The 72,089-nt window shown below is 43.1% G+C and overlaps 1 protein-coding gene across 1 annotated transcript; it reads right to left on the reverse strand.

The window, feature by feature from the left end:
• Positions 1-5,280: 5,280 nt before the first annotated feature.
• Positions 5,281-31,917, reverse strand: LOC309551340 (fetuin-B-like). Its single transcript, XM_082251890.1, has 7 exons — positions 31,687-31,917; positions 22,046-22,168; positions 18,412-18,499; positions 15,586-15,752; positions 12,600-12,713; positions 9,354-9,440; positions 5,281-5,968 (listed from the first exon to the last, which is right to left on the reverse strand). Exons 1-7 carry the CDS (start codon positions 31,900-31,902, stop codon positions 5,384-5,386), a joined length of 1,380 nt encoding a protein of 459 aa, XP_082108016.1. The 5' UTR covers positions 31,903-31,917; the 3' UTR covers positions 5,281-5,383.
• Positions 31,918-72,089: the final 40,172 nt, after the last annotated feature.

Here is a 72,089-nt window from a genome sequence, read left to right on the forward strand (position 1 = left end):
TTGCACATTTCAAATGATTTTATCCATTTTTGTAGCACTTAGTAGGTATTGATTGGAGTGCACTTTTTTTTTTTTTTTTTATTGTAGAATAGCGCATTATCATTGTCTCCTATAAGATTGCTGACATGATTGCAGCATCACTAAGAGGGAAGAAATGTGATAGATCCCCCTCACCTGGGCCACACCCTGAATACAGTTCAGGATTGAGCAGAGGATGTGGAAGAAGTAGTTGGTGATGACCCTACAGTAGGTCAAACTGAGGTTTCCACTTCTGGAGAGTCAGGGTCAGAGGAGTCTCTGTCAGCCTCTCAAACCCAAAGATTGTTGGTTCAGTCTCTTACTGAAATGGTCCGGTCTGGACACAGATTTACTCCCTTAGAGGCAGCTGAAGTCTCCTTTTCCTCTCTAGGCTCATTGTGCCCTCCTTATAGTCCTCGGACATTTCCCATACATCTGCTCGTGGAGCAAGAAATGTTTAATGATTGGGATCTTCCTGATAGGATTTTTTGTTCCTCTTAAAAGTTTTTCACTATTGTATCCTATGGAGGAAAAAGTTTACTAAGAAATGGTATATACAGTACCAGGTTTTTAAAGATCCAGGTAGAAATGTGAAGCCGCACATTTCTACATGTATCTTTCCGGACGGCGGATCTAGCCAGCACCAGATTGGACACACACCTGAGCGGCATTTCCCAATTCCCTTCCCCCCCCACACATGGATTTTAAAGATCCAGCACATAAGAAGTTGGAATCTTTATTGAAAGCCTTCTTTGCGGTTGCAGGATCTGCGATACAGCCAGTAGTAGTGGCCTTAGGAGTTGTCAGTCTTAAAAAAGACCGTATGAAGCGGGTGTCCAAGACAGTTCCTTGTCAAGGACAGTCTGTGGAAGATCTGTCAGATCTATCTCATACTTTATGTTAATTAACATGAAAAAGTTACTGGCTGGCTTCCCTTTTCAGGGAGAACGCCTTTTTGGTGATGATCTGGATAAGTATATCCAAAAGATCTCAGGGGGAAGAGTACGTTGCTACCTGTGAAAAGGAAGAGCAAGCGTACTTCTTTTAAGATTCCTAGCACTCACACTACCAGTGCTTCTAATTTCAGACGGGGGCCTCAACCATCTGGGTCCGGAACCAAGCCTTCAGGGCAGGGTCAGTAAAAGCCCTGGGCCCAGAGATCAGTCAAGTCTTCCTCTAAGCCTATTCTGTGAAGGGGCGCTCCCACTAACTTGGGTGGGGGGAAGGCTGCTGCAGTTCTCGAAGGTTTGGGTGGAATCAACCCAAGATAACTGGGTTGTCTCCACCATTACGCAGGGGTACAAACTGGAATTTCGGGTGTTCCTGTATCCTCGGTTTATAAGTCAAATATACAAACAGATCCCTTAAAAAGGTCTCTCTTTCTGGCATTGGATCAGCTGAGGGCTCAAAGAGTGATAATGGAGGCTCCAGAGAACGAAAGGTTCAGGGGTTTTTACTCAACCTGTTCATAATCCCCAAACCAAGTGGGGATATGAGACCTATTCTGGATCTCAAAACTATAAAACCAGTTTCTGAACGTTTGTACTTTCTGTATGGAGTCAATTCGTTCAGTCATAGCCTCCCTGCAGAGAGGAATTTCTAGCATCCATAGACATTAAGGATGCATATTTTCACGTGCCTATATTACAGGCTCAGCAAAGGTTTATACGCTTTGCAATAGAAAGCCGTCACTTTCAGTTTGTGGCCCTGCCCTTGGGTTTAGCCACAGCTCCGAGAGTGTTCACAAAGATCCTAGATCCAGTATTGACTGTTCTAAGGTGCCGAGGGATATCTGTAATAAGATATCTGGATGATCTATTACTAATAGATTGATCCGCTTAACCTGAAATGTCCTCCAGACAGTACAGTTCCAAGAACGTTTGGGTTGGATACTAACTTAGCAAAGTCAGCATTACAACCGGTCCACCTTTTGGAATACCTGGGTCTTCTTGTGGATACCGTACAGGCAAAGATATTCTTCTCAACAAGAAGGGTCACAGACCTGAAGGATCTGGTTTGGTCCGTAGTAAGGCTGAGATATCCTTCTATAGGATGTCTGCATGATTTTACTAGGAAATTCCCTATGCTCAATTCCATGCCAGACCCTTACAGAACAACATTCTGTCTACATGGCCCGGAAGGGTTCAGTCTCTGGACTGGTCCATGTCTCTGGTACCAAGAGTACGTCAGAGTCTGAATTGGTGGTTGTTGACCAGATATCTGGAGGAGGGGAAATCCTTTCTTCCAGTGACCTGGAAAAGTGGTGGAAGCCACTGTCCAGAGGAAATGGTCTTGGGTAGAGAGATGTTTCCCCATCAACATTCCGGAAATCCGAGCAGTCTGTCGTCGGGTTTGAAATACTGGACATCCAGACTTCGGGGTCACCTTGTCAGGGTGCAATCCAACAATGCCACAGCCATGGCTTATATAATTTATCAAGAAGGCACAAAGTTAGTCAGCCAAGAAAGAGGTGGCTATCATCCCATCCTGGGCAGAGAAGTTTGTGCCATGCCTGACAGCAGTTTTTATTCTTAGGATAGAGAACTGGCAGGCAGATTTTTTTGAGTGGTCAACAGATGTTTAAAGGGGAATGGTCTTACATCCCGAGATTTTTTAATCGATCTGCCTACGCTGGGGGCTCCCAGATGTAGATCTGTTGGCATCCAGGTTCAACAACAAGTTGAAGAGATTTGTGTCCAGGACCAGGGATCCACTCGCAGTCGGAGTGGATGCTTTGGTGACTCCTTGGGAGGAGTATTCCCTGATTTATGCCTTTCCTCTGGTGCAGCTGATACCACATCTGTTGCGCAGGACCCAGCTACAGGGGAAACCAGTAATTTTGGTAGCTCCGGCATGGCCGAGGTGGGGTTGGTATGCACAAATCCAAAGGTTGGCAGTGACGAGGCCTTGGGCTCTTCCACTGCGCCCAGACCTACTCTCTTAAGGTCTGATATTCCACCCAGGTGTACAGTCTCAAAATTTGACAGTTTGGCTATTGAAGCTTTAATCTTGAAGGAGCAGGGTGTATCTAGCCCTGCAGTGCATACGCTGAAAACGCCAGGAAATGGCATGCCCGCAAATATATAATTGGGAGATTTCTAGCTTCCTTCAAGCAGAGATGGATATGAAATTAGCTTTTAAAGGGGCAAATTTCAGCCTTATCGGTTTTCTTCCAAGAACCAATCGCTTCCCATTCGTTGGTTCAGACCTTCGCCCGGGGAATGTTACGCTTGCTTCCGCCTGTAAAGCCACCATTGTGTCCTTGGGACTTAAATTTGGTGTTGGCAGTGTTACAAAAACATCCTTTTAAACCTCTGGGGCAGATTCCCCTGGTTCTTTTTGATTGCGATAACTTCGGCTAGAAGAGTATCAAAACTAGCAGCTCTTTCTTGTAAAGAGCCATTCTTGATTTTCCATAAAGATAGGGTGATTCTACATCCACACCCAGGTTTTTTGCCCATGGTGGTGTCCGCCTTTCATTTGAATCAGGACATTATACTACCTTTCCTTTTTTCCAGATTCTCACTCAGGGGAGGAAAAGTTATTATATTCTCTTGATGCAATGCGTGCACTTAAGGTTTACTTAGAGAAATCAGCTTGGATTCATAATACTGAGAGCTTGTTTGTGCTGCCAGAAGAGTCCCAGGAAGGGGTTGGCAGCAAGTCTACAATTTCTCATTGGATTCGCCAGGTAATATTACCCAGGCGTATGGTTTATACGCCTGGGTAATATTCCTGTAAAGACAAATTCTACCAGAGGAGTAGGTAGCTCTTGAGCACATCCCCATCAAGCCTCTATGGCTCAGATTTGCAAGGCGTGATCTGGGTGGTCGGTGCATACCTTCACTCGTTTCTATCGAGTGGATGTTGGCAGGATGAATCTGCATTTGGCTGCAGTGTTCAGCAGGCATCGGTGTAATCCTTTTTGTGGTCGCATAGCGGTATTTTTTGTTGTCCCCCTCCCCTCAAATGCATTGCTTTGGGACATCCCATATGTTATGAATTATGGCTCCGTGTCCCGTGATGTACGAAAAGAAAAATTGATTTTTAATACAGACTTATCTGTAAAATTTATTTCTTAAAGTACATCACGGGATGTATGGGAGGGGTTATATAGGGGGGCATCTTTTCTGATTGGTTGCCAGTGTCCTTCACTTAAAGGTGGCTATATAACCCATATGTTATGCTCAGTGTCCCGTGATTTACTTCAAGAAATAGATTTTACAGGTAAGTCTGTATAAAAAAATCAATTTTCCATAGAAATCCATAGAAAACATCTAATATTTACCTAAAATTGATTGACATTTTATTTGAGGTTCTCCAAATGCATAGCAAATAGTATAAAAATGCACCTTTACCAAAATTTGACTCCAATATCCCAAAATGGCCTAAATGACTCAGCAGCAGCAGACGCAGTAAGAATCGCAATAGCGTGTTGTTGAAAAACAGCTGTGGTGCACCCAGATTATGTTAAACATACGTTGAACTGGATTATGATGAATTATAAACTGGAGCTCGGCAAGCTGGCCTGGAAGGACCCCACCACAGGAGGCAGTTGGAGGGACCCTAACAGGAGAGGCTGCAGAGAGAGCAAGGAGAGACAGTGAGTAGATCAGCACGGTGCAGGGACAGACAAGGGGAAAGACTGCCAGCTGTTGCAGGTCTCTCTTGAAAACAGCAGTGTGCCCTGTCTTTATCATCCTTTGCCCTGGGGAGTCTCCATGTGTCAGTCAGGAGGACTGGGAAGAGAAGCAGCCAGGGGGGATGGCATTTTCTGCAGGCAGTAGAGCTATGATTGGTGTCTACAGGAAGGAAAAAGGCAGTGCAAGGATGCTATTCACTCCATTTGTGCTACTTCACCAAGGGACTGCAAGTTCCTAGCCTATAATGGGCTGTTGCTGAGCTAACAAAACTACTGTTAGTTCCCCAGGAGTGAGCCAGCAGAGGCTGCACAAAAGGGAACCAAGTTTGTGCAGGAGGAAGGAAGAAGAGGAATCTGTAAATAGGGAGGAAGTTGTCCCTGATTCTGTTTTATGGACATTTTCAAGTTGGGCATCCCCTAATTTCTATACCCCATCCAAGTTATCATCCCCTAATAAAATAACAAAAACAAGCCATAGGACTGATATCCGTGTCAGATGCAAGAAGGAAATGCTGTGTGACTGGCTGTGTAGCAGTGGGGAACCCTGACTTCAGTAACTCCTATGTTGCAGGTCCTATATTCATATTAAATACCTCTTAAAAATTCAGACAATACCAAGATTTTATGAACCAAGAGTTATGTTTATTTTTTATTTCCCAAAACATACTCTATGTCATTGCAGTTTTGTGCAAATAATGAGCCTTTATCATCTGGTGGTAAGTCTTAATATGGTTCGCTGGGACATGTTTGTAGAGGTGATGCTTCATTGGGGAAATCAGCAACCTCAGGAACATGCTTACTTGGTCCAGGTAGATGAACAATTGCTGGGACTGGTGGACTTAAAGTTTCCTCATCAAGATAGTAAACTTGCACTGATCCCTTCGTTCTCTTAAAATGTTGCTTAGCCGTGCTCTCTTCTGATGAAGAACCATGTTCATCTACTGTATGGTTGTGATGGTCATGATCATGATGGTGGTGAGTTGGATCATGTGGGTGAGAATGGCTTTGGTGGTTATGGTGGTGACCAGGATGATGATGATGATGATGATGGTGGTGACCAGGATGGCAGTGATGTTTGTGACCTCTGTGTCGTCCACAATGCCTGCCTTTACCAAGTTCACATTTTTCAGGCAAATCCTTGCTTTGCCCTTGCTCTACTTTTCCTGCCACAGTTGGTCCTACCTCTTTTGCCCCTGCTTCACTGTGTTCAACATTATCTTTTGATTGCTCCACCTGGGCACCTTCTTTTCCATGGTCACAAGAGCCATGTCCATGATTATGATGATGATGATGATGGTGATCATCGTCCTTGAATAGAAAAAACAAAAAACAATGTAATTTCTGACCTCCTCTATTAAATATATAATCTACAAAAACAATTTTGATCAAATTCAATAAATATTTCATTACTAAATGCACAGTACCATAGCATTTCAACCTCAATTGTATAATTGTAAACAGTTCTCAAACATTCAATAATTTAAAAGAAATTACATATTTCCTGGCCCCTTACCCATTCTCCATCCTGACACATCCCACAGTAGTTGGCGTGAAAGGGAAGGGCAGAAGACGGCCAAGCTGTGGGGGGGACGAGGGGGCAGTGGAGCACACAGGGGCCTGGGGGCAGCAGAATGAAAAGGAAGCTAGATAGGAGGGGTGGCATAGGGTTTCAAGAATTACATAGTTACATAGTTACATAGTTAGTGAGGCTGAAAAAAGACACAAGTCCATCCAGTTCAACCTATGTGTGTGTGTTTGCTTTTAACCGTACATTGTATACCCCTGTATGTTGTGGTCTTTAAGGTGTCCATCCAATAGTTTTTTGAAACTATCAATGCTCCCCGCTGATACGACTGCTTGCGGAAGAGAATTCCACATCCTTACCGCTCTTACAGTGAAGAACCCCTTACGCACTTTAAGGTTAAACCGCCTTTCCTCTAGTTTTAGTGAGTGGCCACGTGTCTTATTGTATTCCCTTACTCTAAATAGTTTGTTCCTTATGCTAGGGTCGCCAGTACAGTATTTGTACATTGATATCATATCCCCCCTCAAGCGTCTCTTCTCCAGAGAGAACAAGTTCAGTGCTTGTAGTCTTTCCTCATAGCCGATGTCCTCCATTCCCCTAATTATTTTTGTTGCCCTTCTCTGGACTTTCTCCAGTTCCAGCACATCCTTCCTGAGGACCGGTGCCCAGAACTGGACAGCATACTCCAGATGTGGCCGGACCAGAGTCTTGTAGAGTGGAAGAATAATCTCTTTATTTCTGGAGTGAATCCCCTTTTTTATACAACCCAGTATTCTGTTGGCTTTGCTTGCAGCGGCTTGGCATTGCATGCCACTTCCAAGCCTGTTGTCTACCAGTACCCCAGGTCCCTTTCCATCCTAGACTCACCCAGAGGTTCCCCCCCTAGTGAGTAGCTTGCTTTCTGGTTTCTGGCCCCCAAGTGCATTACTTTACATTTTTCTACATTAAATCTCATCTGCCATGTAGTTGCCCACCCCGTTATTTTGTTCAGGTCTGCTTGCAAGATTTCCACATCCTGCATAGAAGATATTGGCATGCCTAATTTAGTATCATCTGCAAATACTGAGATTGTACTAGATATCCCCTCCTCTAGATCATTTATGAATAAATTAAACAGGATTGGTCCCAGGACAGAACCCTGGGGGACCCCACTTTCCACACCCGCCCAATCCGAGTACTCCCCATTAATCACCACCCTCTGTACTCTCCCCTGGAGCCAGTTCTCTATCCAGGTACTCACCTTATGGTCCATACCTACCTTCCTTAGTTTGTACAGTAAGCGTTTGTGGGGAACGGTGTCAAAGGCCTTTGCAAAGTCCAGATACACCACATCCACAGGCTTACCTTTATCTAAGTGGCAGCTCACTTCATCGTAGAAGGTTAATAGATTGGTTTGGCATGAACGATTTTTCATGAATCCATGCTGATTACTACTTATAATACCGTTTTCATTACTAAAGTCTTGTATGTGGTCCCTTATCATCCCCTCCAAAATTTTGCAGACTACAGATGTTAGGCTGACCGGCCTATAGTTACCCGGGATATATCTCGGCCCCTTTTTAAATATTGGTACCACGTTGGCTTTTTTCCAATCAGCTGGCACCATACCCGTCTGTAAACTATCCTTAAAGATCAAGAATAATGGTCTGGCAATCACCTGACTGAGCTCATTTAGAACCCTCGGGTGCAAGCCATCCGGTCCCGGGGATTTATTTATGTTAAGTTTCTCTAGTTTAGCTCTAAGTCTATCCTCTGTTAGCCATGGCGGCACTTCCTGAGGTGTATTATTTAGTTCGGCCTTACAAGCGGGGTTCGTGTAGCCCCCCGATTCCTTTGTGAAGACTGAAGAAAAGAAATTATTTAACACTTCTGCCTTTTCTCTGTCCTCAGTGGCCATTTTTCCTTTATCATCTTTTATGGGGCCAATGTGTTCTGGCCTCGCTTTCTTACTGTTTATATACTTAAAGAATTTCTTGGGGTTCTTTTTACTCTCCTCCGCTATATGTCTCTCGTGTTCTATTTTAGCCGCCCTGATTTCATCTTTACATTTCTTATTACACTCTTTGTAATGCTTAAATGCTGCCAATGACCCCTCAGTCTTGTATTTTTTGAAGGCCTTTTCTTTAGCTCTAATATACATTTTTATGTTGGAGTTTAGCCACCCAGGGTTTAGTTTTGCTCTTTTAAATTTATTTCCCTGTGGAATGCACTGGTCCACCCCCTTGTTAAGTATGCTCTTGAAGCACTCCCATTTTTCCTCCGTGTTCTTTGTTCCCAGGGTTCTATCCCAATTGATATTTTCTAACAGCGAGCGCAGTTTAGGGAAATTGGCTCTTTTGAAATTCAGTGTCCTTATATTACCCTTGTGTTTCCTATTACTGTAATTAATACTGAAACCAATTGACCTATGGTCACTGTTCCCTAAGTTGTCCCGTATTTCTATATCCGTGAGCATGTCTGTATTGTTGGTAATCAGTAGGTCAAGTACCGCATTGTTTCTTGTCGGTGCATTCACCATCTGACCCATGAAATTGTCCTGCAAAACATTTAGGAACTGCCGAGCCTTGGCTGAATGCGCGGTTCCTTCTGCCCAGTCTATATCAGGATAATTAAAGTCCCCCATTATAATGACATTTCCCATCCTTGCTGCCAATCCTATCTGTAACATGAGGTCCACCTCACCCTCCTCCCTCTGGTTTGGGGGCCTATAGCATACGCCCAATATTACCTTCCCCACCGTGCCTTTCCTTTGAAGCTCTACCCATAGGGATTCTGCCTCGTCCATAGCTCCATTATTAATATCATCCCTCATATTTACCTGTATACTGTTCTTAATATACAAACATACCCCTCCCCCTTTTTTACCCTCTCTATCTCTGCGATAAAGGGAAGAAGCGGATAAGTTCCTTTATACAGTATGCCTCCCTTGCTGCCCCTCTTGTCTAGGTGTACAGGGGAGCTGAGTGACCCCCCTTGAGCATGGGGCCTGGTCGGAAATTGCGACTCCTGTAGTTTCATTTAGCTATACACATTAGCCATTGTCTTAATGTTGGTGTTTTACAGCTCTTGTAGCTTATCCTTCTATATTAGTGCTTAGGTATTGCATTCATACCTGGTTCACAATAATTTTGTTGTTATAAAAAATATTATAATAATAATTGTACTTACCCTTGGGTCATAGATTTCGCAGGACACAGAATATTTTTCCACTCTCTCAGGTGTATTATATACACTACCTTGGCAAAAGCCAACATGCTGTAGGAGAAAACAGAGTTAATTCTGTTGTTGTAGACAACATAAATTTGCGGAATATAAAGCTATGTATAATATCCCAAATCTATATTTTATTTATGGTCTTTGTGTCAGTTGTGACAAGGGCACTTCTCACCTCACAATATATTCTTGCATTGCTTCTTTCATTATTTTCCAGACCAGCATAGATATTTTACCTACCTGGGACCATAACATTTATAGAGACATTTAGATCAAAGTCAAAGTGGAACTAGGGGGGAAGGTAGAGTGTGGCGCGAATACTCACAATAATGTACAAATATGCACTTGTACATTACAATTTACTTTAGCTTTCTGTGCTCTATCAATGATAGTTCTTCACTCACTGGTGCCATCTTTATGGAAGCTTCTTCTGTTGCAGAAGCTTCCTTGTTCTGAAACTGGGCAAACAGGGATGATGCAACTCATGCATAGGTGCAATTATGTTGCACCATCCCACCACTAAGCTGATAGAAGTGGGGGTGTACACTATACTTAGCAACATTTTCTAATAAAAAGGAAAAGATTTCTTGGCACAAATTTGTTTTGAGGATACAGTTAGTTATGACTCATGTACTGGGGACTAGCACAGCAGAGACAGGAATGTTACAATGTTCGGCAGGAGGTACATTACACATTTTTTTTTTTTTTTTTTTTTGCCGCTTGTTACCCACACTGCTACAAAACAAGTAAAATAAGTGAAATCAGCAAACACACAATACCTATGCTCCCAAATAGATGAAGAGATATGGCACAGCTTGTCTAGTATCTATAGCTGAGTAAATGCATATCCACCACAGATTGACCAAGCAAAGGGCCTTAAGTGCTGGGTCACACTTATGCGGTGCGGGAAGGCTGCGAATTCGCAGCCTGTTCCCGCATCGCAAACGCACCCTTGGCAGTTCACACTGCCATATGCGATACACTGGGGTGTCAATGAAATGTTAACGACACCCCCAGTTTGATCGCATATCGCAGTGCGATCTTTACAGTTCGCACAGGATCGGATCGCACAAGTGTGAACCACTGTGCGATCCGATCCTGATGCGGCTGAAAAAAAGGGTCATGTGCGACTTTTGTGCGGGTGCAGTGCGAATTTAGCCATACAAAGTGTATGGCTGAATTCACACCGCACAGCCGTAATGAAGGAGCAGTGCGCTCCGATATTACATGCGATCGCCGCACTCGCAAGAGTGTGAACCGGCACTTACAATTAATAGTGCTCTAAGATATCCAGCTGTGGGGTCACCAGTAGGCATCTCTATTACTCTGAATTTTTTAAATCAAAAAATACATGTCTCATCGAACTATTGCTGAAGCACCCACATTTATAGTTTTTTCTTAGTCCCCCTGCCATGTTTCAGAAATACTTGTTGATCCTGCCATTGAAGTCCACCTAATACAGCTTCCTGGGATGATATGGCAATGATTTTGCACTGCACCTGAATTCAGAGCAGAGTTGCCATCCTCATGTGGACTGGGCCTGCTTGAAGTATATTGGGATTAAAAAATGTTGCAGTGAGATTAGTTATCAGCTTTGTCACTGCTGATTTATATGCCTGTAGTTTGTCAATCTGCTCCTGGTCACACCTAGCCCCCCCCCCCCCCCACTGCTTTCTGGATTGTCAGCACTGCGTCTGTTTCTGGGACCCTCCTACTCTGGGCTGCAATACCTGAGAGGGGAACACATGAAACACAAAAGAAGGAGGATTTGGCTCAGTCAGGAAAGGTACAGTACATGGAGTTTTTTTTTTTTCTTTTTAACCACTTGCCGACCGCCCGCTGCATATATACTGTGGCAGGCTGACTCGGCTGCGCGAATCGCTGAACCTGTACAGCGATCCGTGGGAGCGTTCCTGGGGGCAAGCGTGCGCCGGCATCCCCGCCCCTACTAGGCAGCAGGGATGCTGATCCATGGGACCGGTGGCACTGATTGCCGCAGGGCATCCGCGATTGCTCCGTGCTGAGAGAGAAGGACGGTCAGCTGTTGTAAACACAGCAGACCGTTGTTCTCTCTGAAATGATCACAGAGCGCCTGTGATCCTCCTATACAGGATCACAGGTCTCTGTGGTCATTTCAAAAGTCCCTCCCCCATACAATTAAAAAACACTCCCCTAGGCTCCCACCTAGCTCTTTGATCACTCCCTAGGTTAACCCCTTCCCTGCCAGTGTCATTATTACAGTAAAAGTGCATATTTTTAGCACTGATTACTGTAGTAATGTCACTGATCCCCCCAAAAGTGTCAAAAATGTCAGTTAGGGGTCCCATCTGTCTGCCGCAATGTGCTGCAGCTCCCCGCTATTACTAGTAAAAAAAAAAAAATTAAAATGACATAAATCTTTCCCCTAGTTTGTAGACGCAATAACTTTTGCGCAAACCAATCAAAATAAGCTTCTTGTGATTTTTTTTTTTTTTTTACCAAAAATATGTAGCTGAGTACAAATTGGCCTAAAAGGATGAGAGAAATATAATTTTACATCTTTTTCGGGGGGGGGGGGGGGGGGAATGTTATATAGCAGAAAGTGAAACATTTTTTTTTTTTTTTTTTTCAGAATTGTCACTTTTTTTTAATAGTGCAAAAAAATAAAAATCGCACAGGGGGTCAAATTTTTTTGGTACAGTGTCGACCACGCAATTGTCCATTAAAGTAACGCAGTGCAGAATTGCAAAAAATGGCCTGGTTCTTAAGGGGGCAAATCCTTCCGGTCCAGAATGGGTTAACTTTATGAGGCTTGTGCACATAGTAACAGGATCTTGTACTTATTTAGACATTCACATAGGAGCCTTTATTATGTACCAGTATTTTTCTATCAGAGCAGTGGTGTCAAGGCCATCCTATTTCCTGACAGATAACATAAAAAACTACTGCATAATAAAGCAAAGGTAAGGATGAAAAAAAGCTAAAGGCTAATTGACAGTTATTCCCTTTCCCCAAAAAATGTAATCTTAAATATTTTAAACAATCATGGTTTTTATCTAATAATCACATTATAACTTTTTTAAAAAGAGTTATGAATGTGACATTTGCACTCACCAGGACAATTCACCTGCAGTGAAAGTTCGCTGAATGCTGCATTCACTGCTTTACTAATATGTTCATGTGGTCACAAATGCACAACTGTAAAGAGGATATTATACTTACAGCTTTGCTATCACTTAGAGACTTGCAATTGTCAAGGACAGCGTCTTTCTGTGTTTTCAAACAATCAGTTTCCTCTATGGTGAATGAGATGAAGAAAGACTGTCCAAACACCCACTGTTAAGAAAAATAAAACGTTTTCTACATTAAATGCTTTCTTCTTCTAAGTCTCCGTAAAGACATTATTTGTATGCTATTCCATACAGCCTAGCATTGTGGGGTCACATGAGAGACCTACCCCGGGTTGGGTTCTTCTGGGCTCCTGTAACAGGATCACTGTACTACACATAGGGTACCTTTATTCTTGTGCTGTTTTTATCAGTGCCCTGGGACAAAGCAGAGGCTGTCATAGGGGAATACTCAACCTTATGGTGGGTCTCGGAGAGCTTTTAGAGATGAATGTACACTGTGCACACTTGCACCGTAACTGTTCTCCAGTTAACTCTCAGGTCCCTGTGACAATGTACACCCTCTCTTGCAATTAGAAGCGACACACTAAGCCTTGTCCACATCCACTTGTCCAGTGTTTTCCACTAAAATTCCCCAGTAGCGGAGTGGGTCCCCGCCATGCATCTATCAGTGGCATACTCCAGCAGCTGGTAGCTTTGGGGGAAACCCCACCTTCTGATGACTTTACATCCAGGTAGTAATAAGTGACATTCTTCTGCTCCTCAAGGGGGCTATTCTCTGTCTCTTTACCTTACGAGCATCGGACATCTCTCCCTCTCTAGCCAACTATGAGCCTTGGACTCCTCTCCTGGATGCTCTCTGCTAGGGGGCACTCTGTACAGGACCACTGTCCTTCTTATATAACACAGGATCAGTGGGTCAGATCAGCAGAAAAACTCTCCTGTCCAAGATAGCATCTAACTGGCTATTTCCGACCTGCTAACATGCAGAATTAGACGATTGTGGAATTTGGGGATCTCTAACATATTCCATTCTGGCGCTCTTCCACCCATATTTCCTACCTCCAAAAGCTATAAATCTGTGTATGTCGTAGCTGATGCATTTCAAGGGGTGTGCCCTCTTTTTCAACGCTCTGAACAAGCATTATATTTTATTTAATCTAATGACTGATTAAATGTGCTGCTTGCGGAAGCTCAGGGAAGCAGCACTGGGACAGCAAGTGTCAGCAGCACTGAACATGGTAAACTTGGGTAAGCTTTGGTAAGAATTTTAACAATAGTTTACTGGGGGTTTGATACTACTCTAACAATGCCGGTGTGCACTCTGCATTATATAGTTTATATGTGACATGCGCAGTCTACCTGACTACCTGAGAAAACCTGCAAGGTATTCAACTGTATAAGTAACTGGGTGACAGAATCACATTTTTCATCTGAGAAGTAACACTCCCACTCCACTCCCACTACACTCTACACCAAAACCCTATGATCACTATTATTTTTATATGAATTATATATATATATATATATATATATATATATATATATATATGTGTGTAATACATACATGCAAGGATTGCATGAGGACACGAGGCCATACATGCGATTAGAGGAGAAGCATTTTAACCTCAGGCTAGGGGGTTCTTTACTGTTAGGGCTACAAGATTGTGGAATTCTCTGCCACAAAAGGTAGTTATTGCGGGAAGTATGGCTACTTTCAAAAGACTCTTGGATGCACATCTCAAGGATCAGAACATTAAGGGGTATTAGAGATGATTACGGCCACACACCCCTAAACAGGTTGAACTGGATGGACTATTGTCTTTATTCAACCTCAACTACTATGTAACTATGTGTATATATATATATATATATATATATATATATACATACATATATATATATATATATACACACACATACAGTATATTACCCAGAAGTACCTTTTAATACCTTTTAAGGTTTTTAATACACAACCTTTATCCATAGTTGCCAACATTTAAAAAATGTTTCCAGGGCCACTTTGCAGCACAGCTATCAATTACCACACCCACTTCCCTGAAGCTCCACCCACTCTGCATAATTAATCTCACCTACTGATCAGATTATGGGTCTACTCAATAAAGAGAGAATTTGAGGAAATTAAAGAGGGAATTTCAAACTTAAAGCGGAGTTCCGGCCACGGGGGTGAAATTTAGCTAAAAATACGCCCAAGACAGTCAGGGCTAGTACATTCCACAATGGATAGCCTCTGTACTGTCCCGGTTGCACTTACATTTTAGAAGAAATACGTACCTTGAAAATTTCTTCTCCAGCGCTGCCATCTCGGATGTGGGCAGCTGAAGCCAGCGCGTCCTCTTCTGCGTCCTCTTGCTCCCAGAATGCGCCTGCAGCCCTGCACTGGCCCCGCTTGTCACTTCCGGTGCGGGCGCGTCATCCCTCCACAGCTTCTGGGAATGCCAAGAAGCTATTTAGCAGGGAATGAGTGCCCGCACCAGAAGTGACGAGCAGGGCCGGTGCAGGCGCATTGATTCCTGGGAGCGATGACGTTCAGCTCCCAGGAATCAATGCAAAGAGGAAGTGACGGTGCGGGCCGCGGCCGCAGAGGTAGGAAGTGTAAGAAAGGTGAGTATTTTTCTTCAATAACAAGGTAAGTAAACAAAAAAAAAAAATCTTAACTATCCATTTCTTTTTCAGGTGACCAAGAACAAGCGGATGGCCCAAAATCGATTATGGCGATTTTGTGGCCGGAACTCCGCTTTAAGGCCACAGTAGCAGAGTTGGAATAAATCTCCCATTCAGCTGCACTATTTCTGCATAACATTTATGGGCAGCCCAATTAACAGGCACTTCCAGGGACAATATAAATTACCTGGGACAGGCTCCTATTTGCAGGGACTGTCCCAGGAAAAAAGGGACAGTTGGCAAGTATGCTTTATCTATGTACAGTTTTGTTTTATTGGTCCTGCTGTACCCTGATAGCCTTAGCAACAATACTATAAAAGCCACATAAATACATCATTATGACAATATAGCAGTTATATCACTTTGTCCTTACTCCCATAGTAGCTTTCCGTTACCTGTGTTCTCACTCTTTCTATTTCATCCAGTTTGAAAAGATGGGTCTGGTTGCTCTCTTGATTGAATGTTTCCACCAAGTGTTCAGCTTTTGTTTTTATGCTCGGAGATATATTACTTACAATTACTGGACAGTCAGGGCAACTTGAAACAATGCTACGGGAAGGAACTGACACAAAAGCAAATTCATTTAGTGTTATATGCATTGGTATACTCTGTTTAGATACATTACTAATGTATATGATTTATATGCTGACCTCTGTATTTTTTTTTTTTGTTTAGTCTGCTGGGTTGATCGAAAAAAAAAAAAAACTTCTAGTGTGTATCCAGCATTGCAGTGGTGGTCAGAATTAGCACCTTACACTCAGCTAAAAAGATCATTGGTGTCATGCTGCTGGCTCTGGCCCTGAAGCTATGCAGGCACCATCAAATTAAAGGCCAATCATCACAGCTCAATGAACCCCTAACAACCTCTGGAGGAACCCTAGGGTTCCATGGAACTCTGGTTCAGAATTGCTGGTATATACAGTATTAATGCCTGGTCATATTGGCCAAGGGTTCAAGTTTATATCCTGTGTATAAACAATTCTTAGAGGTTCAAAAACAATAAGCCAAACAAATTCCACTCTGGAAAATTATTGTACCCCTGAAATAACTGATCCTTGGGCTATCTGGACAGGTCAGAAATATCCCACAGACATATACTGTAAATGCTTTCCTCTTCTGCTGTTATTAGTGAGATTTTGTGTAATGGGGATTTCTACTTAACTAAAAAGGGAATATTTTACACCCCATTTATTTAAAAGTGCAGCTCCGTGGTTAAAGGTGACTGTCAGAAATTGCTGTTTGAGGACCCAATTCTGCAAGGTTAGTTGGGCTATGCTGAGCCTAAGTCTTGGGAAATATCTGGATATTGGTCACAAGAGATAGCCTAGCATAGTCAAGTCAAGCGTTTTGGCCCCTAGCAAATGATGTTTCAGGTGCTGGGTTGGAACCCCCGGAACCAAACTGAAAGGGAAGAGTGCCAACTAATTAGTCTTAGCCACTATGTTGCAGTGATGAAAATAGAAGGCACTCTATTGGATTCATTTTTATAACTATTTTAATTTATAGATTAAGGGGGATGTGAACAGTGGGGTTTGTTTACTAAAATGGAAGAGTGCAAAATCTGGTGCAGCTTTACATAGAAACCAATCAGCTTCCATGTTTTATTGTCAAAGATTGGTTAGAACAAGCTGATGTTAGAAGCTGATTGGCGACCATGCACAGCTGCACCAGATTCTGAGTGCATCAGTTTTAGTAAATCTACCCCATTATGTCTAATAACTTATAAAACTTATTTTCCTAAGATAGAAGATAGCTGGTTAACTTGCTCACTTGGAACCTTTGTGCTTATATTGTTTTAATAGACCTTTAATTGATCTTGTTGGATCAAAAGACTCTATACTAGTTCATCAGGTTAGGGCAGGTTAGACAGAAGGGAAGATCAGCTTATCTACCCCACATGGGAAAGAATCCCAGTGTTTCTTAACGGCGATGATTAGATAGAGTCATAACTTTTTTATGGCCCAATGCCTAAATCACATGCCTGGTACTGAAGGACAGTCAGACTATGGTATCATCAATGCAGATGGCCTCCAAACTTGCAGCCCTCCAGGTACAAGGATACCAGCCTGTATGCCTGGTGTGCAGAAATGCTATTATTTTGTTTTTAGTTGGAAGCCGCCACACATTTAAAAAAAATATGTTATCTTTCATGATTGTATAAAGTGGGATTGAACTTATTATATACTGATAGTTGAATTATATCAGATAGGCCGCAGGGATTCCCAAACTACGGCCCTGCAGCTGTTGCAGAACAACACATCCCATGAGGCAATGTAAAAATCTGACATTCACATATATGACTAGGCATGATGGGAGTTGTAGTTCCTGAACAACTGCAGGGCGGTAGTTTGGGAATCCCTGAGATAGGGCATCACAGTGGGTCTGACTGTGTTTATGCGATAATGGAGTCTTTTGACAAAAGCTTTGAAAAGTTAAACATATGACATTAACTGGATGGTGCTCAGACTATGAGGCCAAATCCTAAACTATTGTGTTATTTTATATCATCGGTTCTTAGGCAGGCCATACATTGTGCAATTTTATTTCCTTCATCCACAGCTTTAGCCATTGGTAGTGATCGAACAAAAAAAACAAAAAAAAGGGTACTGGCACTAAAGTTGATCAGTAGATCAACTTCATTATAACCAGCCTGCCCATAGATGGATTGAAATTCGTCCGGTTCCTGCTAAAGAGGCGGAATAGCCATTTGTCTATATCCAACTTCAGAGCGTATGTATGGACAAAATAAAAATAAAAAATATTCCCTACTTTTTTTTAAAGCATGCAAATTCCCCCATATGTTGTCTCTACAAAAATGCTGCAAGTACAGAAAATGCTTGTAGATCTGTTATAAATTCAGTGAGCTCATAAATTCCTGCCTGGCTTTTCTGAAATCCTAATGTTTTCAGCCCTGTCCATTTGACTTCTGTGGACTACAAAACACCTGTCATGTTTGCTATAGAGATAAGGAGAGAGGGATGTGTTCTATAGTCCTAACTAATTGACTGACAATGATACCCTTTCATAGTCACAGTACAAAGACAAAGAAACTGAGGGAGTGAATTACTGGCAGGATTTAAGTGAAAATCAAGGGACAAAAGCTTTAAATAGAAAACTAATGTAGTCACCACATCTAAGAACTGGCAGGCTGCAATATATTACATTTTTGTATTTGGATTCAGTAATACTTTAAGTCCCCCTTTGTCTGATCTTGCTCTTACCTGTACCCAACGTGCAGTTGTAAGTCAATATTTTAAGTATTCTCCATGGCTTGACTATGTACATGATACTCTTGCATTCCCCAGCTACCTAGAATGAGAGAAATGATTGCTTATCCTTTGTCAAATACATTTAACAAGAACGCTGTGTTGGTAATGTTGTTAATCATTTAAAGTGGTTGTAAACCTCAGACATGAAATATAAACAAAGCATATCCCTCTATAGTGTGTACTGGTCTTCATTAAAAGCATTAAGTGCCATTTCTGTCTGCTGCTTCATTCCTCTGCTATCAGCATGAATCACTTGTGACCAGTTTTCCTGACACCAAGAAAAAAATGGTGACAGGAAAGGGAGCTCCAGGAGATTGACAGCCTCAGCTCTGTTCCTGTGTGCTGTGTGAAGGTTGGGTGTGTTGTTTATCTCCAATCAGCTCTCAGATCTCTCCTCACTGAGCCTTGCAGTGTGTAACTTCAGCTCCCAAACCAAACTGTCAAACCATCAAATGGCTGGTGTCATAACTGATCACATGTGCAGCACCATGGCAGTTGCAGATCAAACAGAGGCCAAGATGGCAGCTTCCTTTGCTGAAAAGAATAGGAGGGTTTACTTACACTTTAAATCCAGCCAAAACTTTTTTTCATTTTAGAGAGAGGCGAAATATTAGAACCCCTGTTAGGTGTTTACTACTGTTTGTGTCCCCTTTGGAAAGATCTATTTTTGTCCTTTTAAATTTCTTATATTAAAGGAGTGACAAATACCATTGGCTTTGAAAGTGATTCCTTAATCATGTCAATTGTATTGTTTTCATTATTTTTTTTACAATTTAACATTTTAATATTTTTTTTTATTTTTTCAAAATGCCTTTGAGGGGCTAGTGGATTAAGTCAGTAGGGCAGTGGACAGTGACAGTAGAGCAATGGACAGTGTCAGAATTTTTTCATTATATTATTATCTTTTACAATTTCATTTATTTATTATATTTTACAATTTATTTTTGTATTTATTTTTCTCCACAAAGATGGGGGGGGGGGGCAGTGTAAAGTGTCAGTAGGGCAGTGAATGGTTTCAGTAGAAAAGTGGATTGTGTCAGTAGTTCTTTATTTGTATTATTTCATTTTATATAATTTTTACAATGTTATTTTTTTTATTATTTTTTGCAATTCATTTTTTTATAATTTTTTTTTCTTCACAATGTTTTGAGAGGGAGAGCCAGTGGACAGTGTCAGTTTATATATATATATTGCATTAATGTATGTGTATGCAGTGTTTACATATATTGCATGAATGTTGTATGTATTTGTATGCAGTGTTTACATATATTGCATTAACCACTTAAGCCCCGGAAGATTTTACCCCCTTCCTGACCAGGGGGTATTTTGCGATTCGGCACTGCGTGACTTTAACGGACAATTGCGCGGTCGTGCGACGTCCTTTTTTTCCCACAAACAGAGCTTTCTTTTGGTGGTATTTGATCACCTGTGCGATTTTTTGATCACGCGCTATAAACAAAAAAAGAGCGTCAATTTTGCAAAAATAACAATGTTTTTCACATTTTTTTATATGAAATTCCCCCCCCAAAAAAAGTAAAAATCAAAATTTTTTAAAATTTTCGGCCAATTTGTTTTATGCTACATATGTTTGGTAAAAAAAAAAAATTGCAAAAAGCGTATTTTGATTGGTTTGCGCAAAAGTTATCGCGTTTACTAACAAAGGGAAAGATTTTTGTCATTTTTGTTGTTTTTTTTTTAACGCGTAATGGCGGTGATCTGCGATTTTTTTTGCGGTACTGCGACATTGGGGCGGACAGATCAGACCCTTGACTGACATTTTTGACACTTTTGGGGTTACCAGTGACATTTCTACAGTAATCAGTGCTATATATATGCACTGTTACTGTAAAAATACACTGGCAGTGAAGGGGTTAACTTTATTTGAGAGGGAGGGGCTGTGTGTGTCCCTAGGGGGCGTGATTCTAACTGTGATTGGCTGTGGCTTGAGGTGTAGTTACACTGATCAACGGTAGTAGAACCGTATGATAAGTGTTTCTACACAGGGAGAACTGACAGGCAGCTTGTTTACACAAGCTGCCTGCCTTTCTCCCTCTCCCCCGCCGATCGCCGAGTGACCAGCGGACATCGGGTCCGCCGGTCACACGCGCGGGGGGGGTCCGTGACCGTGCGGGAGCGCTCGCTCCCCAGACCCTCCCAGGCTAGTGACGTACCGATACGTCACTCTGCCTGTGAGGGGCTGACCGCTGCAGTATATAGTCGTGCGGCAGTCGGCAAGTGGTTAATGTATGTGTATGCAGTGTTTACATATATTGCATTAATGTATGTTTATGCAGTGTTTACATATATTGCATGAATGTATGTGTATGCAGTATTTACATATATTGCATGACTGTATGTGTATGCAGTGTTTACATATATTGCATGAATGTATGTGTATGCAGTGTTTACATACATTGCATTAATGTATGTGTATGCAGTGTTTACATATATTGCATGAATTTATGAGTATGCAGTGTTTAAATATATTGCATGACTGTATGTGTATGCAGTGTTTACATATATTGCATTAATGTATGTGTATGCAGTGTTTACATATATTGCATGAATTTATGTGTATGCAGTGTTTAAATATATTGCATGACTGTATGTGTATGCAGTGTTTACATATATTGCATGAATGTATGTGTATGCAGTGTTTACATATATTGCATGAATGTATGTGTATGCAGTATTTACATATATTGCATGACTGTATGTGTATGCAGTGTTTACATACATTGCATTAATGTATGCGTATGCAGTGTTTACATATATTGCATGAATGTATGTGTATGCAGTGTTTACATACATTGCATTAATGTATGTGTATGCAGTGTTTACATATATTGCATGAATTTATGTGTATGCAGTGTTTAAATATATTGCATGAATTTTGTATGTATTTGTATGCAGTGTTTACATATATTGCATTAATGTATGTGTATGCAGTGTTTACATATATTGCATGGATATACTGTATGTGTATGCAGTGTTTACATATATTGCACATATGTTGTATGTATTTGTATGCAGTGTGTATGTATCTTGCATGCATGTGTATGCAGTGTGTATGTATGTGCATAGGTGGTACTGCTGTGCTATGTATAAGAGGGTGGTGGGGAAATGAAATCAAAGGGGGTGCTGTGCCCTGGGCTTGATATTCTTCTGACTCTTAAACCATACAGTATATGCTACATTACCCACTCCTGACCCCCACACACACGTGTACTATGTATGTTACCCAGCCCAGACCCCTGCATTATGTACATAACCCATCCCAGACTGCTGTACTATATATGTTACCCACCCGGACCTTTGCACTAGGTGTGTTCCCAACCTTGCCTTCTGCCCTCTGTACATTACCCAACCAAGACCCCTAGACTATGTATGTTACATACTGCTGACTTTTGCACCCTGTACATGGCCTCAAGTTTTAAGTCCCTCACACTATTAGCACAGTTTTGCCACACTCGCTATTTGCCACTATTAGCCCTGTCCACTATTCCACCCTCATTCTTAGGAATCCTGATTTCCAAAATTTCCCAGGAATAGAAATAACACAGATCTTTTCTGTTCTAATATTTACCTCTTCATGAAATGATCTTTCTTTATCACAGTCCTTCCACTTTTTCCCACTTAGAACAGAGCAGCCCGTCTCTTTGGCGTCAAAGTCTATATAATAGAGAGAGGCACCAGGCATTTTCTCTACCTAAATTCAGACGAGATAAAAACAAAATAAACAATGATTAATTAAACAAGAGTGTTCATCAATGCATAGGAATGTAACAATATTTGGGAAGTATAAAATGTTGCCATCTGTATTTTTTCTTTTACAAAGCTGCATTATATAAAAACATTGTTTTTGGATTATAGAAACACCATTATAACTTATAACTATGTCATTGTGTCCTGACATGCATATTTGTGTGTTGAAGTACATACCTTTGTATTTGTTAATTGCAATCTGCTTTGGTAAGGGAGTTTTAATTTTATTACGTGTTGCTTAGAGAGGCATGTCAAAGGAAAAAAATGTAAATCTATGTGCAAACTGAACACAAAAATTAATGCAATAATGTGAATTCTAAACATGCGTTTCTAAAAGCAAATAGGTATGAACTGAGCCCCTATATGTTCATGCATAAATATACGTAGGAAAATGCTAAACATATGTTCTTACACTGTTTTATTTAACTTCAGCCATAACAATGAGGAAATGAAGCCATATGGTTGTTTTTAGCATTATTTTCCCCACTTGTATACATGAATTAAAGGTTTAAGCATGCTAAATGGTTAGTTTAAAATGAATGCACATCATGCAAAAAAATCATTATATACAGTAATGTGCAAAAATGTTATGCAGGTTTGAAGAAATGCTTTAAAGTAAGAATGCTTTCAAAAACATATATTTTAATTGTTTATTTTTATTAATTTACAAAAGTTAGCAAGCAGAAGAAAAATCTAAATCAAATACATTTTTGGCGTGGCTTCAAACCAGCATCAATTCTTGCACAAAGTTATGGATTTTGTAGGATTAGGGTCAGGTGTATGTTTAATCAATTTTACCACGCAAGTGCTAATGATCATCAATTTCATATGTAGGTTGAGAAACAATCATTAACTGAAACAGTAACAGCTATGTAGAAGACACTGGGTGAGGAACAGACAAATTCTGCTACTAAGGAGAGGTTGTGGAACACAGTTTCATGTCACAGGTCATACACCATGGCAAGACTGAGCACAACAACAAGACATGAGTTGGTCATACAGCATCAACAAGGTCTCTCCCAGGCAAAGATTTCAAAGCAGCCTGGGCTTTCAAGATGTGCTGCTCAAGCTCTGCGCAAAGGTTCAGCCAAGCAAACTTAATGCAGCAGATGAAAGACACATCATGCTTACTTTCCTTCAACATCGGAAGGTGTCCAGCAGTGCCATCAGCACAGAACTGGCGGAAACCAGTAGGACCCAGATACACCCATCTACTGTCTGGTAGTGTTGCACCGAAATGAAAATTCTGGATCGAGACCGTAAATTCAGGACGAACTTGGCCAAAAACCAAAACGAAATGGACAGTTAAAAAAAAAACTAAAAAAAAAAAAAATATATATATATATATATAAAATTGTATTATATTTGACTTTTTTTATTTTTTTATACATTTTAATTAATAAGAATTAGTTTTTTGGCCATTATCGGCACGTTTTGGATGATAATTTTCGGCAGCCATTAAGAGCACCATTTTTTCTATTGGCAAAATGCCAATAACCCTATTTTCAACTGATAATTTTCAGCAGCCAATATATCAGTGCATCCCTACTGTTTATTGGAAAGACTGACCTAAAGTGGTCTCCATGGAAGAACTGCGGCCAAAAAGCCATAAGCCTGAAGTGGAAACAAGAATAAGCAACTCAACTATGCATGAAAACAGAAAAATGGCAGCAGGTGCTCTGGACTAATGAGTCAAATTTTGAAATATTTGGCTGTAGCAGGAGGCAGTTTGTTCAATGAAGGGCTGGAGAGCGGTACAATAATGAGCTTCTGCAGGGCAACAGTGAAGCATGGTGGAGGTTCCTTGCAAGTTTGGGGCTGCATTTCTTCAAATGGAGTTTGAGATTTAGTAAGGATCAATGGTGTCCCTAATGCTGAGAAATACAGACAGACACTTATCAATCATGTCATACCATCAAGGAAGAGTATGATTGCCCCCAAGTTTATTCTGCAGCAGGATAATGACCCGAATATACAACCAATGTCATTAAGAACTATCTTCGGTGTAAAGAAGAACAAGGGCACCTAGAAGTAATTGTTTGGCCCCCACAGAGCCCTGATCTCAAAATCATGTGTCTGGGATTACATGAAGAGACAGAAGGATTTGAGGCAACCTACATCCACAGAAGATATCTGGTTAGTTCTTCAAGATGTTTGAAACAACCTACTTGACAAGTTCCTTCAAAATGGGTGTGCAAGTGTACCTAGAAGAATTGATGCTGTTTTGAAGGCAAAAGAGTGGTCATACCAAATATTGATTTGGAGTTCTCTTCTGTTGATTATTTTTCCATTTTGTTAATTGATTTTTTAAACAATTTACTAAGAGTATATTTTCCTTTGGATACCTCAAATACTCAGGCAGGTTAAACAGAAAAGTACATTTTTTAAATGATATTTGGATATTTGAAGTGTAGACAATCACTGTTACTGTGAAAATCATGCCATTATTCACTTTATGAGACAACAAATGAACCATTGTGGGTTAGATTATGTTTGTCCTGTCATTTTTGCACATTTTTATCAATAGACTAAGAGGGTTTACCACTAAACAGGTGTGTGTGTTCATTTATTGCCAAAATGCTACAGTCAGGTGAAAGGTACAGTACACTTGTGTTGCTATTTGCGTTTGTAGTGATTAATTCAACCAGGTGTGTCAAAGGGGCTAAGGTTCTTGGAGTCGAGACGCAGAACAAGAAACCCAAAATTACCAAGCGGCCCCTTCGGGGGTTGTGCTACATTGTTTTTGAAGTTTTTAGGAAATATTGCTGGCAAATTATCTTGGGTGGGCCATTTATTAGTATAATATAGTAGATGTCTTTGGTCATAGTTTATATGCTAGCTAGATAGATTGTAAGCTCCATGAGGGCAGGGACTGATGTGAATGTACAATATATATGTAAAGCGCTGCGTAAATTAACAGCACTATATAAGTACCTGTATTAAATAAAATAAAATTAATTTTGCTGGTAGCGCTTGCAAGGCAAAAATGCAGGGAAAAACACATTCAGGGCCCTTACACACACCCTGCACCTGCCCTCCCCCTGCAGGAGATTGCTCTCACCCACCTCTGTATTTACATGCACTCATTGTTAGAGAGCACCATTCTCCCACACAACACAGCCAGTGACTTCCTTTGCTTCTCAATTGTTTTGTACCTTACCTTCTTCTTGCATAGATCGCTCATTTGAGTGTGCAAGAGCTGAGCAATCACATAACAGCCTATGTGGAGCAGAGCTGTAGTAGTAAAAACAGGAAAAGTGTGTCTCTGGAAGTCTGTAAAGCTCACTATTCATTTACTATTCATTAAAAAATCTGATTGTACAGTCTCCTTGCAATCTACCATCAACTATGTAGTGCAAGAGCACTCTGGATACAGAGTGAATAGATAGGTGTGTCCTCCTATTATATCGTTTTGGTAAAGCTAAAGGAGAGATTGTACAATTCGATTGTATAATGTATGGCCACCTTTATACACCTAAAATTAAGCTTTCAGTGCAATTAATTGTTAACAGCACCCCAAACGCGGTAGCAAACGCACATTTTGCTGCGTGTACAAATATGTGACAAACTTCGCAAAACGCGCAGTAAAAAATGTGCAAAGCGCAACACACCAAAATGTCCCATGAGCTACTTTGCTGCATTTGTTGCCCGTAGGGCGTGTCTAGAGGAAAACATGCCAAAACACTCGCTCTTCCACTGCACAAGATGTGAATAGTGTGTGAAAGTGAAATTGATGTGTTTCCACAAGAACAATGACAGCTGAGTGTCTTCACCCACTCCCTCCATTGTAAAGCTGGCCATACACTATGCAATCTGATTGTACTAAGGAATTGGAGGACCCACATTTAAATCCATTCAATTTGTATCAAATAAGGCAGGCCCTTGCACTACATATCTAATTGGAGACCTTAAAGTAATTTTAAAGTCTCATTTTTTATTTTTTTTTAACAAACATGTTATACTTACCTGCTTACCTTACCTAGTGCAGTTGGTTTTGCACAGGGCAGCCTGGATCCTCCTCTTCTTAGATCCCATTTTGCTGCGCCTAGCCCCTCCCTCCTGTTGCGTGCTCCCACAGCAAGCAGCATTCAGACACGGAGCTGTGGTTTGGCCCTGCACCCTCTCTCTCCTGATTGGCTGACTGACTTTCATTGACAGCTGCGGGAGCCTATGGCGTTACGGCTGTGTCTCAGCCAATCAGGAGGGAGAGTCCCGGACTGCCGAGGGACCCGTGGACATTGCTGGACAGGGGCTGTCCAGGGGCTCAGGTAAGTATTAGGGGGTGCTGGGGAGGGTGCTATACTATACACAGAAGGCTTTTTATCTTAATGCAAAAAATAGATTAAAATAAAAAAACCTTCTGCCTTTACAACTCCTTTATTTTGTTTCAAAACCCACAACAGTAAAATCAGCCTGTATATGCAGTAAAGCATGCTTGTTTTAGTCACTGTGGATCCTCTGCATTGTGTAAAAAGGCTGTTTAATCCTGTCTTCTCTGATCCTTCCCTTATTCCACTGTCCCCAATTTATCTCCTGATATTTACAGAGCCTTGGGGAGCAGCTGCACATGCTCAGTTTGGTGTGTATTGCTAGAGATTTTTTATTTTTTTTTGGAAGGGTGCATATGATCAGCACAGGGCCAATCAGCACTGTCCAGACAGAGGGTCAGGGGTCCTGCATCCTCATAGGACAATCGTGGAGAATGAAGACTCCTCCTACAATCTCTAATCAGATACTAATAGAAGTCACAAGACTGCTATATACTGCTGAGGAGAAAAGGTATTTAGCAGTTCATATTTACTAAAATTATTGCATTTCCATGGTCTGTGTACTGTGGGAGACTAGATATAGTGAATGCAGAAGGGGTTTGTGATCTCTATGACCCTATGTATAGTTGGGTTTGCCGTCGTCCCTGGTTGAGTATTGTATCAGTTTGTTGGTACCTCAGGCCAATAAGAAGTGGGACTTTTAAGGCAGGTATGGGGTATAAGGTAAAGTACAAGCAAAAAATTGCTAATAGTAACTAAATAATAATAATGATAATAATAATAAATGTTTAATTCTTAAAACATATGTACAGTGAAGTACAGTTGTGTGAGAGGGTTATAGACCCTTGTGAAGTTGTGTAATAGAAGGAGGGTTAGTGACATGTGAGAAATAGTGACTTTTGAGGGTATATCTCTGTCTGTTCCTGCTGTTAAGCTTGGGTGGTTCAGATCAGAGGTGTCTCCTATATCCTACGCGTTTCGGCCTTTAATTGGGCCTTTTTCAAGGTTGATTGTCACTATTTCTGTTGATAAAATGCAGGTTTTTTATTAAATATAAGTATCACCACTTTTTTTAAAAATTAAATAATAGTGGTGAATTTTTCAAAATTAGTACATACATGTTGTTTTCTTTGAATCCTTTTGTGTTGAAATGGCTCCCTCTTTAGCACAGCGAGAACCATGCGGTTTCCTGAAAAATTATACGTGTATATATATTTATGAGATACAGCTACAAAGTTGATAGTGGTTCTACAGGTGTGTAGTTGAACTTACATGAGCTGTGTCTCATATCTGGGGTAGATCATATGAATCTCCCCTGGTGGTTAGTTTTGATTCCGGTGTGTGTGAAACCGGTTCTGGGCAAGGATATCCTTGTGCCTTTAAATGGTACAGTTCTATATAAGATAGGTACATGTATAGGAAGATTTTATATCTGTGATGCAATAATGCAATATATACAGTGTATAACATTTTGGGTTTGTTTTTACCTTCATTATCACTTTGCAGCAAGTGTTGTCCCATGCGGTTTCCAGCTGGGTCACACTTGAAAAGAAGGAGAAAAGACTCCTTCAGTAATGTATCTCATTTTCAGGGTGGAGTAAGTAGTAAGGGTGGTGTTTCAAAACTTACAATTTTTCTTGTGCGCCGCTCTTGGTCCTCTCTCGTCCCCATTCAGTTGTGGAGTGAGAGAGGCAGAGGTTCCCCGGCCTTTTATCAGGCTCGCGCATGCGCTGTGAGCGCCGCACGTCTGAAACCAGATTACATACAGCTGGTGTGTGTCTCTGGTGCGCCTGCGTCCTATGGACGAGTGCGCTTCCAGTTTCCACCGCTGTTGCTCACTGGCGCGGCCGCCGACACGGAGAGGACACAGGTCACAGACTGGCAGAGTCTGAGGCGCCGATGTCGCTGGCTGTTACGTTGTGCCTGTAAAAAGCCCCTGGGAGGGAAAACAGTGAGAGATCCCCCCAGGGGCTTACCGTGCCGGGTGTGCTAAAAGTATGTGGAGATTTCTTCAATAAGGATTCAGTACAAGGCATAAGTGCATTATAATTTGCAAACATGAGGTATATAAAAGGAAAAAAGGAAAAAACAGGGGAGAACATTCCATAAGATTACCGCACAATAAAGGACTGGAAACAATCAAGAATGCTCTCAACCAGCTAAGCCCACAGGATGAAAAATTTAACACCTTTATAATTACTATGCTTGAATTCATCTTAAATCGGAATTTCTTTACGTTCGATGGTCGCTACTACCTTCAAACCTGCGGGGTGGCGATGGGCACAAGCTGTGCCCCCACCTACGCCAATTTATATCTAGGAGAGTGGGAAGAAGACTTTCTCATCAAAGAAGAAAATGCCTGGCTAACTGATAACATACTTCTATGGCAAAGATACATAGACGATATTCTGATAGTGTGGACAGGACCAGAAAACCAAATCAAAGATCTAAAAAACGCATTAAACAACAACACATACAATATGTATTTCACCTTAAATTACAGTAACCAAAAAGTTCCATTCCTTGACACATGGATCCACAAGGAACACGATGGACGCATACAAACCGCACTCTATAGGAAGGAAACCGCAGGCAATTCAATTCTACATGCCACGAGCTTCCATCCACCCCCACTAAAAAAAGCCATACCTTACAGTCAATACTTAAGGATTAAAAGGAATTGCACCAAAAAAGAAGTATACAAAAAAGAAGCTGATGCACTCACTACAAGACTGATGGAAAGGGGTTGCGTGCGGCGCTCACAGCGCATGCGCGAGCCTGATAAAAGGCCGGGGAACCTCTGCCTCTCTCACTCCACAACTGAATGGGGACGAGAGAGGACCAAGAGCGGCGCACAAGAAAAATTGTAAGTTTTGAAACACCACCCTTACTACTTACTCCACCCTGAAAATGAGATACATTACTGAAGGAGTCTTTTCTCCTTCTTTTCAAGTGTGACCCAGCTGGAAACCGCATGGGACAACACTTGCTGCAAAGTGATAATGAAGGTAAAAACAAACCCAAAATGTTATACACTGTATATATTGCATTATTGCATCACAGATATAAAATCTTCCTATACATGTACCTATCTTATATAGAACTGTACCATTTAAAGGCACAAGGATATCCTTGCCCAGAACCGGTTTCACACACACCGGAATCAAAACTAACCACCAGGGGAGATTCATATGATCTACCCCAGATATGAGACACAGCTCATGTAAGTTCAACTACACACCTGTAGAACCACTATCAACTTTGTAGCTGTATCTCATAAATATATATACACGTATAATTTTTCAGGAAACCGCATGGTTCTCGCTGTGCTAAAGAGGGAGCCATTTCAACACAAAAGGATTCAAAGAAAACAACATGTATGTACTAATTTTGAAAAATTCACCACTATTATTTAATTTTTAAAAAAAGTGGTGATACTTATATTTAATAAAAAACCTGCATTTTATCAACAGAAATAGTGACAATCAACCTTGAAAAAGGCCCAATTAAAGGCCGAAACGCGTAGGATATAGGAGACACCTCTGATCTGAACCACCCAAGCTTAACAGCAGGAACAGACAGAGATATACCCTCAAAAGTCACTATTTCTCACATGTCACTAACCCTCCTTCTATTACACAACTTCACAAGGGTCTATAACCCTCTCACACAACTGTACTTCACTGTACATATGTTTTAAGAATTAAACATTTATTATTATTATCATTATTATTATTTAGTTACTATTAGCAATTTTTTGCTTGTACTTTACCTTATACCCCATACCTGCCTTAAAAGTCCCACTTCTTATTGGCCTGAGGTACCAACAAACTGATACAAGATATAGTGAATGCATGCTCCGGGGTTTAGTAACACTTTAAGGGGATTGTACAATCATATTTTACAGTGTATGGTCACCTTTTGGAAGAAGTAGAAAAGTGGGTGGAAATAGAGTTGTAAACACTCCCTGTTCTGTGATGCAGTAAGGCAGTGTATGATGGAATATACATTTTACTGCATTATCACATGATGATACAGGAAGTGATGGTCTCAGAATGCAATTTTTTTTTTATTTTGAACTGAAAGATGTAGGTTCAAATCTGCCATGGACTAGGTAAGCAAGAGATAAGCACATTGGGGAGGCTTGGGCAAGAAAGACATTAGAAAATGCTTCTAATTATTATGTAAAGTGAAATTCTGCCTGGAAAGGGGAACTTAGCCTTAATAGCAAGAGAATCACAGGAAAATAACCAGAAGTCATCCCTCCAAAAATGTTGACAGAAAGAGGGGCAACTTTCAGCACAAAGTATTTAGGAAAAGGTAGGAGCCCGACCATGGCCCCAGTTTTGCAGAACAGAAAGAATTAAAAATCACAGAGACATAGTCCATCCTAATAAGGGAAAATTGGGAAAGACTTTTGAATAATATAATATTTAATTATGATATTCTTCTGAATATGCTCTGTAGAAGAAGAGCTTCTCTTGCCTACAGTGTTTTAAAACGAAAAATCACAAAGTGGAACTTTCTAGAGCTGAATAAAAGAGCAAGAAAATTCCTTCTAGTTGGGATTTTGAAGGGCAATATGAGGTAAAGAGGTTGCAAGAAGAGTTTGTATAAAATGAATATCAAAGTTTTTTCAAAAAATACAAGGGCTCAAAAAAGCACCAAATTTAAGACAGTACAATGACTAAAATATACATTATACAAACCCTTCTTGCAACCTCTTTACCTCATACTACTGCCCTTCAAAATCCCAAAATAGAGGGACAAAATAGAGGGACATTTCTTGCTCCTTTATTCACATTCAGGGAAGTAGGCACGTGTTTAGTATAGTTATTTCACCCATTGGCCCATTATATTAAATTTTTTCTAGAGCTGATAACGTTTCATGGCATCATGGAGGTCATCCCAAAAAATAAGCTATCAGAAAAAAACTATTTTTGTAACATGCGTGACAGAGCAATTTGGGAAAAAAATCTTTAGTTTACAAAGCTGCAGACATTCAGAATAGAAGAATCTGAAAGTGCCACTACCTGCAACCACTATTTAATAGAAGAGTGCACTCTACTTGAGGAAGATGGCAAAGTTACTGAATAGCAATCTGTGGTTTAGATTAAAGTACATAGCTAAACAGACACAATCTAACAGGAACCTCTTGGCCATTGTATGTTCTTACTGTAAGAATGTCACTTACCTTCTGTTCAAAAATGGACCTAGTGCGGAAAGGCTTTATGAGAAATCCTTTTTCGCGGTCTTCATTGATCAGGTCTGTTGCTAGGCCAACCAGTGAGTTTGTTTCATTGCAGTTTAAAGGGGTTAAAGGGTTTACGATGGGGATCTTTGGAGAACTTGTTGTGGCAGAGCACAATGACAATAAGAAACACAGTGCTAGTACACAGACCCGCTCCATTATGATGGTTCACCACAGATTGGACCTGAATTTGTCAACTACTGCATCCCATTATATACTCTAGCTCTTAATTGTGGACTCAAGCTTTTCTCCTGACCTCATCAATGAAGTACTACCAATAGTTGGTAAATGATTATAGACTTGTTTGAATTGCCAAATACTACTGACCTTGTAAGGACCAGGTTGATGTCCAGTGTGTCTGTTTTATTATCTCAAGCTGATTGATCAAATATTTTTCCACTATCTACCTTTTAACAAATGGTAAACAAGGAAATATAGATAGCAACTTAATGCTCAATAAGCAATTAGCTAGGAAGTAGGTTTGAACATTTGTTTTTTTTTTTTAGGTCACAGACATAATACACGATTTTTAAAGAAAAATGTTCTGCAATATAGATTGCTGGTATTGCAGAGAGATTCTATTCAAGCAATCACACATTGAAAAAAATGTCGGGCCTGTGCTATTATTTTCTCCTCATACAGTGAAATTTACTCAGGGGAACTAATAAAGCAGTAACATCACTTTTCTGGCAGTATGGCCCTTTTAACATGGCCTGCACCAAATTCATGCAAGCCTTGCACCAGTTTTGGTGCAATAAAAGACACGTGCACCAGAGGTAGTTCTTACTACCACTTTTACAATCTGATATATTCGAATGCCGACCCCGGTTGCACAAAAGAAAATTGCTGAATTCCCCCATCGACACAGTCAGCGTTGATGGGGAAATGTCTCTTACAAAGTCAATGTGTTATCGGAACGTAACATCCCCATGGGGGAACACAGTAATTACTGCTAGCGGCTATAATAGCTGCTACCAATAATCCCATGTAAAATCAGACAGTCTGGTTGTACTCAAGTTGACCGATCAATCAACTTGAGTACATTCATCCTGCCCATACAACTTGAGTACATTCAGCCTGCCCAAAAAACATGAGTACATTCAGCCTACCCATACAACTTGAGTACATTCAGCCTGCCTATACAACTTGAGTACATTCAGCCTACCCATACAACTTGAGTACATTCAGCCTGCCCATACAACTTGAGTACATTCAGCCTGCCCATACAACTTGAGTACATTCAGCCTGCCCATACAACTTGAGTACATTCAGCCTGCCTTTACAACTTGAGTACATTCAGCCTACCCATACAACTTGAGTACATTCAGCCTGCCCATACAACTTGAGTACATTCAGCCTGCCCATACAACTTGAGTACATTCAGCCTACCCATACAACTTGAGTACATTCAGCCTGCCTATACAACTTGAGTACATTCAGCCTACCCATACAACTTGAGTACATTCAGCCTGCCCATACAACTTGAGTACATTCAGCCTGCCCATACAACTTGAGTACATTCAGCCTGCCTATACAACTTGAGTACATTCAGCCTGCCCATACAACTTGAGTACATTCAGCCTACCCATACAACTTGAGTACATTCAGCCTACCCATACAACTTGAGTACATTCAGCCTGCCCATACAACTTGAGTACATTCAGCCTGCCCATACAACTTGAATACATTCAGCCTGCCCATACAACTTGAGTACATTCAGCCTGCCCATACAACTTGAGTACATTCAGCCTGCCCATACAACTTGAGTACATTCAGCCTGAACTGGCTGAGATTCAAACCGTTTATGGTTGGCTTCAAAGAATTAGCAGATAAGCACAGTGAAACCAAGTCAATGTTGGCATTGGTGGGGTAGGGGTCGGTGTTGTGTGTTTATTACTTTATTATTATGTTTGAATGTTTTTTACATTTACTTATTTTGTTACTTGGGCGAAGACCACCCATGTCCAAACAAATCGACCAGCAAGTCACATTGAACTGACAGTGGGCAGAACATGATGGGGAACTAGTTCCCTTTTAGGTTCACCTTGCCTGTGATTGACAGCTGATGACAGTGAGCAGATCCCATAGCTGCTTTTTTGTCTAATAATGGCTTTCGAATCCGCTCACTGCCATCTGCTGTCAAGTGCAATTACACTTTGCAAGTGCAGTTGCTCCAGAGCTTAGTAAATGAGCAGAAGCTCTGCTGACTTCCATCACCCAATCACGTGCTAGAAAAAATGCAGTTATTTTTTATTTCCCTTGCACTTGATTGGGTATTCTTTGCAAAGAGAAGCTTTACCTTAATTACTAAGCTCTGGTGCAACTGCACTTTGCAAAATGCATAGTCGATTTGCCTTTAGTAAATCAACCCCTAAGGCTCCCCACTGACATTGTTAGGTGATCACACATGTGATCACTATCCAAGTGCTGGTTGATTCCTTTATTTTTCACACATAAAGCCCCGTACACACGTACCGATCGTTGGCCGTAAATATTCGGCCGCCGACCAATCGGCCGATTGTAGGCTTGTTAGTATGATGCTTCCGACAGCGCATTTTCGGCCGAACAGAATCTGGCGTGCAGACTTTAAAATTTTTGTTGGCCGTCACCAGAACGGCCGATTGTTCGCCAGTCAGTACAGAATTCGGCCGACAATCAGCAGATTTGCAAGACTGGGCATGCTCAGAAAAGAAAAAACACACAGAAAGTTAACCATCACATGACATCACTTCTGCAGTCGGCTGTTGTTGGCCGACAAAATTCATGTGCAGTCTTTTGCAGTTTTCAACCGACAGGACAGCCCTGGACAAAAGACGGCCGATCGTTCGGCCGACGATCGCTACGTGTGTACGGGGCTTAAGGATGAATTCAGCCTGTAATTATGGTACCGTGCTTGGCTTGGGCAATGATGTAAGATGCCATTTACAGACAACACAATGCACTCTTCCCATGTTGACATTGGCATTGGCAGGATTGGGCATCAATCATCTCAAGAACATTGTTAGGACTGTAGTCCTTGCAAGAAGCCAAAATGTGGACTCAATATAAGAGGTTGGGGGTTAATGGGGTCTGAACTAAGTGTATGCAACACAGGTGACTTACTTGCATTGCATGCCCGTTTTACCGTGCCACAAATTTGATCACTCCTGAGCATAGTAGGAAATTAAATTCTTAGATTATCTATTGTTGTACGCATAAAATATTTATTTTACAATGTAGGAGCTTTCTTACCCAGACTTTCATGGGTGGGAAATGCCTCTTTAAAAAATCCAGGCTGCAATTGGAGGTTCCAAACTGGACTGTATTTTCTATGAGCCAGTTGCACACAGATATAAGAATTTACTGATTTTTATACTCAGGATATTGTTTCATAAAGACCTTGCGTAAATGTGTGTAAAGGTATGTAAGCCTATACAAACCTAAAATTCTTCTTCATTGCCAGTATTGCAATATACGCATATATATGCAAGTACACATGCGTACAGATACGTAAACAAGCGTATGCGCTTAAATTACTCCACTCATCAGTAAAATTTTCTCATTTGTTTCACGGCTCTGTATTCATACCTCTGTTACTGATTTTTATGCAGCTGTGTGAATGGTTCCATAGACAACAACAAATCTATATTCAGATTGGTAAAAAAAAAAAATGCTAAGTGTATTAAGGTACTGTATATGCTAGATGTAAGATGTTGTGTGTGGAGCATGTGTTTTAGGAGTGGGATGCTGTGGGTATTAGGGGTAGAATGCTGTGTGTGAATTAGGTGTACAATTTTGTGTGTATTGAAGTGCATGGTTCTGTGTGTATTTGGGGTAGGATGCTGTCTGTGTTGGGGGTGGGAGGCAGTATGTGTGTTGGGGTACATGGTGGTATGTGCATTGGGGAGCATGGTGCTGTGTGTAGTAGGGGTAAGATGCTCTGTGTATTAGGATGCATGGTGATTGCGTATTAGGACATGCTGTATTAATTAGGGGTTAGAACTCTGTGCATTATAGTCTGCACGGTACATTGTGTATTGAGATGGATGGTGGGTTATGTTCAGTGCATGCTACAGCATAGACTTTAAAATTTAACCATTGGACCATATATCCACTATTTAGTCTAGGTTCACACTAGGGCTGAACGATAGTCGATGTGATATCGACTATCGTTCTGCAGGCATGGGCGATATTCATATCGCCGAAGACATGATATTCAGGCATTAGGCAGGGAGGCAGGGAGAAGTCGGGACTCGGGAGGAGAAGGAGGAATCACAGTGATTACATCCGTCCCACACTTCCCTCCCAGCTCTGCCTCTAGTATCCAGCCGACCATTACTCCGCCCTGCTCCGCCCATTGTCTCTCCTGGCTGCATCGGGGGCGGGATCAGGCTGTAATGTTTTGTAAATAGATTCAATGGAGAGACAATGGGCGGAGCAGGGCGGAGTAATGGTCGGCTGTTGACTAAGAGGCAGAGCTGGGAGGGCTGGAGTTGCGGGGCGGATTGCATGGCGGCGGAGAGGCTACAGTGTTTGCAGCAGGAGAGGGGGGTGAGACGTCCGGAGCATGGCGGAGGAGCAACGCGGGACAAAGGCTGCTACCGACGCTTGCTCTACACTCCGGCTCCGACACAAGGCTCGGGCTGTCCGGGCGGGAGAAGTTCTACGAGTGTGGTGGATCCCCTGGCAGAAAGCTGAGCTCTGCTAACTGATCCCTCCTCCGAAGACTGTCTGGGAGAAATATCGCGATATATATTGTTAAAAACGAAATATCGCAATATACTTTTTTCCCCAATATCGTGCAGCCCTAGTTCACACTGAGGCAGCTTTGAAATCGTGCTGATTTCAAACTGGCATTTTCAGTCCGACTTCGGGGGCGATTTCACAGACATCTGTTTGGGTCCCGTCATAGATGTCAATTGAAATCGCCCCCTGAAGTCGCCAAAAGTAGTACAGAAACTACTTTTGGGAATCGGTGCGGCGTCACAAAGTCGGCGTCGCACTGATTTGGGCGGTGCCATTGCCGGCAATTGGCTCCGATTTGACATGCGATTTGACATGTCAAATCGCATGTCAAATTGGACAAATGTGAACGTGGGCATATGGAGCTTTAAAAAGAGAGTTATAAATCAGGCTGACGTCATAGGGCAGAGTAAAAGGTTAAAAATAGGAAGTTTAAACTGAAAATGTGGTCATAGTGCATACAGTAATGGGCCAGAATTTTAACAAAGATACGCTACAAGAGTGATGCTTGTGATGCTCAAAGAACATACAGTAATTAAAGTAAAAACTTTGATTTTATTGTTTTCCTAAAATAAAAGTATACCTCAATAAAATACAAAAACAATAAAATATTTAATTTCTTTAAAACCTTTATAATCTATTTTCTTTAAATAGATTATAATAACCATTGCAATGCTTCATTCAAGCATCCTTGTGAATATGTTACTCTTCACTTCAGAGAGTGTTTCATAATTACTTTATAGTGCCAAAAAATGACAGATAAAAAGTTGATCCTAGATAAAAGTAGGGCATATCAACCATAAGGTCAGTGCCTCTTTATCACTAGAGCACACCTTTCACGTGTTCTTTTTTTCTACATTAAAAAAATTGTATTATCTAAATAGGTCAGAGAATATACAAACATCATTTATGTAGTATTTAATACTTTTATTTAAATTTAAAAAAAGTAAAAAAATAAAACATTCACATTAGGAGGTGCTCACACAGCAACTAGATCAGGAGCATTACTATCAATCCTTACCACTGTATATTTTTTTAACTTTTAATATTTATATGGATTATTTATTACAGATATAGTTGCAGCCTTATTTATTGTGAACAATATGGGATGTACATGAACTGCAAGAACCTATGGCAAAAAAAACATAAGCTTTTGAATGTGTCGATAAAAAGACTCACAATAAGAGTTTTGACAGAAGCTCATTAACCACTTCTGGGCCGCCCACCGTGTATTTACGCCGTTAAATACCGGGGTTATGGCCACAGATAGCTGCCATAACCCCCGGTATTTTTCTACATGGCCAGGCGGTCCTTTTTCACATAAAAGTGGTCCCAGCAGCAGAGTCGCCACAGGATTACTTTTGTGGGTGGCGGGAAAGGTGTCCACCCCCCTCCCGCAGCTTCCCGGTCATTTTCCCTGCTTACTGGAGCCATCGGTAGCGGAAAAAATCCGGTCCATTCCAGTCCCAGGCAGGAAGTCGAGTGAGGGCAAGATGGCCCCCACCTGACTCTATGACCTTGGAGGACCAGAGTTTTTTTTTTTTTTTTTGCTTTTAAGTGTAGATGTGAGATCTGAGGTCTTTTTGACCCCAGATCTCACATTAAATAGGCCCTGTCCTGCTTATTTCTATTACAAGGGATGTTTACATTCCTTGTAATAGAAATAAAAGAGATCACATTTTTTTCCTAAAAGGAACAGTGTAAAAATAAAAAATAAAAGGTAAAATAAATACGAAAAAATAAATAAATATTTAGCACCCCGTCCCTCCGAGCTTGCCCGCAGAAGCGAATGCATATACAAGTCGTACCCACATATGTAAATGGTGTTAAAACCACACATGTGAGGTACTGCTGCGATAGTTAGAGTGAAAGTAATACTTCTAGCCCTAGACCTCCTCTGTAACTCTAAACTGGTAACCTGTAGAAATTTTTAATGTCGCCTATGGTGATTTTTAAGTACCAATGTTTGTCGCCATTCCCCTAGCGTACTTAATTTTGAAGCATGACATGTTAGGTATCAATTTACTCAGCGTAACATTCTCTATCACATTCTAGAAAAAAATTAGGCTAACTTTACTGTTTTTACATTTTTTTTAATGAAAAAATGTGTATTCCCCCCCAAAAAATTGCGTTTGTAAGACTGCAGTGCAAATACAGTGTGACATAAAGTTTTGCAATGATCTCCATTTTATTCTCTAGGGTCTCTGCAAAAAAATATATATATATTGTGGTTGGGGGTTCTAAGTAATTTTCTTGCAAAAAATACTGATTTTTAACTTGTAAACAGACTTGTAAACTTGTGTCAGAAATCGGCCTGGTCCTTAACAACAGATGATTTATAAATGGAAAAAAAAAATCGACTGCATGCTTACTGAAATCTAGCAGAATGTGTACAGTGCACTAATAATATGATGAAAACATTTCAAGAATGCAATATAGAAGGACTGTAATCTGCATGTAAAATGTTGTTTAAAGTGTAAATAACTATTTTTTTGTTCTCTTTTAGTCTGTTAAATAAATCTTCGAAAGAGTTTTGTTATTTTCAATAGGTTCGAGAAATACCTAATATTTTCCACAATTCAGAGCTGTCGTGTGTATATTTCTTGTGCCGTCTCAAGAAGTCTAATTAGCCCTCCTAGGTCTAATTGTCTTGTCTTATCTTGTACTACAGAACAATTAGACCCTACACCTACAGTATGTTGTAAAGTTGAAGACAGTGAAAGAAATTATTCCCCGTACAGGGGCATTAGGAGCTGAGTGCATTTCTAGCATGTTAACTGGTATTTTTCTGCACTAATGCCCCGTACACACGTGCAGATTATCTGAAGACTTTTGTCTTCAGATTTACCTTTTCTATGTAGTGCAAGGGCCTGCCGGATTGCATACAAATTGAAAGTGTTTAGGTTTGACCTCATATTATATGGTTTTGGTAAGTCTGCAGACAAAAGTCTTCAGATAATCTGCACGTGTGTATGGGGCATAAGACACAAAATAGCATAAAATATGGAAAAATGTACCCCTTATGAAAAAAAGTGCACACAAGATTTGGGTTAGAAGGGGGGTATATCTCCAGTTTATAGGCTGTTACTTGGTACCCTGAATAAGCTTTCTTACATGAAGGAGTAGGAAAAAAAGCTTATCAATTGACAAAGAGTTGGATAAGTGGCATAGGTTCTCTCAATTCTCTTTTAAAGCGGTAGTATACTCCACCATTAAACTTTTACCTACAGGTAAGCCTATAATAAGGCTTACCTGTAGGTAAAATGAATATCTCCTAAACCTGCAGCCGCTGACAGCAGTGGCGCATGCGCTCTAAAGGTCCGGCGGACCTTCAGAGCTCTTTGTCGGCTGCTTGCCAGAAAGTAAACTCCCGCACGCATGCACCGAAGCCGCCGAACCCGGAAGAGGCGCCGAGGGAACATGACAGCTCCCACAGCGTTGTCCGGGCGATGGTGTCAGGGCTTCGTTCTAAGGTAAGTATTTCATAATGTGCTAGTATGCAATGCATACTAGCTCATTATGCCTTTGTCTTGCAGGGTTTTTTTTTTATGTTGTGAGTATACAACCGCTTTAACCACTTACCGCGTACTAACGTAGATCTACGTCGGCAGACTTTGCGGTAGTATACTGGGATGATGCCTCTAGCTAGAGACACCATCCCGATACCGTGGTTTACAGCCGACGGTCGGCTTTCCGTCAGTAACGACCGATGCGGCTCTGCTCGGGGGTCCCGTTCCACTGGCTGGATGGAGTCCCGATCAAAGCCGGAAACGGCTTTGATCGGGTCTCCGATGACGTAACCCGGAGGCGGCGTCCATGACGTCACTTCCGGGTTACTCTGCAAAAGGCGTCAGTTTTAAAAAATGACTGTATGCAAAAACGCCGTTTTCACCGTTTTGCATACATGAAAGTGTAGTGGAGGGGTCTAGGGTCTTTTAGACTCTCAATCCCTCCATAAAGAGTACCTGTTACTGCATATTGGTGTCACAAGGGATGTTTACATTGCTTGTGACAGCAATAAAAGTGATCAGATTTTTATTTTTTTTTTTAAAAAACCTGTAATAAATTTAAAAAAAAAAAAAATAAATAGGAAAAAAAAAGAAAAAATTTTAGCCGCCCCCGTCACCGTTAGCTCACGCACAAAAAAAACGTATACTGAAGTCGAGCTGCGAATTAAATCGCTGTTCAAACCACACATGTGAGGTATAGCCGTGATCGCCAGAACGTGAGCAATAATTTAAAAAAAAGAGCTACACTCGAACTCTAAACTGGTAACCGTTAAAAAAAATTTAAAGCGTCGCCTATTGAGATCTCTATTGACCGTAGTTTGTCATCATCCCACGGGGGGGGGGGGGGGGGGGGGGGGCGCAATTTTAAACCGTAACATGTTGGGTATCTATTTACTCAGCGTGACATCATGTTTCACAATATACAAAAAAAATTGGCTAACTTTACTGTTTAGTATTTTTTAAATTCAGTGAAATGTGATTTTTCAAAAATTTTCCTAAAAAATGGCGTTTTAAAGACCGCTGCGCAAATACCGCTTGACAAAAAATATTGCAATGACCGACATTTTATTCTCCAGAGTCTTTGCTAAAAAAAATATATGTATATAATGTTTGGGGGTTCTAAGTAGTTTTCTAGGAAAAAATACTGATTTTAACTTGTAAACAAAAAGTGTCCGAAATAGGGCTGGGGCTTAAGTGGTTAAGGGACTCTTAAATGTATCGTTATCAAAGTTAATCTTTAGGCCTCTTTCACACAGACGGACCGTTCAGATCCACCTGCCCTTTTTTTTTGGAGGATCTGAATGGATGCCCCATGCATCTCTATGGAGCATCGGATGTCAGCGGAGACATGTCCGCTGACATCCAATCCGATCCGTCAAATCTGGATGGATGGAAACCCTATTTTCCATCAGTCCAGCGGATCGGTTTGTATGAGAACGGACAGACGGTCCGTTCTCATCCGATTCCCCCATAGAGAACAGCGGGGACCTGACAGCTCTGTCTCCCCACACAGCGCGGAGACAGACCTGCCATCTGCCTGGTCAGCGGGGGATCGGCGGATCGATCCCCCGCTGAGAAAAACGGAGTCCGCCGACGGACTCCCCTGTGTGAAAGGGGCCTTGAGCTCTCAAGAGATGATAGCTAGTTCTCTCTTGCCTCTCAAAACTGTATCCAAATCTTAGGGGTACCATGTATCATACATGGTAGGATTGCCCTAGATGTAGGGAATTCTGGAATGGGATTTTTGCTTGGCTGAGACGGCTCACTGGAATATCAATAAAGCAATTCCCCCAAACAGCTCTTCTTAATAAGGCAGTTAAGGGCTCTTTCACACGGGCGGTCCGATCAGATCCGCCTGTCAGTTTTTTAGGCGGATCTGATCGGATCCTCCATGCAGCTCTATGGGGCAGCGGGTGTCAGCGGAGGTCACCTCCGCTGACGCCCGCTGCCATCCGCATCCGATCCTGTGCTGAAATCTGGACGGATGGAAACCCTATTTTTCCATCCGTTCAGTAATCGGAGCGGAGCGGATCTGATGAGAGCGGACAAGCGGTCCGCTCTCCTCCGATCCCCCATAGAGGGCAGCGGGTGCTGAGACACCTCCCTCTCCGCTCTGCAAGCGGAGACGGAGCTGTCATCCGCCCGGCTCAGCGGGGATCGCGGATCGATCCCCGCTGAGCAACACGGATCCGCCTGCGGAGGCGGACCGTGTGAAAGAAGCCTAAGAATGCTTCTCATACAATAAAAAGACTGATCTTATTTATTTTGTTAGTGGCTAAGATAACCATAGCCAGGTCATTGAAGATGGCCTTGGTGTCCCCATCTCAGACCAAGCAAAAAATTAGGTAATGACCCACGAGAGAATAGCCAATACCATGAATGATACCAAAATGCAATTTGAAAAGGTGTGGAACACTTGGGCCCAATATTTAGGTAAATTCTTATCTCCTTACCCACTTCCATACAAAGCAGTTTCACCCCCTTCCTGCCCAGACCAATTTTCACCTTTCTGCGCTCTCACACTTTGAATGATAATTACTCATACAACGCTGTACCCAATCAAATTTTTTATCATTTTTTTCACACAAATAGAGCTTTCTTTTGGTAGTATTTAACCACTTGCCGACCGCCGCAAGTACATATACTGCGGCGGTCAGCCCCGTGCAGGCAAAGTGACGTATGGGTACGTCACTCGCCGCGAGCCAATAGGGGGCGAGCGCGCACCGCCGGAGGCGCGCTCCCGCACCCGCTCGTTCACGGGCATCCCTGTGCGAGTGACCGGCGGTTCCGGTGTCCGCCGGTCACTCACGATCTCCCACTGGAGAGGGAGAAAGGCAGGCGGCTGATGTAAACAAAGCCGCCTGTCATTCTCCCTGATGTAACAGCAGAGATCATACAATCCTGCTATGTAGGATCGTATGTCTCTGTGGTTACATCAAAAGCCACACCCCTTTACAGTTAGCAGCACGCCCCTAGGGACACACTTAACCCCTTGCTCTCTAATAAAGTTAACCCCTTCCCTGCCAGTGTCATTTTTACAGTAACAGTGCATATGTATAGCACTGATTACTGTAGTAATGTCACTGGTCCCCCCAAAAGTGTCAAAAATGTCAGTCAAGGGTCCGATCTGTCCGGCGCAAAGTCGCAGTCCCGCAAAAAAAAAAAAACGCAGATCACCGCCATTACTAGTTTAAAAAAAAACAATAAAAATGACATAAATCTTTCCCGTAGTTAGTAAACGCAATAACTTTTGCGCAAACCAATCAAAATACGCTTATTGTGATTTTTTTCACCAAAAATATGTAGCGTAAAACAAATTGGCCTAAAAGGTTAAAAAATTTTGTTTTTATACATTTTTGTTGGGGGGGGGGAATTTCATATAAAAAAATGTGAAAAATATTGTTACTTTTTCAAAATTGTCGCTCTTTTTTTGTTTATAGCGCAAAAAGTAAAAATTGCACAGGTGATCAAATACCACCAAAAGAAAGCTCTGTTTGTGGGGAAAAAAGGACGTCAATTTCATTTAGCTACAGCGTCGCACGACCGCACAATTGTCCGTTAAATTTACGCAGTGCCGAATCGCAAAATAGGCCCTGGTCTTTGAGCAGCCAAATCCTCCGGGGCTTAAGTGGTTAATCACCACTGGGTTTTTTATTTTTTGCGATATAAGTGAAAAAAGAGCACAAATTTTGAAAAAAACACATTTTGTTTTAGTTTCTATTATAAAATTTTGCAAATAAGTAATTTTTTTTCATAAATTTGAGCCAAAATTTATACTTCTACACATCTTTGGTAAAAAATAACCCAATATAGTGGTTATTATTTAGTCTGTGTGAAAGTTATATAGTCTACAAACTATGGTGCCAATCATTGAAAATTGATCACACCTGATGTACCGAAGGACTATCTCACTTCTTGAGGCCCTGAAATGTCAGGACAGTACAAATACCCCCCAAATTACCCTTTTTTGGAAAGTAGACATTCCAGGGTATTTAGTAAGAGGCATGGTGAGTTTTTTGAAGTTGTAATTTTTTCTCACAATTCTTGGGAAAATTAAGACATTTTTTTTTTTTTTTTTACACAAAATTGTCATAATAACATAATAAGTTATTTCTCACACATAGTATATGCATTCTTGCAATTACACCCCAAAATACATTCTGCTACTCCTCCTGAGTATGGCGATACCACATGTGTGAGACTTTTACACAGCCTGGCCACATACAGAGGCCCAACATGCAAGGAGCACCGTCAGGTGTTCTAGGAGCATAAATTACACATATAATTTCATTACAACCAATCACACTTTTGAAGGCCCTGGAGCACCAGGACAATGCAAACCCCCACAAAATGACCCCATTTTGGAAAGCAAACACCCCAAAACATAATCTAGGAGGCCTGGGCTGCAGATAGGTACTCAGGTACTCTGATGGGCTGCAGACAGGTACTCAGGTACACTGATCAGCTTCAGAAAAGTACTTGGGTACTCTGATGAGCTTCAGAGAGGTACTTGGGTATTCTGATGAGCTAGAGACAGGTACTGGGGTGCAGATAGGTACTCAGGCACTCTGGGTTAGAGGCAGGTACTCGGGTACTCCGATGACAGGTACTCGGATACTCAAAGTACCCGAGTACCTGTCATCAGAGTACCTGAGTACCTGTCATCAGAGTACCCAAGTACCTGTCACCAGCCCATCAGAGTACCCGAGTACCTGTCATCAGAGTACCCAAGTACCTGTCACCAGCCCATCAGAGTAACCGAGTACCTGTCATCAGAGTACCCAAGTACCTGTCATTGGAGTACCCGAATACCTGTCACCAGCCCATCAGAGTACCCGAGTACCTGTCACCAGCCCATCAGAGTACCCGAGTACCTATCATCAGAGTACCTGATGGGCTGGATCACGTGGTAAACAGCCAATTTCATTGGCTGTTTACCTTGATTGGGGATGGGCTCTGTCCGAGGGACAAGGCTCATCCCTGATCGCCGCGCTGCGTGCCCCTGGGGGCGCGCAGTAGCGGTGAGAGCGGGCGGATGTCATATGATGGCCGCCCGGATCGAGGAGCCCTTCCTGTCAGCGTCATTTTACAATGGCCCGGTATGGAAGTGGTTTAAATACAGTGTTATTATAGACTATTTGAGGTTTCTAGGTCCTAAACTTGATTCTTCCCTGTTTTCTTTTTTCTTTGTACTCTCTACCTTCACTCATACCTTTTTTTTCTCTCTTCTAAATCTCTTCTTGTTAAGCCAGTTTGTAAATGACTCCAGGAAACTCCGATATTGAACACACCTCATGCCTCAAAATGCTCAATAATACCTACATTGCCTAATTTTGAATTTTGTACTTTTTTATTGTATTTTTGTAGCACTGCCCCCTGGAGGACTGCTGGATTGTTCACCTTGGGATCCCCCTGGGTTACCGTTAGCAACCAGAGCATGCACAATTTAACTCTTTACTCTCTGGCTCAGTCAATGAACAGTCCAGGGGATGTAGTTGTTTTTGTGGTTTTATTTAAATTAGGGATGGGAAAAGGGAAGAGTGGGATACTCCAGAATTGAACTATTCACAAAAGATGAGGAGTCCTGTCTGTAGATGCAGCCAGGTTGCTGGTTCATCTTGCCACTAGGTGAACTTTAGGATTAAGTCTCTGAGTAGATGACTTGATTGAATAACAATCTTCAGGGTGCTTGCCTAGCACCCCTTTCACTCCACAAACTGACACCCGTCCTCTGACTATACTACTCTGGGGTGGCCCCCTCTCAGGTCAGGGCCCTAGACTCGATCCCCTGTACTCACGATACTGTTTTTCTATGGTATCCAGTGTCTCAACCCCTCCAGTCAGTTCTCCTGGACCTCTGGGTTCAGCTCCTTCCTTCTGGTCCACCAGGCCGACCGCCTGGGACCACACACCAACTGTTAGAGGAGGAGACAGCCGCCACCCTCCTTCTGGGACTCTGCTCACCAGCCAAAGACCCCAAGCACATGTGCTCCTGGCTTTTATACCACACCCAGAACCAGAGTTGTATAAAGTACTCGAAACCCATACTTGAGTAAAAGTACAAGTGCTCGATCAAAAATTGACTTGAGCAGAAGTGGAAGTGCTCGATCAAAACGTGACTTGAGTAGAAGTACTAAAGTATTCAACATTTTTTGTACTTAAGTATTGCAAGTAGTTTTTGAAAAAATTTTGCTACTCAAGTACTGAAAGTAAAAGTACCAGTAGTTGTGAAAAAAATTGCTAATCAAGTACTGAAAGTAAAAGTACAAGTACTGTGTTATGTAGTTATTAAAGAAAGAAGTCAAAAGTTTGAACATCATATTGTTTTTTATTATTTCAAATGCAGCTTTTATTTATACATACAGTAGCTTTTATTTTCGTATGCGCTGATAATACACATGTTTTGAGCTTCATGAAACCTGCCATCTACTGTTCTGGCAGTGGTAATTTTTATAATTGTAACGAGTAACTATGCAGCACAAAAAAAAAATATTGGAGTAGAAGTATTGAAATCATTGAAAAAATGTAGTGAAGTAAAAGTGGAAGTAGGAGAAAAAAATTCTGCTCTAGGAAAGTACAGATACCACCTTTCGGTACTTAACCACTTAAGCCCCGGAAGATTCCTGACCAGGGGGTTTTTTGCGATTTTTTACTGCAGAACTTTAACGGATAATTGCGCAGTTGTGCGATGCTGTAGCTAAACGAATTGGACGTCTTTTTTTTCCCCCACAAACAGAGCTTTCTTTTGGTGGTATTTGATCACCTGTGCGATTTTTTTATCATGCGCTATAAACAAAAAAAGAGCGTAAATTTTGCAAAAATAATAATATTTTTCACATTTTTTTATATGAAATTCCCCCAAAATAATGTAAAAATCTAAATTTTTTAACATTTTCGGCCAATTTGTTTTATGCTACATATGTTTGCTAAAAAAAATCTCAAAAAGCGTATTTTGATTGGTTTGCGCAAAAGTTATCGCGTTTACTAACAAAGGGAAAGATTTTTGTCATTTTTGGTGTTTTTTTTTTAACGAGTAATGGCGGCGATCTGCGATTTTTTTTTTTGCGGAACTGCGACATTGCGGCGGACAGATCGGACCCTTGACTGACAATTTTGACACTTTTGGGGTTACCAGTGACATTACTGCAGTAATCAGTGCTATACATATGCACTGTTACTGTAAAAATGACACTGGCAGGGAAGGGGTTAACTGTATTCGAGAGGGAGGGGTTAAGTGCGTCCTAGGGGCGTGCTTCTAACTGTGATGGGACATGGCTACTACTGTAAAAATAGAGATCAACGGTCCTACATAGTAGAACCGTCTGATCTCCATTTTTACACAGGGGAGAATGACCGGTGGCTTGTTTACATTAGCCGCCTGCCTTTCTCCCTCTCTACCGACGATCACAGTGTGACCGGCGGACATCGGGTCCGCCGGTCACACTCACGGACTCCTTAGTGAACAAGCCAGGGCGGGCGAGCGCCCACTATTGGCTCACAAGCCGGTGACAGGCTAGTGACGTATATATACGTCACTTTGCCTGATCGGGGCTGACCGCCGCAGTATATGTATAAGTACAGTAGTGAAGTAGTTCTACTTAGTTACTATACATCTCTGCCCAGACCGAAACAACCAGTGTGTGCCAATCACTGAGGCTGTTTGAAAACCTGTGTACCCATTGGCCTGCTTTCCTCCATTTTCCAATATGCCTCTCCATTGGACCAGTGTGGAAAACACCCTAGACCAGATGAATCAATCACTGAGCACAATTAGCAGACCTAACTCACAGATCCTGCTCTCTGTTAAGCAGAAAGCAATATAGAATTTCCCTTCTGCTCCTCTGACAGACAGAGCCAGAAACTATACTCTTTCTAGCACCTACCTAGGAGGGTGCTACACTCATCCCCTGCCAAACCGAGCCATGTCCTCACTGACTCTGGGGCAGCCACTTCTTACATAAATTATTTCTCAAAAATCTCTATTCCACAAACCTGGAAAGGGGGAAAAGGGAAATAACACATTTACAGTTAATAGATATAATAAATTACATGGAAAAATGAATATATATCTGCTGTACAAATATTCACAAGGTTATCTACACACAATAGGTGCATTTAAATCAATGCACCCCCCGCCAAACAAACATCTGCCTGGTGTCAGGTCACCTGTGGCCAGGTGACAACTGCACCCTGTAGGGGACAGGGGTGCACCACAAGAGTAGTGAACCCAATAGCTGACTGCTGCGGATGGACAGGAAATGTGAGCCCAAGATTCCCCAGGGCGCGGAGTCTAAGGCCCAGCAGGTGTTCACCAGAGCCTCTAATGGTGAGGATGGCCTTCGCTGCAGCTGAACCCAGGTCGTGGCCCCTGGAGTCCCCCAAGTCACGTTCCATAGGAAGAGAGGGGAAGCAGCCACTCAGGACACAAGGGATAGTGATGGGTCAGTCGAGGTTGGGGCAAACAGGCAGACGAGGGTAACCAAGAGACAGGCCAAAGGTCAGGGTCACAGGCAAACAGGAGTAGTCAGAGATGAGCCAAAATCGGTACACAGCAAGGTAGATGTAGCACACGGCAAACAGGAACACAAGCTAACAAACAGAGTTCAACAGCAAAGCAGACCTGCAGTGCCCTAGTTAATATAGACTTCCTGGAATGACCTGGGGTGGAGCCATACAGGGAGGAGAGACGATAAAAGGCAGTCAGAAAGAGAGTCAGGCCTCTAATGGACACATGGAGGAGAAGGTAAGCTGCCAGACACTATTGCATGTCCATGACAGTACCCTCCCTCTTACGAGGCCTCCCCCTTCCCCGCCTGGGCCCGGGTTTAGAGGGAAACTTCAGATGAAAGTTTTTTAACAGACGAGGTGCAAAGACCTCCGATGCAGGGACCCAAGACCTCTCCTCAGGGCCAAAACCTTTCCAATAAACAAGGTACTGAAGAACGCCTCTACAGAGTCAGGAATCCAGAACTTGACTGACCTTATATTCCTGATTGAGAGACCGGTGCTATGGTAGGGAGAGGACGAGAGAACTTATTGAGGACAAAAGGCTTCAGAAGGGCAACATGGAAGGAGTTAGCGATTCTGAGGCTTTTGGGAATCTGAAGTTTGAAACAAACCGGATTCAGTTTAGAAGTTATAGTAGTGTATGAATCTTGGGGCAAACTTCAGAGAAGGAACTCGAAGCTTGATGTTCCTGGTGGAGAGCCAAACTTTGTCCCCTGGCTGAAGAGAAGGCTGTTTATGCCTGCGGCGGTCAGGAAAGCCTTTGAATTTGTCGGCAGCTGCCCGGAGGGAATCATGAATGTCACTCCAGATAGAATTGAAGGACTCCTGAGCTGAAGCCAAAGCTGGGATATCCGGAGAACAGGTCATGGGAAGCGGATGTCTTCCATAAACTGAGAAAAAGGGTGTTTTCTGCAAACTGGTATTTACGTGATTGTTATGAGAAAATTCTGCCCACGGAAGTAGAGAGGACCAATAGTCATGATGAGCGGAGACTAAGGTGCGAAGAAAACCCTCTAACTCCTGATTGACCCTCTCCGTCTGCCCATTGGATTGAGGATGGTAAGAAGAGGAAAAATCCAAGGCAATATTGAGGGATTTGCAAAAGGCTATTCAGAAATGAGACGTCAATTGCATGCCCCTGTCGGAAACAATATGAGAAGGAACCCCATGGAGGCAGAAAATTTCTCAAATAAAAATGGGAACCAAGGCAGGAGAAGAAGGAAGACCAGGAAGGGGAACAAAATGAGCCATCTTGGAAAACCGATCGACTACCACCCAAATGACCATATTACCGTCAGACAGTGGGAGATCGGTGATGAAATCCATGGCAATATGAGCCCAGGGCTCCTTAGGAATGAGCAAGGGCATAAGGAGACCAGCAGAAGCTTGTGTGGAGGATTTAGACCGAGCACAGACGTGATAGGTGAAGATCGTTATGGAGTGAGGAGAACCCACAAAAGGTGACGCCACTCTTCTAGCACCAATTTAATTGCGAGAAGTTCCCGGTCGCCGATAGCATAATTTCTCTCTGCCTGGGAAAATTTTTTGGAAAAGAATGCACATGGTTGACGTTTCTTCTCAAAGAGTTGGAGAAGCACAGCTCCCCCCCCCCCCCCACTGAAGAAGCGTCCACTTCAATAAAAAATGCATTCCCAGGATTAGGTCTCCTCAAGAGAGGTCCAGAGACAAAGGCCTGTTTCAGATCATGAAACGCAGCGACAGCTTCGGGGGGCCAGACTTCGGCATTAGCACCCTTCTTGGTCAAAGTGATAGTAGGCATGGCAATGGAAGAGTAATTCCTTATGAACTGCCTATAATAATTTGTGAAGCCAAGAAAGTGCTGTGTGACCTTAAGGCTAGCAGGGAGAGGCCAGTTGGTAATGGCTAAGACCTTCCCAGGATCCATACAAAGACACCCTAGAAATAGGACCTCAGAACATTCAAAGGAACATTTCTCCAGCTTGGCATAGAGATTATTCTCTCTAAGGCGCTGGAGTACAGTGCGGACATGATTTCTGTGGACACACAGATTTTCCAAAAAGATAAGAATGTCATCCAGATGACAACAAACTGGTACAGCAGGTCCCTGAAGATTTTATTGGCAAAGTTTTGAAACACAGCTGGGGCATTACACAGCCCAAAAGGCATGACCAGGTATTCGTAATTGCCGTCTCGAGTGTTAAACGCAGTCTTCCATTCATCACCTTCTCGAATTCGAATGAGATTGCATGCCCCTCTGAGATCCAACTTGGTGAAAATGGAGGCACCCTTCAACCTATCGAATAGCTCAGATATTAAGGGTAAGGGGTATTGATTCTTAATAGCGTTTAAGCCTCGATAATCAATGCAGGGTCTCAAGGTACCATCCTTCTTGACGACAAAAAAGAACCCTGCTCCTGCAGGCGATGAGGATTTCCGGATAAGACCTCTCTCAAGATTCTCTGCCACATACTCAGAAATGGGCTGGGTTTCTGAGATGGACAAAGGCTAGGTACGACCCCTGGGCAGAGTTGCCCCGGGAACAAGGTCAATGGCACAGTCAAAAGACCTGTGGGGAGGAAGCACCTCAGCTGATTTCTTACAGAACGCATCCCGGTAATCACTGTATGCAGTGGGAAGATCAGAAGATACCGATTTGGTAGCAACCAGAAGTGTCTCCTTTGGGGTCACCTTGGAAAGACATGACGAGAAACATGAGGGGCCCCAAGCCAGGATCTGCCCAGAGACCCAGTCCCCATTGGGAGAGTGGAGCTGTAGCCAAGGAAGGCCCACTACAATGGGGGTAGAGGCTTTGGGTAGGATGAGAAAGGACATCCACTCCTGGTGGAGAATCCCTACCGACATTCTAATATGTAGTGTCTGTAAGCGAATAGGGCCCCCTGGGAGAACAGTGCCATCAATTGCCGAGACTACCAACGGCGTAGAGAGGGGTGAGAGGGTGAGCTTCATAGAAGAAGCAGTTCTCCAGTCCATAAAGTTGCCGGCAGCCCTGGAATCCAGATATGCAAGGGTCGATTGGGGAGAAGTGCTTACATGAAGGGACACTGGAAGAAGAAGAAGGGAAGGTGATGTTTCTGGGTCCAATACTCCACCTTGTAAATGTATTAGACCCGAGCGTTTCCCTGCCGAAGCGAGCAGGAGTCACGAAAGTGGCCCTTGCCTCCACAATAGAGGCACAAGCCCAAAGTTCTGCGCCTAGCATGTTCTTCGGGGGTTAGTCTGGTCCAACCCAGCTGCATAGGTTCCTCAGAAGGCAGAGGATGCTCCACGGGATGAAGTGAGTGGAGCTCAGACTGGCTAGGGCCTAGGGAGTGTTGGCGTCTTTTTTCTATGGCCCTCCCTGAAAACGAATATTGATCTGGTTGCATAAGGAGATGACATCGTCCAGACCGACGGGGATGGTTCTTTCTGCTAATTCGTCTTTCGCTCGGTCAGAGAGGCCATGCAAAATGGTAGTGACCAGGGCCTCATTGTTCCAGCTCAATTCAGCTGAGAGGATACGGAACTGGAGAGCATATTGTCCCACTGAACGGGATTCTTGGCGGAGACGTAAAAGAGCACTAGCCGCTGAAGGAACCCGAGCCGGCTCCTCGAAGATGTTACGAAAGAGCTTCAAGAAGTCGGACAGGTTGGAAACTACCGGATCATTCTTCTCCCACAGGGGGGCAGCCCAGGCTAGAGCTTCACCGGAAAGGAGGGAAATAATATAGGCTACCTTTGCCCGATCAGGCAGGAAGTTTTGAGGCTGAAGCTCAAAATGAATGGTGCATTGGTTTAGAAACCCCCTGCAGGCCTTGGAGTCTCCAGAAAAACGGATTGGAGGACGTAGTTTCAGCGAACGCGAGTCTGTGATTGGCGCGGCAGGCGCAGCCCCTGGTTGTACTTGGGGTTGCAGATTCGGGGTTCCCAATGAGGTCTGAAGCTGTTCAAAGCGGGAAGCCAGATCCTGTAGGAATCAAATCACCTGAGTCTGATTAGCTTCTTGTGTCTCGAGTCTGCAAACTATGCCCTGTAATGGATCCTCTGCGGGGCACGGCATGTCGGCCGGGTTCATGGCTGTTCAAACTGTCAGGTCACCTGTGGCCAGGTGACAACTGCACCCTGTAGGGGTCCTAGGGGACAGGGGTGCACCACAAGGTAGTGAACCCAATAGCTGACTGCTGCTGATGGACAGGAAATGTGAGCCCAAGATTCCCCAGGGCGCGGAGTCTAAGGCCCAGCAGGTGTTCATCAGAGCCTCTAATGGTGAGGATGGCCTTCGCTGCAGCTGAACCCAGGTCGTGGCCCCTGGAGTCCCCCAGGTCACGTTCCGTAGGAAGAGAGGGGAAGCAGCCACTCAGCACACAAGGGATAGTGATGGGTCAGTCGAGGTTGGGGCAAACAGGCAGACGAGGGTAACCAAGAGACAGGCCAAAGGTCAAGGTCACAGGCAAACAGGAGTAGTCAGAGAAGAGCCAAAATCGGTACACAGCAAGGTAGACGTAGCACACGGCAGACAGGAACACAAGCTAACAAACAAAGTTGAACAGCAAAGCAGACCTGCAGTGCACTAGTTAATATAGACTTCCTGGAATGACCTGGGGTGGAGCCATACAGGGAGGAGAGATGATAAAAGGCAGCCAGAAAGAGAGTCAGGCCTCTAATGGAGACATGGAGAAGGTAAGCTGCCAGACACTATTGCATGTCCATGACACCTGGACAGGTAAAAATAGCATCCTGTCTGACTAACTAAATACACTATTTACATTGTACAAATGGTGAAGGGACTAGTCAGACCCAGAAATCCAGAGCAAGCCTGCAAAGGAAATGTGAACTAGGCATGTATTAAGCATGACTATTTGAATCAGTGAAATTGTTCTCTCCTCGGAGGCGACCTTCTCACTACATACTTTTCAACTATACATTCACGTAGAAGTCACTTCCAATCCACTTGACTAGGCGTTCGACTGTTACTCCTGGGTCAGGTAACAATGGAACCCTACCAAACGAACTATCTATCTATCTTTACACACAATTCTTGGTGACTGGATGATAGGCACAGTCCCTCTTTCAGGACTAGGGCACTGACTCTCCTCCTATCACATTCAAACTCTCAAGTTCACCCGACTGATGCTCATGGTGTCCTTTCCTCCTGTAGCACCGAGGCAACATGTCTTCTTGTGACAACGTATTTTGCTGGAGCCTGAGCAAGCTTGTATAACCTGTGAGTATTACAGGTCTCTTCAAGGGGTACCTCACATCCTGGCATCCCATTCTCTGAAGAGACCTTAAGCCACTACCTGCTCTCCTGAGGTAGTAACTTACATAAAGTTCCTCCAACTGGCCCACTGGCCAACAGGATCTTCGCAAAGTGTCCTTTAAGCAAAGTATCTTTGTGAAAGGATCCTCTTCTTCTGTACTTTCTCCCATAGCCCGATGGCCCAAGTTTCTTGGTAGTGTGTCCCCTTTAACTTTACGGTAGTGAATGATCCTGGCCCGATTGCACAAAGGATCTCCAAAGAATATTCATTAAGAACAACTTCCTGTAGCAGCTGAACAAGAGAACTGCGCAACTACTGAAGTCTTTTGAACAAAGAGTCTCTTTTAAAGTTAGAGGGTCGGTCCTCTCTTGGTGATACTACCTAGTGGTGGCAGTTCTGTTGATTTCCCGATCCCTATTGCAAGGATAGAAGGAAAGGGGTATTGGAAATAGGGCTTTGGCCCTAACAGCAACAACTTGAACCTTGATTTTTAACTTTAACTGTAGCTTTGGGCTCTCTAGCCCCTCTTCTTCTTACAGAAATTCTTAGGCTAGCCAGCCTTAACACGGTACCTCTGCAAAGGTGAAGTCCTGCATCCTCAGTGGTAATAGTCTGGATGAGGGATCTGGATGGTTTTCCCCTCAGGATCCTTGACATGGACAGACCAAGACTGGCCAGATCCGTTTAGGCGACGGACCTCCATGTGGTCTATGTAAACAGCCCGTCCCAAGTTTCAATTTGTTTTCACAGAGCAAAAGGTGTCCCATAGATCAGGCCTCTCCTTGTTCCGATACGGTGTAGGAATGTATAAGAACTCCCAGATTGCATCGTTGCACCATTCTTCCCTGTTGGCCTCAATCTCCAACATTATCTCCCGAGGAGCATAGGGGTAGTCGTGCTCGTTCTCCAGGGGCACCTTCCTCTGAATGAAGCATTGGCATCTTGAGAACCTGGGTAGGGTCTGCCTGTTTCCTCTCCCATGTGGGGAATATAGAGTCTCTTCTCTCCTGATGAGGTTAGCATAGGCCTCGTTGTGATCCCGAGCCCGGGTGTAGGTACAAGGTGGGGATAGGTCTGGGGCCCTGGTAGTGTAAGCGTCACAGAACCCGAAATTCTCGGCACACTTCATGTGTACCACCGAATCCCTCGTCTCCTCATCAGGCAAGCTAGGACTGGCTGAACTGCTCCTCTGATCCGTTCCTCAGTCCCACTCTGTGTCCTCCTCTGACTTCCAAACATCTATCCCTTCCTCCAAAGATACATACCGATGTTGAAAGCTGGGGGACCCTACATCAATGGCCCCCGGCCTCCTCTTCACTCGTCACACTGGAGACCCTCTTCCCGGGGGGGGGGGGCCCATTGATTCCCCTCTGCCTTGGTTGAAATTTGTTCTGCCTGTGCAGGTTTAGCTGGCCCTTCTCCTGGCCGCGACTCAGCCTGAAACACCTGGGTGCACTTCACCTATGAGATGTGAGTCTCCCTGGTCTGGCATACGGCAGTGTAAGTCTGCACTCCAAGCCCTGGCTCCAACAGCGCTCATAGCACCGCCCTTCCTCTGCCCACAGGGATCCTCATGGGCATCAGCACTTCGAGTGACTTCCGTCTCCCACATCACACACAGCTTTCTGGGCTGACAGTCACTCTTCACAGCATGCATAAGTAGGTCACCACAGTGTCCGCATGGACTCCAGGCCTGCAGCCGCATGGACACATTGAAGCACCGACCACATACCAGTCCTAAGTGCTCCTTGTCCTTCCCATTGCACAGCGCCAGTCCTCCCCTGGGCAACAACCGCACTCAGTTGTCCCACAGGACCGACTCCGGTGACTCTTCCAACCATTCAGGTACTCCACCAACACAGGGGATAGCCCCTGCGCTCCGGCTCACTCCGGCACCCGCCATCTTGCTCCTCCACACACGTGTCTACCTCTCAGCTACACCCAAAGGCGAAAGTGATGTCTTGGCTCCCTTCCTCTGTTCGGATTGACAGCTTGTTGGCAGCGACTCTGCCCACAACTCAAAATCAGCTGGCTCTCTGGCGGTGGCTCCTCCTGTTAGGCAGATCTCTTCAGCGCGCACTTTCCCACGCTGTGCAGTAACCTCTTCATTGCTGCTCCAACTCTCTTCAGCCAGCATAAAATTAACTGTACGGCAGATTGTGTTCCGTAATCCACATGCATCCGCCATTACTGTTTGTACCTGGGCCTCAGTTGCACTTCCATCTTGCCAAGCCAACTGATCTCCCTTGCTGCTTTGGAAAATTGTTCCGCTGTCATGAATTGCATGGCCGACATCTTTCTTTACAGCACATGTACGGACATAACTATCTATAATGTTTTGGAAAACTGCCCCGCTGTCATGAATTGCACGGTCAACATTTTTCTTTGCAGTATATGCACAAATTTCACTCTCCATACTATTCAGGAAAACTGTCCCACCATCATGAATTGCTCGGTCAACATTTTTCTTTATAGTACATGTACAGACACGACCCCCGACACACCGATCTCTGTGTGCCAGGTCACTACTTTCTTCCTCCACACTTGCACCGATTACTGTAAAGCAGACAGTCTTTTGTACAATATGGTGCAATATGGCTCCTCTTCATCAACTTCCCTGCACTTTTCTTGTAAGAACAGATTGTTTCCTTGACAAAAGTCTATCCGTTGCCGTTGGCAACCGTCATTGTGAACTTGACCTTCCATCCCACTCTCCCTGGTCCCTGTAGAGCCCACATCACTCTCTTCACTGACACTCCAGCACATTTCTTGAAAAAGCATGACGTTATTTTGCAAGATTTTCCAGCCGTTGCTATTAGCAACCATTGCGGTAACCCAGAGGCGAAACCCAGATGACGCCACCAAATGTAGCACTGCCCCCTAGAGGACAGCTGGATTGTTCACCTTGGGATCCCCCTGGCTTACCGTTAGCAACTGCAGCATGCACAAATTAACTCTTTACCCTCTGGCTCAGACAATGAACAGTCCAGAAGATGTAGTTGTTTTTGTGGTTTTATTTGAATTAGGGATGGGAGAAGGGAAGAGTGGGATACTCCAGAATTGAACTTTTCACAAAAGATGAGGACTCCTGTCTGTAGATGCAGCCAGGCTGCTGGTTCATCTTGCCACTGGATGAACTTTAGGATTAAGTCTCTGAGTAGATGACTTGATTGAATAACTATCTTCAGGGTACTCGCCTATCACCCCCTTTCACTCCACCAGCTGACACCCATCCTCTGACTATACTACTCCTGGGTGGCCCCCTCTCAGGTCAGGCCCCTAGACACGATCCCCTGTACTCACAATACTGTTATACTGTTTTTCTAGGGTCTCCAGTGTCTTAACCCCTCCAGTCAGTTCTCCTGGATCTCTGATTTCAGTTCCTTCCGTCTGGTCCACCAGGCCGACCACCTGCAACCACACACTAACTGTTACAGAGGAGGAGGCAGCCACCACCCTCCTTCTGGGACTCTGCACACCAGCCAAAGACCCTGAGCACTTGTGCTCCTGGGTTTTATACCACACCCCAGAATGCATGAGACAACCAGTCTGTGCCAATCACTGAGGCTGTATCAAAACCTGTGTACCCATTGGCCTGGTTTTCTCCACTGTCCAATATGCCTCCCTATTGGACCAGTGTGGAACACTCCCTAGACCAGATGAATCACACACTGAGCACCATGAGCAGACCAAACTCACAGATCCTGTTCTCTTTTGATGAATATACAACTTTAACTCTGCTAAAGAAGTGTATAATTGTTTTTCTGGAATGTTGACAATAGCTGTGATTTGTATTCACTTTCTTCTTTTATAAAAATGTTCAACATCAAATGCGCATGTATTGCTTAGATGTACTGCATACACTTTTTTTCCCCTTGCCCTGTAAAGGATCTAAAAAAATAGACACCCCTCAAAAATAAAGTTTATATTATATAGTTTACATAATATGTCCAGCAGCAGAAGCCTAGAACTAAAACCCTGCTCTGAAAAGAGGATACATTTCCTAGAACACTGCCTGCACAGCAGGTGGAAGGGAAAATGCAGTAACTTTTCTGGTAGGGACATACTTTCACTTGCACCCTGTTCCCCCAAAGTAACCGATGTCCTCTTGCAGGTAAGATATATCAAATCCAGAACCAGAACTAACATTAATGTAGCACTGTCCCTGTAGGGCTTGCTGTATGATGACTTCTTAGGCCTCCTCTGATTACCTGCTGTCACTTAGGGAGAGTTCACACATCCATCCTTACTCCCAATGGCTAGTTGCTCAATAAACAATCCAGGGGTTGTAGTTTTTGGTCCTTTTTGTGGATGAGGGAAGGGAACAGTGGGGTACTCCAACTTGAACTATTTACAGTAGATAAGGACAACTCTCACTTGGCCTCACCAGGTAATTTGTGGAAGTAGACACACTGCTTTAACCATACTGCCACTTGTATGGAAAGGGTTAAGTTTTCTTGCTCTCTCCAGCAGCAGACTTGATGCAACTACATTTTCTTCAGGACACTCACTAGCATCCCCTTGACTGACATCCGTCCACTGACTCTTCTAGCTGCAGAGATGGCCCTCTCAGGACAGGCTTCATGACACAGATCTGTACTCACTGTATGCAGAATCAGATCCTTCCAGTGTCTCCCTTCTAGTCAGCTCTGCAGGACATCTGGGTTCAGCTCCTCTCTATCTCTTAGGCCCTCAGGTCGACCAGCTGAGGCCCCATGGCAGCTTTCACAGAGGAGGGACAGCCGCCCTCTCCCTCCGGGACCTCGCTTTCCAGCTGAAAAGACCCAGAGCACATCTGCCCTTCGCATTTATACCTTATTCCAGCATGCACCGAGACACTTTCCTCTGCCAATCACCAGGGCTGTACTAAATGCCTGTGCACTAATTTTTCAGGTTTTCTCCCAGTGTCCAATATGCCTCCCTACTGGACCAGTGTGAAACACTTCAGACAAACTGAGCTGCACCTGAGCACCATGAGCAGTGAGCAGACCTCACTAGCAGATCCTGCTCTCTGGTATATACAATATAGATTTACCTGGCAATCTCTCTGGTAAGCAGAAAAGTTCCAAAACTATACTCTCTCTCTAGCACCTACCTAGGAGGGTGCTACACTTAAATAATTTAGTGTATGTTCCTGTGATAAGTAAATGCTGCTACAGTGTATTAGGAGAACAAGCTGCATGTTTGGTATTTTAGTTTTGCAGATATATGTTTCTAGTGTACAGAACATGTGATTTTTGCACTCCATCACTGAAATGTTATTAAGAAGAATTTGGGACTATATGTGCACAGTTTTATGTATGTTTGCTGTATTTTATGATTTTTTGTTCAGTTGCACCATGTTCGCCCCAAGTAACGGATTTCCTCTGTGTCATTGCAGCTACCACTTATTAAACACCCCAATTTCATCCGCCCCTATCGCACTGTGGAATTTATTCATCGTATGTGCAACACATACACTTTAAAAAGGCAGAAAGATAAATCATTTTAAGGATGTTGCAGCCACTATAAACAGTGGAACTGTAGACCAGGACCTGGTAAATATGAGACTTCTGGGGTGTTCAATGGGTTTAATCACCATTCTGCAACCTTTAAGGTATATATATATATATATATATATATATATATATATATATGTATGTATATGTAGCACTACCCCTAAAGTAGCTGCCCCTCTGGCACACCTAATAGAGTGAAAATGACTGCATGCACTTATAGGAACACAAATGTGAATACCTTTAACGCGATTGTAAATTATTATCAGGAAATAGACACTAAACTGTTTAGTGGTAAATGAACTCAATGTTTTGATATAGGTTAGAAAAAATGGTGGTTTGAGCATACTTGAGCATACAGAATCTAGGTTCAGACACAGTCTGCTGGACAATATAATCACTATGCTAAAGTAACTTAGAGTAGGGTTCTCTACCACTAGACTGGAATTAACTCATGAATCAGCAAAGTTAGCAATAAACATTGCATATAAGCATTACCTAAAATGTAATAACTAATACTAGAACTAGTCTACAGTGCACTCTAGGAGGAAGGTCGGGGTATAGTGCAATCACCCCTAAGAGGTACCTCTTAGCATAGGCAATAGGTAAAAGTCACTGTGTACAAACATAGTTAATCTGGTTGAAAATAAAAGACACAAGTCCACCCAGTTCAACCAACAGAGAAAAAAAAAACACACACACAAATTGAAAACATCCATATACACTATCCAATACCCAAAGTTGAGCCAGAGAAAAAAAAAAAAAAACAACAATAGCATGATCCAATTTGCTCCAGCGGGGAAAATAATTCCTCCCTGATCCCCCCAAGAGGGAATCTGATATTCCCTGGAACAACTTTACCTATAAATATTAGTATCCATTTATATTATGTGCATTTAGGAAAGCATTCAGACCTTTTTTCTTAATACAATCTACTGAGCTGGCCAGAACCATCTCTCTAGGTAGTTTTTTTCCACATTTTCACAGCTCTTACTGCGAAGAAGCCTTTCTGTATTTGGAAATTAAATTTATTTTTCTCCAGACGTAAAGAGTGTCACATTGTCCTCTCTGATGACCTTAACGTGAAAATCTCTACACCAAGTTCACTGTAGTGACCCCTTATGTATTTATACAAACTTAACTGCATATTCCAGATGAGGTATTACTAATGATGTGTACAGGGACAAAATTATATCTCTTTTTCTGCAGTCCATACCTCTTTAAATACAAGAAAGGATTTTGCTTGCTTTTGGAAACCACAGCTTGTCATTGCATGCTACATTAGCAGCTGTAAAGGGGCAGTCTTTAGTCCTAACTCTACAGCCAGCTAAGGTTGGGGCCCAACTGTACCGCAGGTGCCCATGAGAATAGTCCCAGTCAAGCCTGCAAGCAGCAATAAGTCTACTAAATGGCTGCATGGTCAATTCCTGAAGGGCTCAGTCTCCCTGGCAGCAGATAGTAAATCGCCACAGCAGCAGCTCACCTGTCCCCGCGATATTGCAGAATACCGTGTGATTAGTCCTTTGCAACAAAAGGAAGCTGTATCCTGCACAGCCCGAGAAAATATAACTCTTTGCCCTCCTCCTAGCAATCTCTCTCTGGGAAATGCAGTTCTAAAGCTCTGGGATACAGTAGCTCCCTCGTCTTGCTGATATAGCTGTTAACCAGTTCAGTGCCACAGGACAGCAGCTACAGAGAGCTGTCTTTCTCACTTTCATTGGTGAGTAAAGGAATGAAAGTCTTGGAATATAAGGTAAAATGTATCTGTGATAATAAGGTACATATCTATTTCTCTTCAATTTGATCTCTGAGCACCAGAATTTCACTTAAGCTAGCCATTACCGTTTTTTTTTTTTTTTTAGTTTAGCTAGCAGGCTGAACAAAAAAATTACCAGATTTCTCCATCCACACAAACACAGTGGATGGATGAATCCCTCCCATCAAACATTGTATCCTGACAGCAGCACCCACTGCTGTCAGAATACACTTACAAGCGGCTGTATCGTTTTGCCTGCCGCCACTAATAGAACATTTTCCAACATGTCTCCTTGACAGAAGTCACTTGAAGAATCTACTTCCGTCGAGGGGTGAACCCCTACACTGATAAAATTTTGGCCAAATTATTTGTGTCTAATAAAAAAAATGTCATTGCTTGAAGCTGAAGTTTAGCTTAAGAAAATCTCTCTACAACTATAGTTATAAAACTTACTTATAATCAAGTGTGTCCTACGATGCACAGGCTGATGGATTCTGTAAAATTGTTCTCTGCAGGGCTGCCCTGTCCTTTTCTTTCTGCTGAACTCTGGCGTTGTGGCAGTTAATAGCTTCAGGTTCCTGAACTCAACTGTAGTAAAGATGATTCAACGAGGACACACCCCCTCTGTCCTCTCCTCCAATTGGAAAAGTTCTTTCAATGATGACATTTCCTGTAACATGATCTATAAATGGGGGGTGAGAAACCTGTGACCGATCTGATTCTCCCACCATCACAGAAGCTGTGGAGAAAAAAATAGTTTTTAGGGCCAAATCCCATCAGAATGTGGTGCGGAAAACCCCTATTCATCCGTACCCCGTTTTCCACACCATGCTCAAAATGCACTGCACTTATGACCTGCAGTGTTAATACCCCAAACACAGGCCACAAACACGGAGCGTTTGCCTGCACCGAATCGCATGGTACTACTGATCCGCTTGCTGTGCATTTTGTAAACATGCATTTTGTAGACCGCCCGCCCACAATGTAGTGTGTATGGGCAGCCTGCACAGGCAAAGTGATGTGCAAAAACATTGCTGCCTGCTTCTAGATTTTTAGGCACGTTCATGTGTGCCTAACCCCCCCTCCCCTCCTCTCACCAACAACCGCCAGGACCTGCTGATTGGCTGTGTACAATCACAGCCCAGAACTCTGTGTTGACAAAGCAGGAATGAGAAACTTAGAGATCTAATAATAAAAGCAGCACACTTTACACATATTACACCTTCCATGTTTCCCTGAAAATAAGCCCGGGTCTTACATTAATTTTGGCATCAAAAGACACAGTAGGGCTTATTTTCGGGGTAGGTCTTATCTCCCTCCCTGCCTGTCAGGAATCCTCAGTGTGAACCTATTAAAAGTGTTTGTAAAATCCTAACATCCACTCTATTACTGTTTTATGTAATGTCCAGTGTGTGTTTCTGTAATCCAATTGTGTGAAATACCTTCAGTACAGCGCCGCTCAGCTGATGTCCCTCTGCTGTCCTTCCCTTCTCATAGCTGTCACTGGGGGATCTTAGCCCCTCCCCTCTGCAGTGTTCAGAGTGGGTGACGGCGCTGAGTATTACATTATACTGTAATTGTGTGAAATAGCTTTGGTACAGTGCTGCTCGGCGCTCATCTGGTCTCGCTGCTGTCCTTCCCTTCTCATAGCTGTCAGTGGGGGATCTCTGCCCCTCCCCTCTGCATTGTTCAGAGCGGGTGATGGCGCTGAGTATTATATTATACTGTAATTGTGTGAAATAGCTTCGGTACAGTGCTGCTCGGCGCTCAGCTTATCTCGCTGCTGTCCTTCTCTTCTCATAGCTGTCAGTGGAGGATTTCAGCCCCTCCCTTCTGCATTGTTCAGAGCGGGTGACGGCGCTGAGTATTATATTATACTGTAATTGTGTGAAATAGCTTCGGTACAGTGCTGCTCGGCGCTCAGCTTATCTCGCTGCTGTCCTTCTCTTCTCATAGCTGTAAGCGGGGGATCTCAGCCCCTCCCCTCTGCAGTGTTCAGAGTGGGTGACGGTGCTGAGTATTATATTATACTGTAGTTGTGTGAAATAGCTTCGGTACATCACTGCTCGGCGCTAAGCTTATCTCGCTGCTGTCCTTCTCTTCTCATAGCTGTCAGCTGGGGATCTCTGCAGTGTTCAGAGTGGGTGACGGCGCTGAGTATTATAATATACTGTAATTGTGTGAAATAGCTTCTGTACAGCGCTGCTCGGTGCTCAGCTGATCTCGCTGCTGTCCTTCTCTTCTCATAGCTGTCAGCGGGGATCTCAGCCCCTCCCCTCTGCAGTGTTCAGAGTGGGTGACGGCGCTGAGTATTATATTATACTGTAATTGTGTGAAATAGCTTTGGTACAGCGCTGCTGGGCGCTCAGCTGATCTTGCTGCTGTCCTTCTCTTCTCATAGCTGTCACCGGGGGGATCTCAGCCCCTCCCCTCTTCAGTACCAAAGGTATTTCACACAGTTATGGTATAATATAATACTTGGCGCCATGACCGGCTCTGAACACTGCAGAGGGGATGGGTTGAGATGAGAAGGAGAGCAGAGCGGGAAATCAGCTGTGCACCGTGCGGCGCTGTACCGAAGGTATTTCACACAATTAGATTACAGAAACACACACTGGACATTATATAAAACATGAAATGGATTTTAGGATTTTACAAACACTAAACTAGGGCTTATTTTCGGGGTAAGGCTTATATTGCAGCCCTACCCGAAAATAACAGTAGGCCTTATTTTCAGGCTAGGCCTTATTTTTGGGGAAACACGGTTAGGAATTTAACCCCTTGATCGCCCTAGATGTTAACCCCTTCCCAGCCAGTGTCATTAGTACAGTGACACTGTATTAATGTCACTAATGATGTCAGTGGCAGTTAATTTCCACATCCTCAGTTAGTGTCAGATTACAGTCCTATTATAAGTCGCTGATCACTGCCATTAGTAGTATATAAAAAAAATTACAAGATATATACCATAGTTTGTAGGCGCACTTTCAAATAAACCAATCAATATACATTTATTGGGATTTTTTTTTATCAAAGATACTGTATGTAGCAAAATATATTTTGGCCAAAATATATGAAGAAATTTGATTTTTTCAGAGTTTTTATTGGATATCTTTTGTGGCAGAAAGTAAAATATATTGGGGTTTTTTTTCCAAAATTTTCAGTCTTTTTTTGTTTATAGAGCAAAACATAAAAAAAAAAAAAAAAAACAGGAATGATCAAATACCACCAAATGAAAGCTCTATTTGTGTACAAAAATGATATTCATTTTGTTTGGGTACAGTGTTGCATGAAAGGGGTTAAATCCTCCAGAGGTCAAGTGGATAAAGTAGTGCATGTACTACTTTTGGTATGGTCCAGCGCTATTCCAGCCCATTGAAGTGAATGGCTGAAATCACACTGCACCTGGATTACATGTGGATCACACAAGAATACACAGTGCGGAGGCCCATAGTCTGTGAATGGACTGTTTGTCAATGCAGCTTGAGTGCTACATGCAGGCAGCCCATGTATCTGTATAGAGACACAGTGACTGCACAGACACAGCCACTCGTCCCAATCTGACAGGCATGTGGATGAGCGGTCCTGAACATAGACAGTGTGCATTCAAGGCTTCTTATATGCTCCCATACACTTGTCAAATTAGGACAGGCGGCTATGTCCATGCAGCCACTGCATCCCCATACACTTACATGGACGTAACACCTGGCAGATCAAACTACATAAACACACAGGCCATTTATGGACTACAGGCCTCAGCACCGATGTGAATGAGGCCTCTGTGTGCCTTCATGTGAAGCCACAAGTGTCTGCATGCTGAGAACAGATGGCTTTGAATGTCAGTATTTGCCTTTTTGTCTATTTTGTGATAACTTAAAGTAAAGTATTTTGTTTGGGAATTTGTTTGCAAACTTTCTGGTCATTATAACTTTAGAAAAGTTTTATGTTTTTGGAGGGACTCACAGGTATAAGGGGATACACCTGTGTGCTGTGGTGGTTGGGGTCTTCGAAGGCATCTAAATTTACAGTGATAACTCTGAATATGGACCCATCTATGGTATGGGGTCTTCAGGTTAATACCAGTTATTAGCGGGTTAACCAGAAAGTTGGGACATGGAGGTATCTGCAGAGAGTTGAGATTGTCCCCACGGCAGTACAGGGACCTTTAAGTAGTTGCGCAGACATAAAATATATTTTGCTTCTTTTGTGCCTCCGAAGATCGACAATCTTTATGAATAGTGTTATTATTATCATTGATTGTTTCTGTTTTAAGGAATGTTTTATATTTTTTGTTGTTTTGGTTAATAAAATGGCCGCACATTTTTACTTAAAAATGGCATTGGTCTGTTCATTCTAGATAGTGTTGATTGGAAAGGAGAATTAGTGATTTGGTTCAGTTAGTGGACGATGACATCTGTTATGCTTAGTCAAGTTAGGCCCGAAGAAAAAAAAAAAAAAAGGCAAAGGGCAGGCATGACTGGGAGAACAGAGGAGTTAAGAATACTTAAGGGTCAATTATAGGATCAGGAGATATGAGGTTAATTTACAATGATTGGCTTCTTTGAAGTTAAGTAGAAGCCATGGGGGGGGGGGGGGGTTGTTAAGTAGGGTTTTTAAACTCACCAAACAGTGGGACAATTAGCGGACTTCCCGTTCTACGTTATGGATCGGTGCTAATTGTGAGTCATGGTGACTTGGCAGTTGGGGTCTACAGAGGTGTCTAAACTTACAGTGATATTTTCGATTATGGACCCATCTATGGTATGACGTCCTCTGTTTAATACCAGTTAATGGAGGGTTAACTAGAAGATTGGAAGATGGAGGTACACTATATTGTCAAAAGTATTGGGCCCCTGCCTTTACAGGCACATGAACTTTAATGGCATCCCAGTCTTAGTCTGTAGGGTTCAATATTGAGTTGACCCACCCTTTGCAGCTATATAGTTTCAACTCTTCTGGGAAGGCTGTCCACAAGGTATAGAAGTGTGTTTATGGGAATGTTTGACCATTCTTCCAGAAGCGCATTTGTGAGGTAAGGCACTGGCGTGGACGAGAATGCTTGGCTTGCAGTCTCTGCTCTAATTCATCCCAAAGGTGATCAATCGGGTTGCAGGCCAGTTAAGTTCCTCCACCCCTAACTCGCTCATCCATGTCTTTATGGACTTTGCTTTGTGCACTGGTGCACAGTTATGTTGGAACAGGAAGGGGCCATCCCCAAACTATTCCCACAAAGTTGGGAGCATGAAATTGTCCAAAATGTCTTGGTATGCTGACGCCTTAAGAGTTCCCTTCACTGGAACTAAGGGGCCAAGCTAAACCCCTGAAAAACAACCCCACACCATAATCTCCCCCTCCACCAAATGATTTGGACCAGTGCACGCAGCAGGTCCATAACACATGGATGAGCTTAGGGTGGAGGAACTTGACTGTCCTGCGTTAACCGCATAGAACATCTTTGGGATGAATTACAGTGCCCTCAAAAAGTATTCACACCCCTTGAAAATTTCTACATTTTGTCATGTTACAACCAAAAACATAAATGTATTTTATTGGGTTTTTTCTGTGATAGACCAACACAAAGTGGCACATAATTGTGAAGTGGAAGGAAAATGCTACATGGTTTTCAAATTTTTTTTACAAATAAATAACTTGAAAAGTGTGGCACGCATTTGTATTCAACCCCTTTGAGTCAATACTTTGTAGAATAACTTTTTGCTGCAATTACAACTGCAAGTCTTTTTGGGGATGTCTCTACCAGCTTTTCACATCTAGAGAGTGACATTTTTGCCTATTTTTCTTTGAAAAATAGCTCAAGCTATGTCAGATTGGAAGGAGAGCATCTGGGAACAGCAATTTTCAAATCTTGTCATAGATTCTCAATTGGATTTAGGCCTGGACTTTGACTGGACCATTCTAACACATGAATATACTTTAAACTAAACCTGGGGCTGACTGTCAACTTTTGGCTCAGGGGGCAAATATAACACAGAGGCCCATGGTGCAGCAACTCGGCACCCCTCCCGCTCTCCCTCTTCCCTGCCTCCTCCCGACTCTGTGGCTACAGAGGATGCAGGGAGGAAGTGATAGGGGAGGTTTCACTTCTGCCCTTGTCACTTCCTTCCTGCAAGTGGAACTAGCCAGCCAACCCGCTGGAAAACACTCTTCTGCACAAACCCTCACTGAGTCCAAGGTTTTAAAGGAGGACTGCAGACATTAATTACATTAATTAAAAAACAATCATTCTGCACAGTAAAGAAACTCTGCACAGTAAAGAATCATTACATGCGCACAAATTAGGTAATGAAGTTGTTCTGTGTAAAATAATATGCCCAACAAGTATACACCTGGGTGGATTATTTTGGCAGTATAGTGTCAGGCTAGGGGTGTAAAGTTACATGCTATCATGAAATCAGTGGGCCTGTGTGCAAGATCAAAAGTGGACCCTAGACATCAAGGAAAATTAAACTGCAGCGCGGTTTAAATTGCACTGGATGGTTGTGGGCAGTTTGTGCAGGAGAGGATTATGGAGTGTAAAGCAGTGGGTAGGATGTACAGGGTGAGCAGTACGGAGTGTATGGCGGTGGGTAGTATTTGCTGGACAGGAGTGTGGAGTGTATGGAGGTGAGAAGTATGTGCAGGGAGAGGAGTGTCCCAATCCTGGCAGTCTAAGGCAGCTGCCTAAGCCCCCTTTTGCTGCCACTGGCCCTGTACATATGTGCAGTGTTAGTTTTCCTCTACACATAGCGTTTTGCTTTTAGGCCAAAAAGTTAAATTTTGGTCTCATCAGACCAGAGCACCTTCTTTCTCACGTTTTTTGAGTCCCTCACATGGCTTCTCACAAACTGCAAACGGGACTTCTTATGGCTTTCCTTAAAAAACAGGTTTATGGAGTGCATGACTAATAGTTGTTCTGTGGAAAGATTCTTCCACCTAAGCTGTTGATCTCTGCAGCTCCTCCAGAGTTACCATGGGCCTCTTGGCTGCGGCGGCGGCCGGTGTATGAAAAGCGGCGGCGGGTGTATGAGAAAATATAAATCACGGAGCTGACATTGCTGTGATTTATATTTTCATACACCCACCATCGCTTTTACATTTTGGAGCAGAGATCAGGGAAGTCAGAGGGGTTGGAGCGGAGGTGATTTAATTTACCCGCGGCAACAGCTGATGCAGTGTAACGTTAAAAAACACTACCCCGTGAAAATTCTCTACCCTCCGGAGCTGTGAGCATGCGCACTGTGAAGCTGCTCAGCTGTTCCATGACGAATGTGCACAGGAAGTGACGAGGGTAGGGAATTTTCACAAGGTAGGGTTTTTTAACGTTACACCGGAATGGTCCGGCGGGTGTGGAGATGCGACTCGGTGTACATCTTGTGATATGTATGCGTTCCTCGGTCATGTGATCGAAGGCGAATACAAATGTGCAAAATGTGAGCACGTTGCTTCCCTGGAAGCTCAGGTCCTGAATCTAGGGAAGCAGCTGGCAACACTGAGACGAATGTCCATGCCGGAGGAGAGCCAGGATTGTACCAATCAGGTGCAGGCAGGGGTCTGCACAGAGGTGGGCGGAGTATCGGAGGTGCAGGCATCAGAGCAGAGTAGAGGGGTGACAGTTAGGAGGGGTAGAAGGGAACAAGGCAAGGAGGCTGATCCTGGGCTGGAGCACCCCAATAGATACGCCCCGTTGTGTGATGTTGGGGAAACCAGTCAGGGACCAGCATTGCTGGAGCAGAGCGACGCCCCTAGCTGCCAGGGGAAGAACTCCTCCAGTGAGGCTGGGAGAAAGGGAAAGGAAAGACAGGTGCTGGTGGTAGGGGACTCAATTATTAGAAGGGCAGACAGTGTAATCTGTGACCAAGACCGTGTGCGCCGAACAGTCTGTTGTTTGCCGGGCGCTCGGGTTCGGCACATAGCGGATCGGGTGGACAGATTATTGGGTGGGGCTGGGGAAGACCCAGCTGTCATGGTACACGTGGGTACCAATGACATAGGCAGAGGAAGACGGAGAGTCCTAAACGATTTCAGGGACTTAGGCGCTAAGTTGAGGACTAGGACCTCCAAGGTAATATTTTCCGAAATACTACCTGTACCTCGAGCCACACCAGTGAGGCAGCGGGAGATTAGGGAAGTTAACGAGTGGCTGAGGAGCTGGTGTAGTAAGGAGGGTTTCGGGTTCCTGGAGAACTGGGCCGACTTCTCAGTCGGTCACCGGCTCTTTGGTAGGGACGGATTGCACCTAAATGGGGTGGGTGCAGCCGTACTGGGTGCGAGGATGGCCGAAAAGTTAGAGGGGCTTTTAAACTAGGGAATGGGGGGGAGGGTACAGATGTAGAATTACCCAGTGGAAAGCAAGTTTCAGAGGGCAGAAATGGGGGCATTAGCGATAGGGTGTGCGGAGCTCCTATACCCAGGGTGGGTACGGGGAAAAATCAAGAGAGCAGCCTAAAAACATCAAAAGAGGATAAATATAACCGATCAAAATTACGAGGTTTGTATACCAATGCCAGAAGCCTGGCCAACAAGATGGGAGAGCTGGAGCTGCTGATATTTGAGGAGGACTTAGATTTTGTGGGGATAACTGAGACTTGGTTTGACAGCTCTCATGACTGGATGGCGTCCATTCAGGGGTATTCCCTTTATCGCAGAGATAGAGAAAGTAAAAAAGGGGGAGGGGTATGTTTGTATATTAAGAACAGTATACAGGTAAATATGAGGGATGATATTAATAATGGAGCTATGGACGAGGCAGAATCCCTATGGGTAGAGCTTCAAAGGGAAGGCACGGCGGGGAAGGTAATATTGGGCGTATGCTATAGGCCCCCCAACCAGAGGGAGGAGGGTGAGGCGGACCTCATGTTACAGATAGGATTGGCAGCAAGGATGGGAAATGTCATTATAATGGGGGACTTTAATTATCCAGATATAGACTGGGCAGAAGGAACCGCGCATTCAGCCAAGGCTCGGCAGTTCCTAAATGTTTTGCAGGACAATTTCATGGGTCAGATGGTGAATGCACCGACAAGAAGCAATGCGGTACTTGACCTACTGATTACCAACAATACAGACCTGCTCACGGATATAGAAATACGGGACAACTTAGGGAACAGTGACCATAGGTCAATTGGTTTCAGTATTAATTACAGTAATAGGAAACACAAGGGTAATATAAGGACGCTGAATTTCACAAGAGCCAATTTCCCTAAACTGCGCTCGCTGCTAGAAAATATCAAATGGGATAGAACCCTGGGAACAAAGAACACGGAGGAAAAATGGGAGTGCTTCAAGAGCATACTTAACAAGGGAGTGGGCCAGTGCATTCCACAGGGAAATAAATTTAAAAGAGCAAAACTAAACCCTGGGTGGCTAAACTCCAACATTAAAATGTATATTAGAGCTAAAGAAAAGGCCTTCAAAAAATACAAGACTGAGGGGTCATTGGCAGCATTTAAGCACTACAAAGAGTGTAATAAGAAATGTAAAGATGAAATCAGGGCGGCTAAAATAGAACACGAGAGACATATAGCGGAGGAGAGCAAAAAGAACCCCAAGAAGTTCTTTAAGTATATAAACAGTAAGAAAGCCAGGCCAGAGCACATTGGCCCCATAAAAGATGATAAAGGAAAAATGGCCACTGAGGACAGAGAAAAGGCGGAAGTGTTAAATAATTTCTTTTCTTCAGTCTTCACAAAGGAATCGGGGGGCTACACGAAACCCGCTTGTAAGGCCGAACTAAATAATACACCTCAGGAAGTGCCGCCATGGCTAACAGAGGATAGACTTAGAGCTAAACTAGAGAAACTTAACATAAATAAATCCCCGGGACCGGATGGCTTGCACCCGAGGGTTCTTAATGAGCTCAGCCAGGTGATTGCCAGACCATTATTCTTGATCTTTAAGGATAGTTTACAGACGGGTATGGTGCCAGCTGATTGGAAAAAAGCCAACGTGGTACCAATATTTAAAAAGGGGCCGAGATATATCCCGGGTAACTATAGGCCGGTCAGCCTAACATCAGTAGTCTGCAAAATTTTGGAGGGGATGATAAGGGACCACATACAAGACTTTAGTAATGAAAATGGTATTATAAGTAGAAATCAGCATGGATTCATGAAAAATCGTTCGTGCCAAACCAATCTGTTAACCTTCTACGATGAAGTGAGCTGCCACCTAGATAAAGGTAAGCCTGTGGATGTGGTGTATCTGGACTTCGCAAAGGCCTTTGACACCGTTCCTCACAAACGCTTACTGTACAAACTAAGGAAGGTAGGTATGGATCATAAGGTGAGTACCTGGATAGAGACCTGGCTCCAGGGGAGAGTCCAGAGGGTGGTGATTAATGGGGAGTACTCGGATTGGGCGGGTGTGGAAAGTGGGGTCCCCCAGGGTTCTGTCCTGGGACCAATCCTGTTTAATTTATTCATAAATGATCTAGAGGAGGGGATATCTAGTACAATCTCAGTATTTGCAGATGATACTAAATTAGGCATGCCAATATCTTCTATGCAGGATGTGGAAATCTTGCAAGCAGACCTGAACAAAATAACGGGGTGGGCAACCACATGGCAGATGAGGTTTAATGTAGAAAAATGTAAAGTAATGCACTTGGGTGCCAGAAACCAGAAAGCAAGCTATTCACTAGGGGGTGAACCTCTGGGTGAGTCTAGGATGGAAAAGGACTTGGGGGTACTGGTAGACAACAGGCTTGGCTGTGGCATGCAATGCCAAGCCGCCGCAAGCAAAGCCAACAGAATACTGGGATGTATAAAAAGGGGGATTCACTCCAGAAATAAAGAGATTATTCTCCCGCTCTACAAGACTCTGGTCCGGCCACATCTGGAGTATGCTGTCCAGTTCTGGGCACCGGTCCGCAGGAAGGATGTGCTGGAACTGGAGAAAGTCCAGAGGAGGGCAACAAAAATAATTAGGGGAATGGAGGACATCGGCTATGAGGAAAGACTACAAGCACTGAACCTATTCTCTCTGGAGAAGAGACGATTGAGGGGGGATATGATATCAATGTACAAATACTGTACTGGCGACCCTAGCATAAGGAACAAACTATTCAGAGAAAGGGAATACAATAAGACACGTGGCCACTCACTAAAACTTGAGGAAAGGC

The sequence above is a fragment of the Pelophylax lessonae genome (genome assembly GCF_965119305.1).
Source record: "Pelophylax lessonae genome assembly, chromosome: 3".
In the NCBI taxonomy this organism is placed as follows: Eukaryota; Metazoa; Chordata; class Amphibia; order Anura; family Ranidae; genus Pelophylax; species Pelophylax lessonae.

Coding starts and splice junctions, on each gene's coding strand:
- LOC309551340 (XM_082251890.1), bottom strand. CDS start 31,902: ATGGAGCGGGTCTGTGTACTAGCACTGTGTTTCTTATTGTCATTGTGC. Junction 22,169..31,686: donor GGTCCATTTTTGAACAGAAG/GTAAGTGACATT, acceptor GTCTGAATTTAG/GTAGAGAAAATGCCTGGTGC. Junction 12,714..15,585: donor TAGAAAGAGTGAGAACACAG/GTAACGGAAAGC, acceptor TTTTCTTAACAG/TGGGTGTTTGGACAGTCTTT.